This window comes from Ictalurus furcatus, chromosome 24 (genome assembly GCF_023375685.1).
Source record: "Ictalurus furcatus strain D&B chromosome 24, Billie_1.0, whole genome shotgun sequence".
NCBI lineage: Eukaryota > Metazoa > Chordata > Actinopteri > Siluriformes > Ictaluridae > Ictalurus > Ictalurus furcatus.
The window spans coordinates 12,690,808-12,762,896 of NC_071278.1; the positions used below are offsets into that span (position 1 = coordinate 12,690,808).

Here is a 72,089-nt window from a genome sequence, read left to right on the forward strand (position 1 = left end):
TGACTTTGTTGCAAACGTTTGTGGAAGGGCATACATATGGCGGGTGATGGTCAGGTCTCCATGTAATTTTGGCCATATGGTGTCACTCATAGAAAGTTAGTAGTAATGTGACTCAGGACCTGGCCACTAGATGAAAGATAATTGGATTAAAGTTTGTATTTTCAGGAGATGGTAACAGATTCCGATAGACTTGTCCTGGGTGTGGGAATTTCTCAAATGTTCCTAACTATTACTTTAATAAATGAACACTGATCACATCATCTAACTGGCTACCAAAGATTAGACTGGTAACTAAAAGGATTTGCTTTTTAGCTAGTTTAAGTTGCCACTCAGTTTCTGACCTCTGAATAAAACCTGACGAGTTATTTTTGTCTACTTGCTTCAAGTGGCACATCACAACAAAGAACTGTATTGACAAGAACTGCCTTGACATCAGCTGCTTGTTAGATGCAGTATTCTATGATGCACGTATATGGGTACATGAGTGCACCTCATTTGCAAACAATAGTGAAAAAAATCCTTTTAAGGTAAGCAAAAATACAAACTAAGGGAAGCCTTTCACTGTTGTTTCAAGGGGTTTTATGTGTTTAATTATTTCTTCCAAACAGCAAAGCTAAGCTAAGGTAAGTATGACAGAGCTAATATGGGCTGATTTATTGTGCATCTCTGTAGGTCACTCGCTCTCATTCTTCTTGTTGCTGCAGTAAAGAAGCCGGCAGCTGCATCTTTATAAAAGTAATGAGAAATCCCACTTGCTGACAAATCTATTAAAGTACCAATTTACTTTCCAGAAGTGCTGCAGGTGATATTTATGATGCCAAAGTACTGGGAAGGAAGGGGCTGACGATATAGTCATTAACAGGAAATGGGGCTACATTTGCATTTTGAGTGTCTACGTTTAAAGGTTTTTAAACAGCACAAGCTATCCTATACGTCCCACAGGGTCGTGTCATGGCAAGAGGCAAGAATCCGCCTAACGTCAGCCAGTTTTAGGAGCGAAGCTACTTTAGTTAAAGTAGCACCGTTCTCACTATTTAAACACTGCACCGAATACAAAGCCTCTCCCTCTCTATTTATTATATACACCCACACATTTATATATATATATATATATATATATATATATATATATATATATACACACACACACACACACACACACACACACACACACACACACACACACACAAAATCATGCACAAAACAAAGTAAATAGCCACACTCACACATAAGGCAAGAGCTAGCTGTCAAAATGAATCATTTTAACATCATCCTTTCAGGTAGTTCATCTTTTTTTCTGTCTGAAATATTATAAAATTAGATGAATGTCTAACTATGAGTATGATGCATTACCTACATCATCCTGACGTTTTATAATGAAAACAAAGGATCGACATAAATATTACTTCCTGTTCCTAAGCGCTGAGAAATATTAAAATGGTCTGAACAAATTTATCTATAAATAAATAATGGTGAGGCAGCTTATGAGGGCATCTGGTTTTTCAGGCCTGTATTAGCTCTTTTAGGAGCAATGCATCATGATAAAAAGGGCATTTTTATTTTTTTGGGGGGGGGCATAACTTCTGTCCAATTAAAAAATAAAAAATATAAAGAGTCTATGCCCCGTTGTACTGAAAGAAAGGGTAAATGTTCAGGCTTTAAAGTTTGGAACACCAAAATGAGGCTGCGTGTTATTTGTTGTTTTGTAGTGTGTGTACCGTAATTACCTCATTTATCACACAGGGCCAAGTAAAATATGTGGTTATCTGTGTGAAAGGGCTAACTGCGGGTTCTGTAATATTACATTATTGCAGTGTGCTCATCTGACCCACAGGTTTAGCTGAAATATAACCTAGCTCGAGACTGGAGGAGGAGAAATGTATGAGCAGTATAATAATACTTTTTTTTTTTAACAAACAGGATAAATAAAGCAAGGCAGAGAGGTATACTGAAAGGGATAGACACAAAGCTTAACACTTGTTATTTTGGCATTATATAAATCCGGTCGTCAAAAATATCTGACACCAGTGTTGAGCCCCAGTCACACGTAATTGCCAGCTGTGATTGGAGCAACTCACGACTCTGTCAAACTAAAAGACGTCATCTACCATGCTAAATGAGCGCACAAATCTGCATGTGTAAAGCGGATCAAAAGCAGGTCCACCTCATGTTTTTCATCCACATGCACACAGAAAAAGGAACGAGAGAGAGAGAGAGAGATAATTGACAGGATCTCTGTATGCCTCCCCAAGCAGCAGATGACATTTGATCTACAGCCAGTGCCGGCTTGATCTAATGAGTGAGGCTAGTCTGGCGTAGAGCAGAGCCCGAGCGTCAGTACTGCACACAGCTTCATTTGATTACTGATCAAAGAGCCACTAATACATCAGCACAGAAACCCCTTGATCCAACCACTACCAGCTCCAAACACTGTCAAGTCTGAGAGAAGGCGTGAAGACACCTCACAATCACGTCCATATGCGGTTCTTCCCCAAACTGTTGCCACAAATTTGAAAGCACACAATTGTATAGAATGTCTTTGTACGCTGTAGCATTACAATTTCCCTTCACTGGAACTCAAACCTGTTCCAGCATGACCATGCCCCTGTGCACAAAGTGAGCTCCATGAAGACATGGTTATGCCAAAGTGGAAGAACTTGAGTGTCCTGCACAGAGCCCTGACCTCAACCCCACTGAACACCTTTGGGATGAACCGGAACACCGACTGCACCCTAGACCCCACTGAACACCTTTGGGATGAACCGGAACGCCGACTGCACCCTAGACCCCACTGAACACCTTTGGGATGAACCGGAATGCCAACTGCACCAACCTCACTAATGCTCTTGTAGCTGAATGAACACAAATCCCCACAGCCAGGCTCCAAAATCTATTGGAAAGCCTTCCCAGAATAAAAAAAAACAGCAAAAAGGGGGACAAAAACTGTTACAGGATGTTCAACAAGCACATACGGGTGTGATGTTCAGGGGTCCACAAACTAACTCTTAGCCATATAGCGTACGCCTTGCAGTAGCCTTTAAGTAACGACAGAGTGTTTTCTTTCTTGACATTACAATATAAAGTCAGGTGGAAATCATTCAAACAGATAATGCATTTAGATGCAGCGAGGCACTGATTGAGTAGCATTATCTTGGAATAACCCACCCAGAAAGGTGCATGATATACCGGTGGCATTCTGCCATCCAGTTCCGCGGCTGAACGAACGAGCCTGCGAATCTATATTAAAAATCAAGCCAGGGAGTTTGGATTTGTTCAGATAGGAATCATGGTCAAACAGTGCGCTTCTGTTTCTGCGCCAGTTCATCTCTGTGTTCGTTTTGATAGATAGGATCTGACAGGGAAACAAAAGGAAATTACACCAGCACCATCTCCTCAGTAACTTCAGAAACACGCCATTTTTCTTTTGTGTTCCACAAAAAAAAAAAAAGTGCTTTCTAGTACCACAGTAGACCACAGTCAGTTTAAGTAGAACTCGACCAAGACTCGTGCAGGGGAGTCCACTAAGCCCGATTTCCAGTGCTCCCAGCAAAAGTAGTGTTCGACTGCTTATGTTGTCCGACACATTTCCGCCTGGCAGACCGCGCTGAGCCGAGAGGATCACAGGCATCAATCTCCGAGCTGTCAACCCAACTAACCCCATCCTAGCCGAGGGGAGAATGCAATCCGGTCCTCTTTATCTGGAGATGTGCTTGGCTGGTGGGTGTCCACTGCCATTTTGCTCTTCACGTTATCCAGAGAGACTCAGACTAAGTTGCCTTGGGGAAGTAAGGTCAACTGGTGCCAGACGAGGGGAGGAAGAGTTTGTGAAAAATTCATGGCATTTTAAGCAGTTGTCACTGTCAGGATCCACGTTGTTTTTCTCCCTCTATTTCAGTGTGTGTGTGCATGTTATATATATATGATTGAAGTAGCTGGAGTCTTCCAAAGTGAGTCATCCACACAGTAACTCTTAGACACAATTATACATTATATGATTAATTATAGGTAAGAAACGAGCGAGGAAAACGGAAGCTACCGGCACAGCAGTACAGGAACAATATCAGAAAAGAGGGGAAAAGTGCCATTTGACATTTGTGCTGCGTAAGAAGTGCCATCACTTTGGTACAAGTCTTAAGAAAAGGAACATCACAGCAGCAGTGAAAACTGAACAGGTTCCAAGTCCAGTATCATGGGAAATGGTAAATGGTCTGCACTTACATAGCACTTTTTTAACCTTAGCGGTTCAAAAGTGCTTTACACTGTGTCTCATTCACCCATTCACACACGCACACACCCCCACACACACACACCAATGGTAGCAGAGCTGCCATGCAAGGTGCTAACTTGCCATCGGGAGCAACTTGGGGTTCAGTGTCTTGCCCAAGGACACTTCGGCATGTGGAGTCATGTGGGTCAGGAATCGAACCGCCAACCCTACGATTAGTGGACAACCCACTCTACCACCTGAGCCACAGCCTCCCAAAGCATCTTGGTTAACTGTTTATGGTGGTTTACCCAAAGGTAGGTCAGACACACAAAACGCATCCTAACACAGGTAAGGAATAAAACATTACGGGGCATGCTGCTACAGGGAAAAAAATCATAAGATCGAGTCGTGTGATAAAGATCCATTCAGAAGTGGATCAATTTCCAATCACAATGCTTCCCCAAGGGTTATTCTACTTATACGAAAGCCATTTGCCAGTGATAACCATTTTTAATTTACTGGAAGACGCAGCATACTTTGAACCATTTATAGTTCCCGTTAACGTTGTTGAACGGCCACGAGAAGCTATAAACAAGTCGCTATTCAGCCTCTCTTTTTTTCCCTTTCTCTTGAAATGAACAAGACAAAGAAATGCAGCTTTTCATGTTACCAAGAAACGACAAAGCGCTGTCACCCGAGAGTCATTTCATAAATGTTAGATAATCATGTCCTTACTGAAAGCTTTATCATGGCAATGACTGTACGCTTTTCTTCGTTAAATAAAACATTTTTCAATCCATTTATTTTTAGGCTTAGATTATGCAGAGCCCCTGTGAATGAGTTGTTACTATAGAAACGATCATCGTGTAAGAACAAGCTCATTAAAATCACAACCGCCACTATTACAGAAAATTAATCAACACCTTCTGACCTACGAGATTCAAGAATTCAACAGCGCTGTGGTAGAAGAGGTAATAAATAACACAGATGCCATAAAATGGTTGGTTTTATGGTCCAAAATGGTCAGTACAGAAGTGATACTCTTCCAAAACAGAACCTCTGACAAAAGTCTGGAAACAGCAGTGAAGGACAATGAAGAGCATAAAATATTAGTGTGATTAGAATTGTCAAATCGGATTGGTCAGAAGGTGTGGATTATTTCTGGCTCCGAAATTAGTTCCCACTGTAATATTAATGAAAGTTTTATATTCGTGCGCTCGTTCTAATACGTTATTGTTTCCATAGTAACAGCTCATACACAGGAACTTGTACAGCTGATGCTTCACACAATCTAAGACTAATAATTAAACGTTGTTGTTTAACAAAGTAAAACATATCATCTTTGATGTGCTGATGTTTTTATGTTAGGAGAGATTTGATGAACAGTTATGGAAGGAGTCTCAGGGGTCAGCGATTTGTAACAGTCATGGTGCTTTGTAAAGTTTCCCAGCACAGAGAGAGAGAGAGAGAGAGAGAGAGAGAGAGAGAGAGAGAGAGAGAGAGAGGGGGGGGGGGGGGGCTGGTGAGGGGAACAACTGTTTATCGCCACTATAACGTAAGTGAGAACAAGAACTAACTTCTCTCGTGGACACGCGTGGATTATTTCCTATAACCGCACGGCCTGTCGTGTTATTATTCTCCACAAGGCTGTAAGCACTTGCATGGCCTCTTTGATAATCTGATTTTTTTTTTCTTTTTTTCAAACGCATCACGTTGGTAACCTTTAACAAGCTCACAACACACATATTAAGCTGAACGCTCTCTTCATGTCACTCCTCCACTGCTGAGCACTGAACAGAGGTGTTCCTAATACCGGCCTTGGAAGAATCAATTAATATCGATTTTCTTATGAAGTTCCCCCTGCACTCTCCAGAGCCGAGTCAGGGAAGGAAGAGGAACAAAAGGGGATAAAACCACAGGTGAATAACAGGAATAACCAGGGAAAATGTTAAACTAGATCGTGGGTTTGGAGAAATTACAATTTACACGTGTATTTATTTTAGGTCCTTGGTGCAATTTGCAGACGGGGTGTGTGTTATGTTTGGGTTTCAGGGCCAATCAGAAATCACTGATGTATCCATCGTGTATTCATTAACTGACCGGATTTTGGGTCAATTAGCAAACAGGAAGTTATTTATATTTGGGTCTGGGGCAATTAAATTAGTTTTTTTTTTTTTTTTTGGCGGGGGGTTAGGATACGCAGGAAGGAGAAAGTTTATATTTTGGTTTCGGGCAATTAGAGGTCACACGAGCATTTACTTCTGAGGTGTTATGGTCCCGCTGGCAGATGGCGCTGTGGTGACAACGTGCACGAGCGGCTTGAGAGCGCGCAGGTGCACGTGCTTGAAGTGCGCATGGACGCTAAAGCTGTGTCAAGTGTTGCCAGCTGTCGGCAATTAAGACACTGGTTACTTAAACCCCCCGCGTTGCTGTGCACATCGCGCGGCGTTAAAGTGAAGTAAAGTGGAGAAAGGACTAATGGTGACAGGACTAACAGGGAAGAAGACGGAATGAATAATGATGCCAGGTTGTGATGTTGCCATGCTCGGTCTGTTTTCCTGTTCCTTAGTTTATGCCCTGTCACAGTTGAGAGTGTGTATGCCATGCCATAGTTAAGAGCGTGTATGCCATGCCATAGTTAAGAGAGGTTACGCTATGCCTAGTTAACATTGTTTATGCCACACCATAGTTAAGAGTGTTTGTGCTATGCCAGAGTTAAGAGTGTCGATGTCATGCTCTCGTTAAATGAAGTGTTCAGGCCACAGTTAGATGTGTTCATGCCATAATTAGAGGAGTGTTTCCTGCCTCGTTTCTAGTTAAAGGAGAACTGTTTAAGTCAGTTAAATGTGGTAGAGTTTCCACACCCTGTTAAGTTTCATGCTCTTTGCTTAAGTTTGAGTTTTATGTTTAGACCTGGTTTAGACCTGCCTCCTCATGTGTTTAGTTAAGTGGCAAATAAAGACTGCACTCCTGTGCTTACTTCCTGTCTCGAGTCCTGTGTCGTAACATGAGGCAAGTAGCAGCCAATGAGAGATTATGGGGGTCTTTACATTTTGTTTTGGGAGATTTCACATTCTCGTATATTTATTTTGGGTTTTGGGTGTATTTAGCACTCATGGGGTATTTATGGTTGATGGGGGAATTTAGCAGTTATAGGGGTATTTATATGTGAGGTTGGAGGGGGTGCATTTATCTTTGGGCTTTGAAGAAATTAGAGGTGGCAGGATATTTATTTTGGGGTTTTGGCATTCAGGTGGTTTTTAAATTTGGGTTTGGGGCTATTATTTGGTTTAAGGAATTTCAAGGGACTCGATTGTTGTTCGATAGTTTTCCGAAACAGTGCAGGAATACAGATCGACAGAACATAGCTCTATTGTTAAGTTGTAACGTCATTATCTACACCAGCAGAAGTCGAACAGTAGAAGAAGGATCATCTTTTCATATCACAGTCAAACCTGAAAATGATAACACTTGAGCAGGAAACTGCCACTTCGGCCTAAAGCTACAGCACAGATAAGAAGGAGCACGCGGTACACTTCTAATGATGAACTGCATGCTAGATCACTAAAGGCAGATGAGGTGATGTTTACAAGATTTCTGTGCAATTACTTGTGTTTTATGAAATTGTTACCTTGCTTTTGCTGTTTGTTTTTTACCCCCCTCACTCACTAATGAGATCAGTGTGCTGTTTGCCCACAACGCAAGCTTGAGGGCAAATGTGTACGCGAGGGAGGAATCGGGTGATCAGTATTCTACACATTTTTTTTCCATTGGTTCAGCATTCTCCTGCCCTTGACTAGAGGCCCGGAGTACTTTCCCCTCCATAGTAAATAAATATTATTCAGTCTTGTTCGGAGATACACCATATGACCAAAAGTATGTGAACACCTGACTATCATACCCATATGTGGTCCTTCCCCAAACTGCTACCACAAAGTTTTAATCACATAATGGTCTAGAATGTCTTCGTACGCTTTAGCATTACTGTAGCAATTTCACTTCACTGGAACTAAGAGGCTCAAACACTGCTCCAGCGTGACGACGCCCCTGTGCACAAAGCGAGCTCCATGAAGACATGGTGTGAGAAGGTTGGAAGAAGGTAGAAGATCTCGAGTGTCCTGTACAGAGCCCTGACCTCAACTGTACTGATCACCTTTGGAATGAACTGGAACTGGAGCATCCTCACATCAACATCACTGCCTGATCTCATCCTCACTAAAGTTCTTGCAGCTGAATGAACACAAATCCACACAGACACGCTCCAAAATCTAGTGGAATGTCTTCCCAGAAGAGTGGAGCACATTATCACAGCAAAGAGTTAAGTTGTCCACATACTTTGGATGGATGGATGGGCACATTGATCCCTCTCGAAGTATTTGACCAAGCAGTGTGATTTACCAAGGGCTTCCTGAAGAGGTATGGAAGAAGGTGAGTGGTGTCACAGTAGAGGGAAGGAAGGCGCGAGAGAGGAGATCATGCTGGGATAAAGTCTAATGGTTTCTGAGGGACTCGGGCATAATTGTCAACATCATCCGTCTACTGTACACGGTGAGGCTGAATGGGGCTAATAGCAGGATTCAGGGATGATTAGGTGGAGAGATGAGAGAGAGAAAGATAGACAGAGAGAGAGAGAGAGGAGTGGCTACTGGCTGTGAGGATTAGCAGAGAGAGGGGGCGACTGTTAGATCCCAAGAGAGCTGAAAAGCGACACTAGCGTGCGCCGATATCCCAGGGCTGCACACCCCAGAAATTCTGTCTGACGGTTTAATTAGCCATGTTCTAACTTTTAACAATCACATTACAGAGAACCAAGCTCGCACTTTCCTTACATCCTCTCCACTGATATTAGTGATGCGACATAACGCAGAAATCCACTTTTCACTCTCAACCACCGAGACACCTTCCAATCATAAAAAAAAACTGCTAATGATAACCTCCAGCCTCCGCATGCGCGCGCGCGCACACACACACACGAGCATAGATGCCAGAAAATGATGTGAAGGTGAGGAAAAAAAAAAAAAAAAATCAGCTTGCTCTTATGATGTCTTTTTATAACGAAGGTGTCAAAGAGAACTTAATTTAAATCAGTGCTCATGGAGGAGCAAGCACAAATTTGCTGGAATAAAAATGAGAAAAAAAATTACTTAAAAAAAAAACAAGCTTTACTTCACATTACTTGTATATCAGGATGAATCTGTTATACGATGTATAATTCCTGAACTGGTGGAATAACTCTGCATGAAGAAGATTGATGGAAAAAAGTGTGTTCTTTTGATCTCCTCGTATATTATTCAGTGTTATACTGACACCATGCCACTGCACACATTTTTTTATAGCAAGATTTAAGACTACACGCTTGCAAACCTCAACCTTCCATACAGAGTGTGATCCTGAAACAACACAGGTGAGAAGCTCCATCTAGTGGACCGTTTTAAATCACAAAGTAAAATACATGTTTTTTTGTTTGTTTGTTTTTTGTTTTTTTAAAGATTGTAAACTACCAAAAACCGGTTTGATCTCGGACCTCGTAATGTAGGCCTGTCTTTTAATTACATTTGTCTTACATTGGCAAACCAATGTCATGAATACAAATGATTTCCTCAAATAAATGTAATCTTCCAAAAAAAAAAAAGAAAAAAAAAGTTAAAAATCTTCTTAAAAGTGCATACACATTTAACACAACGTACAAATAAATTAACAAAGCCACTGAGCCATTCTCATGCAACAAAACAGTAACATGGTATTTTCCTTTTTTTTTTTTTTTCCAGATATTAATATTGATCTTCTTTTGGTCAACCTTTTACAAGTAAAGTTCTTTTTTAAAAAAAAAAAAAAAAAAAGAAAGAAAGAAAGAAAGAAAGGAAGAAAGACTCGAGGTACTTACATCTGCCTTATGTAGTGTAGATTACATGAAGATGCTGTTTGCAGCCTTCCATACAATAACTCCTCAAGTCCAGTGTCTACACCAGGAGGAAGAACTTCTTACAATAATATTCACAGGAGCGAATAATTATAACTAGGGCTGGCTGGTAAATATATCGATATCATGATAAATGATGTCATGATGCACTTTTATTTCAGTATTTTATATATATATATATATAAAATATATGTGTGACGTCGTCACGACGTGCGTTCAGCCGAAGCCGTCTTCGATTCACGTGCATCGAACACAAGTACAACTAAAAGGTCTTGCTTATTAACAAACATCACTGTGAAAGACAGGTTGCGATTTCACCAATTTGAGTAGTTTTCCGTAGCGAAATCGAGCATGTTTGGCCGCAACAATCACAAAAAAAAAGGCGAAATCCTGTACAAACTGGAAAGGAAGCAGGTTACGTACACGTCAAACAAAATCATCTCAAAACTCAAACACTAAATTCAAGAACCGAACAAATGACACCAAGTATCATGGTGTGATATTTCTGCTATATTGTCCAGCCCTGATTATAATCATAAACGATCTGTGATTAGAAATTAATCTAAGCTAAAGTTTACTACCATGTTATTTGCGCTTGGGATGTTTCTGATATGATTTAAAATGTCCAGAATCGCTGAAACACAAACGCTGATTTTTGGCAAGTGGCTTTCTTAATGCGCTGCCATAGGACTCATGGTACAACGTGAAAGACTTCGTAATTAGCGTAACAAAAAAAAAATGGCAAGGATGACAAGCGCGTCATGAGCGATGGGAGTGGTGTGTGTGATGAATTCGTGTCTTAGTGGTACAACATTCAACATACAAAATATGAGGTCAATTATACATGTGTGGAAAAAAAATACGCAGCGAGGAGAGGACAAGGAGTCAAAATAAAAAAATATATATATATAGATTATCATGAGGAGTTTCTGATATTTTGAACGTGAGCTAAACCTAACGCTTAATGATCCGTCATCACCTTTTAGGAAACAACAAACGTGTGCAAAAAAGCAATAAAAAAAATTACAAAAAAAAAAAAAAGGCAATTCATGCTTTCCACTACTGACATTTAGAAATACAGAAACATTGATAAACAGGATATTTTTTGTGTGTGTTTTTTTTAAGCAACATTCACTTGCATAGTTATGTGCATGCATCAGTGTCATCATCATCATGCAATACTGCTTGCCGTTATTCTTCAAATGGTATCTTTAGTGCACTGATTTGACAGAAAAAGGGTGCTGTTGCAGAAATAAAGCTACACGTAAGCTTAGATTATTGACTAATAATTAGCGAGAGAGAGAGAGAGAGAGAGAGAGGCACCAATAGTACCATATCAGTATGCCATATTTGTCTCACAGCATAAATAGAATTATAATATGTATTGATACAAGTTATATATAATTTTTTTCCCACAGTGACTTAACTAATGGAAATAAAATCGTATAAACAGCTTGAAAAGACCTGCAGTTAGAAACATTACTGAACTATAATGGAAAATCTGCACCAAGTATTTATATCAGTCCACCACAGTATAAATAGCCATCAATATATATATATATATATATATATATATATATATAGATGTATCTTTCCTTTTTTTTTTTCCCAGAGTGACTGAACAAAAGCTTGAAACTAGCTGCAATTTTGAAACATCACTTCTAATTATAACAGTTATTAACAGTAATTATACTAGCAAGTTATGACAAGTGATTTTGGTCCATTTCCGCATTGGTCAATGTAGTAGTGACTGACGTGGGTCGGTGGGAGAACGTATCGCAGCTACTTTTAAAAATCTATTTTGAGTGGGAGCGGGGAGGATGATGAATGAAAACGGAAACCATTGTGAATAGTACAAGACTGGTTTGTTAGTTTGAGACACCAATGCGTGCACTGCTTAACTAGTGGTAGCTCAGTGGTTAAAAAGTTGGACTACTGATTGGATGTTCAAATCCCAGCACCACTAAGCTGTCCCATCACCCTTTGATGAGCCCTTAACCCTCAACTGCTCAGATGTATAAACGAGATAAACGTAAGTCGGTCTGGATAAGGGCGTCTGCCAAATGCCGTAACTGTAAACTAAGGCTATGCGTCTTATGTCTTCCTCAGATGAGCCGTCGTTTCCCAAAATCATCATGTACTTATATGTAATAAATTTTCTCCTATGATCTCCCATCATCGTCAAAAACAGGGCAAGAGTACGATTCCAGCATTTGTATATAAGATCTCAATTATGTTGGGGGGAAAAATGGTATATTTCATTAATATCGCTCTTATGTTGGAAGAAAAAGGCTCTGAAGTGAAAAATTTATATATACGAATCCCATGAATTGACATGGCACAGCATTCAAAGCATTATAATATCCCTCGTATTTATCTTCATCTTTATCGCATACATAAAATATCTATCATTAAAAATCATTGTAGGGAAAAGACAAAGTTCAACGTTATAGTTCTTAAATACAGGAGTAAATATATATATATATATTTTCCATCTACAAAGTTCTGCAAACTATTGCACTGGTAATCCACGCTTTAATGGACACACAAAGGGGTTTGGCCCTGGTTCAAAGCTAGCTAAGCTAAAATTAATGAATGCTGCTGGCATTTGATTTGGCAAAAAAAAGGGGGAAATGGCTCAAGTATGACTGTGTGGTTCTTAATATATAAAAATAAATAAACAAAACCCAAAAAAAAAACAACAAAAAAAAAAAACAGAACCTCATGCAGAGCTACACTGCCTTGAGACAAAGAAAGATTGTCTAATTACTGTTGAAAAGATCGCTCATTCCTACAGATTAACTATTGGTCTACAGTTGGCAATGCTGCGTACACTTACTTCTAAGGGCAGCGACGCTACTGGAACACTTATTTATTATCCCATAGTATGGGGGTCCTACAGTAAGTGTTTTGGATGGGTGCTCACGACAAGTTCTACTTCGGACCTTCTGCGTAAAACTACGTACATTCACACGGGAACCATTAGTTAGCATGTCAAGCCTCGACCGCAATTCCGTGTTTCGCCACACGGAGACGTCGCCCTTTATATAGCACCAAGTGTAGAAGTGAAGCAATTTGTTCGGCCAGGAATACGAAGACCCTACTGAGTTCTCTAAAGAAAACCAGAGGCTAACATCTTTAAAAAAACAAAACAAAAAGAAAAACATATTACACAGTCTCTCGAGTACGCCTGGTTTGAAACAAAAAATAATATATACAAAGTGCTAAGTCAGAACAATCCTATTCATACAGTTTATACAGTAGTAAATTCGTACACCACACCTTGCCATCGAATTGGCTCCATGGCAGGGTAGAAAGGCGCTTCTGATAATGTACACATTTTCTTTGAGAAAAGTAAAAGTTGTATAATATAATTTCTTTCACTCACACATGCACACACGGATGTGTGAGAGTGTGTATACATATCTTAGGCACATCAAAAATAGCTGCATTGCAGAAAATAACAAAACTACTATTTTAAACATTATTATTGAGGCGTCTTTGTTGCCCGGATTGCATGCTGCAGGAAAGCTTTCGAGACGAGTTGGTCTTTTCAAGAGGCCTCCTCCCATTGACAGGGGACTGGAGGATGGCGTCAGAACTGGAAGACTTGGACTTGCCTACAGGTAACAGAGAACGTTTAAGAGGGGTGGAGGGTTTGGGCGTCTCTTTGTCGTCGCTGGCAGCCTTGCTAGATAGTGAGGCAGGAGAAGAGTTTCCGTCGCCTTCACCGTCCTCTGTACTGAGTTTGGTTTGGCTGGCGGACCTAGCTGTCCTCTCACCCACCTTCTTAGAGAGAATGGCGCTCTTGCCCAGGTCGGCTGAGCGGCGCGTCTCCTTTTGCCTTAGGGCGCTCTTGAAGAAGGAGAGCCCCTTGTCCTCGGACTTGCTGGCCCATCGTAGCTCTCTGGAAGAGATGCTGGGTGATCGCAGGCTGGTGAGTGAGGAGCTGCTGCTCGAGCTCCTAACTGGCCTCCGCTCAGGCCGGCCTCCTTCTGCACCCTTCAGCGGGACTCGAGGTCGATCCGTCAGGGGGCTGGCGTGAGTCAAGTCCCGACTAGACGTCCTCTCAGCCAGTTTCTTTTTGCTCGATGACAAGCTGGAGCTCCTCTCCACCGCTGAAGAGCTCTTCTTGGCAGTGGGTGAGGGAGAAGCGGAGGACTGAGGGGTAGGGGTCAAGCGCTGCTTTGTTTTTGTGGCTCCAGATGTTGGTGCTGCCTCCTGGGACTGGGAAGGCTCTTTCTTCTTTGTTGGGGCTCCAGAAGGAACGCCTCTAGCCTTGGCAGTGTCACTCTTCTCTTTCAAATTGGTCACTTTGGCACCTTTCCCTTGACAGCTGGAAGACACTTGGGAAGAAGGAGACTTTTGGGCAGAAGAAGTGCTCTGGCGCTTCTTAGATGGCTTCTCTTGGTCCCCCTTTGTCTTGGTTGAGGTCTTTTTGGCACCAGACACCTCTGCCTTCGACACAGTGCCTCCTGAACTCTTGTGCCTCGGCTCCTTGGAAGGAGTCCCATGCACATTCTGGTCCACAGCAGTGATCTGGTTGTTGTTGTCCAATGGTTCTGCTTTAGAGCTCTTCTTGTCAGCCACTGATGGAGCCCTGGAGTAGACCTCATCTGTGTTCCTTTTACCGCTGCCGTCATCACTGCTATTTCCTTCCATCGTGGCAAGCGGGGCTTTGCTGCCGGTTTGGCGCTCGTGCCTGCCGTAGTTCCCGAAGCATGACGTGGACACCTTGTCGTCGCAAGCCTCTCCGATCCTCTCCAGCGGTGGCGAGGAGCGTGAATCTAAAGAGAAGCGTGAGGGCGAGTTGGACCTTATCTGGAGCTTGGCAGACAACGACCAGGACGGCTTCATCCCGTTCTCGCTGAAGGTCAGCGGGCTAGCTATGGAGGATCTGGAAGATAAGCTCTGACGTTGAATGCTTCTCACAAAGGGTCGGGTGGAGAATCCTCCTTAATGAAAAGGGAGAGAGATTTAAACTAATGCGCTGATACCAGACTGAATGGAAAGAGCAGCAACATGCATTTTGTCTTAACTGAGCGAGGAGACAGATTCCCATGTTAGTGCTAGAAAGCTAGAGGAGGGAAAGTAAAGAGAGTCATCACAGAGACAATTTCTGACGTTTAGAGATTATTAGTTACAATATATATATAAAAAACCATGACTGTTTCACAGTGCTTCCATAATATTCCAGGAGTTTTTACACAGAGGCTGTTTAACTGCTGTCCAACAAGAGCCAAATGTATTTAGGTATTGAAAGCTAGTTATTTAGACTGCTGAGAGTCAAATATATATATATATATATATATATATATATATATATATATATATATATATATATATATATATATATATATAAAATTTATTTATTTATTTTTACAGCCCTAACTGAGTATATGCAACTGTAATTTACATAGATTTGCCAAAAAAAAGAAGAAATTAAACAACCACAAGAGCATAAAACTGCTCAGTTGCAGTTTCTGTGGGGGTTTTTTTGTATGCAAATCAGCTTACAGTTCTACTGTTCCCAGCTGTAAAACCTCTGCTTAAGTTCCACACCTCCCAAAATTACAAATAAAAACACTGTGAAAGGTGCAATAAGTATGCAGTGTGCACATAATATACAAGAAAGAGACTAAAGAACCATGCAGAATAGTAAGCGCCATGAACGCGCTTCTCACCGTCGTCTTCGCTGCGATCTCCAGGGAACTCCATGGATTCAGCCAGAGAAGCCAGGGACGTCCGGCGTGAGGACGCTCCTGAGGCCAGGCTAGGAGGCTTGCTGCCAGGAATCCGGTTAACCCAGTGCTCACACAGAGAGGAACTGGTGGAGCCTGACCAAAACAAAGCAACACATGTACAGAACGCGTTATCAGCTCGCTCGCTGAAGGAGGCAAAACCACAGCGGATGTGATTTACATTGCACTATTGTGTCACTGGCTGCAAAATGTCAGTTTGTGCAATAGGTAGAGGCTAGAATTAATCCTGCAGCTGTAGTCAATGAGTAAAGAGGCTCACCAGCGACAGAGCTGTTAGCGGACCATGAAGGTATAGTTGCCCTCCTCTGGTAAAACAGAATGTAGGCTGTCTGCTGGCACACGTCCTCGTCAGCCATAGGCTGGACTTCGCTGTCGTCGAAACAGTACCACTGCCCATCAACAGAGTTCTTACAATATGCTGTACGAGGAAATATACAGATTTGGAAATGATCCAGTTTGTTCAAATGTAGTGCAAAAAAGTTTAGACTCCCAACCCAAAGCTAGCCCAACAACATGTAGGGCGTTACCTGTGTAGTGCCCTCCATGCATGTTTCCATGGTGATTGCATACCGCGTACAGGTCATACAGGTAGTCATCCGGGTTACGGCCTAGACCGTAAGGTCGTCTCCAGGGCGACCAGTGCGAGGGGAGGCTCCAGCTGCTCTGGCTCCTCTTCACCATGTGGGGAGCCATGTCCATACCAACCAGCGGGAAGCGCACCATGTTCTGCATTTTCACCCGCCTATCTCCCTCCTGCAGGACCCAAACACCAGATTCTCACATTACTCGCAAAAAATAACAGTTTGTGAAGATCACTTAGTATCATGGAAACCAAACCCCAGTAGGGTGAGTAGTGCAATAATGGAAATAACAGTCACTAGGCTCTAAGAAAGAATGACAGGAGTGAAGTCTTAAGCCCTATTCGGATTGCATCAGGTTTTCAGAAAGGAATCTCATAACACAGATGATTCTTTTTTAACACGTCTCCTCAGTGACAAAACTCTCATATCCGAACAGAAATAATTTCCTTCACGAGGAGCGAGTTTCTAGCAGGTTGCATTTTCTATGAACATGGATATTTGCGTGACGTGGTCACATGATCACGCTCCGTTCACGACACGGCATCTGTGCGGCGTCCTCTTCAGGGCGGTTGAAGAGAAACTGGAGCACTGGAACTGGATGCTTTCCGAGATAGCGTGCGTAGTCGAGGTTTGACCACCCAGAACAGGTACATGGTCGAGTGCCTCTTCTAAACGTGTATCCGGACAAGACTGTAGGTAAAACAGTAGGCCTGTAATTTTCTCAGAGGAGGATGGAGGAAAACATCGACACGGCCGATCCAGATGGAAATAAAATCACAGAGGAGCTCCAGTAAACCAGGAAAATGACTCCAGGACCAAATTTTTTTAAATTGAATCCTGTCCAAATTGAACTTTACACCAGGTACCCCAGTGTTCCCTCTGACCCAGGAAATCTCTTAATGCTACAATGACCAGATAAGGAAGAAAACACAACAGGGTGTGCTGTTACAGGAAAATAATCCACCATGTTGAATTTGTGGTGTGATTACGCCTGATGTGAAGCATGAACATAAGTGATGATAGGAACTCACTTAGTAGTTATAGCAGTTTATAAATAGTTCATCCCTCACAAGCTTCTCCGTTTTTTCTCTCGAAGTTAATAAGACAAAAAAAATATGCAGTTTGTCACATTACAGAGAAAACCTCTCCGTCCTAAAGACTTTTGCATGCCGGAAAACATAAGGCTTTATTTTTGATTATTATAAACGCTGGAGTCTCTTACCATTAATGTTAAATATACATTTTACAGAAACATCTCTTTTTTATTATTGTAATCTGTTCATAATTAGGCTTAGGTTTCGTAGACTGCCTGCCAATCAAGTCCCTGTGTACGAGTTGTTACTACAGAAACAACTCTAAGTATTAGAATGAGCGCTTTAATATAATTGTATTATTTTAAGCCAGCATTGTTGTCCTTCCGACCAATCAGGTTTGACCATTCTAGAAGACCGTTTAAGGTATACTATATTTTTCATATCTAAAATGATTAGTAATATAGATAATACTTGTAGCAATTGGAGATTGAAGTGTGAATAACGTGGCAAACCCGGGCCCTGAGACATACCTGTCTGAACCTCTTGAGGTGCAGGATGAGAACATCAGGCAGGGTCCAAAGGCTGAGCTTGATGCGGCCTTGTTGTAACTGCTTGCAGTGCGGACAGCGCCAAGCATCATCTGGTGCCAGCTGGAACACCACACGTTACAGGAAACGGCCATAAATAACCAAACGCACGCACGCACGCACGCGCACACACACACACACACACACACACACACACACACACACACACACATACACATACACATACGCTCATGCTGAGCTACTCAGTGAGCAATTTTCAAGGATCCCTTCAACACAACACTTTCCCAAGCGTGCCCTTGTACCACTTTAAGCAGTACAGGCTTCAAACCGCCCTACCAACAACCACCAAATGGGCTAACCACACGGCTTTTTTACGCTGTGTGCGGCGCCGTTCCGGGGTTAAAGCCGTCTCTGTGGAACGGAACAATTTATGAAACAGCACAGACAGCAGAAATGTTGGTTCAACGCCATCTGACATCTGTTTGAGCAAATCTGGTTTGAAGCAAATGGAAGAAAAGCAAAGGAAATGTGAGTTTGAGGCCGCTTTTTAGCCTTTTTTTTTTTTTTTTACTTTTCCCTCGGTCGGCCGAGTGGCCTAGTCGTTACCTGCTCCTCTTTGGTGTAGAGATGGAAGCACTGAGCGAGGGTACAAGCCTGGGGGTGATGGTGCTGCTCACGGTGCAGGTACACACTCTCAGCATCAGGGATGTACTCTTCCTCCGTGTGGCCAAATAAACTGCAGGGACGAGCCGTAACAAAACCATCAACAAAACACTCAAACTATGATTACTGCTTGCTAGTATCACAAGCCAATTACATTTTATTCTGTGTCTTAGAGGACCGTAATTTTACTGTGGTTGCAAGAATCCCTGTGGCGATTACACAGATGGCTTTTTGGTTTTTTTGAGATGGTGGAACATTGTTCCATATTTTGCAGGCTGTGACACATCTCTTCAGTTCTCTAAGGGCTTCATTTAAGCACAGAGAATATCAAAAAGCTGCAGGCAAGCAGAAACGGTTGTTCAGGAAAAAAAAACACTTACTAGTCCTTGGTCTCTTTGTCCCACTCCACTACAATCTTGACATGAGGAGGGCCTCCTGCACCACAGGATTTGTACGCCCTGCAAAACACACATTAGGTCAGGGAAACAGTTTGAGGCTCCTGCCTTCTTTCATAGTTTGAATCCACACACAGTTCCCTTCAAAACTACTAGAACGGCATGGCCGATTCATTTGTTTGTGCTATACCCCAAAAACATTTGGGTTTGAGACCAAAAGATGGATGTTAGAAGAGAGTTTAGGATTTTAGGAATCAGAAGACAAAATGTTCCTGTAAACTTCTGAATTCATTCTGCAGCTACCATCACAAGTTCCATCATCAATAAAGATTAGTGAGCTTGTTCCAGAAACAGCCATTCAAGCCCAAGCCATGACATGACACTACCTCCACCAAGATTCATGAGTAGATTTTTTCTTTCTCCACACTTTGGTAGAGGTTAATCTTGGTTCCAGAACTTTTGTGGCTCATCTCTGTATTTCTTTGCGAATTCCAATCTGATTTGCCGAGTCTTACTGCTGGTGAGTGGTTTGCATCTTGTGGTGAGGCCTCTATATTTCTGCTTTTCTCATAGACAGCTCTCTGATCTTCATTTTGGCTTAACCTATTTAACAACAAATGCAGTAAACTGAAGAGAAACTGAAGGCTAAAACCAAGAATAGATGTTCAGAGCTATTTATTGTTTTAAAAAAATCAATCTAACAGGACACACCTGGGTAACAAGAAACAAATGTCAGTCACATTTTCCAATATTTTTGCTCACCTAAAAATTGGGTGGTCTGATATAAGACATGCTATGTCATCTTCTGTGTCTTGTGTGTGTGTGTGTGTGTGTATATTATATATATATATATATATATATATATATATATATATATATATATATATATATATATATATATATATAAATTACCAGGAAATGAAAGCTGAAATTCTAAACTCGCATCTTTTGATCTCGAACCCAAATTTGTGTGTGTGTGTGTATGTGTGTGTATGTGTGTGTGTGTGTGTGTGTGTGTGTACACATGTGGCACCAATTTAATACCCAGTATCAGTACTGGGCAAAAAATGGTGGCTCGGATATCGGAAAAAACACATCGGATATCAGATCCTGTAGCAAATGGGATTCATTTTTGGAAAAGACATCTAACTGGAAATCGTTACATATTAAAAGAGACTTGACTATTTTTTTTTTCTTTTGTAAAAATTAATTTTCTTATATTTATGCTTTACATTTATTAGGTTTACCATATAAGTGATTTTTTTTAAAAGGATTTAACTGTGAAGTGTTTCTTCAGGTATTTTAGACAGTTTAAAGCTTTTCAGTTTGAAGAAAACACTATCAGATAGGTATCAGTATCGGGAGAGCTTTATGGTTTTAGGAAAGGAAAAGTGTTATTGTTCCATCTGTAATAGTAAACAGTCAGACAGATTCATGCAGTTTTAGTTAAGCAGCTAACATCTGGGCTATAATTTGCTTTCAAGGTCAAAGCCCAACCTCTCAACAGTGGGGTGACACAAAGGAAATTCCTCCTGTGGTAGCAAGTATGTGATCCCCACCACACCAACCACTCGCAGGCTGAAGGGCCCCACCTAAAACAAAGACGCCTTATTTTCAATTTTCACTTTTAATAATAAAAATAATAAAAATACGAAGAAGAAGAAGAAGAAGAAGAAATTACTGTAATAATAATATATTATTACAGTATATTTCAGCACGCTGACCTGGATGTAAACGCCTTGTCTTAGCAGATGATGCATCTTCTCCAGAATCGTCTTCTGAAGAACATCCCAGGTTACAGTGCGCTCCATGTACAGTACGAAGGGAAGGCCAAACCTAACAGGAAATAAACGGATACAGGAAACAAACACTTTAACATTTCTAACACATTTGTGTGGTGGCCTGTGAGAACTTGTGGTCAATTTTACTGCAAGTGCTGAAAACCCGTGCTGCGTCCCAATTCGCCTACTTCTACAATACACTAAAAATATATACCCTTTCCCTGAAGAAAAAGTACATACTTTTGAGTGTGTAGCAAAAAGAGTATGCAAGTACTGGGACATACTAACATGTCATGTAACAGAAAAGAACGTTGTTGCCTAGTTACGCACACTATTACCGTAAACAAACTGCTCGTTGCATTTCAGCTTTTTTTTTCTTTTTCATGACAACAAAAAATTTTGGTTAGTGCTTGACATGTAAGTTCACAAAACTTCTCCTCCCTCCCTCACGCAAGGACTTGTGGGCAATATTAGTAGACAGAAGTGTCCACAGATCCACACTTCGAAAATCTACCGGAAATTATAGATCATCCGGGTACCTTTGGGATACTCGTTTCAACATACTACGGTTTGGGACACACTAATTCTAATCTCGGATACTATTTAGGACGGATAGGAGGTGAATTGGGATGCAGTGCTGGCTTTCCTGAACTGAAATGTGTTTTTCTATATCGTCTATCTCAACCACAATAATAAAACTACAGCATTTTAAAGTGCGGTCACCCCAACAAGTGAAAAACCGCACTAAAAGATTTCACTCCGACTCCAGAGAAAGACGCCCCGCCTACCTCTTCGTTTGTAATACAGTCTGTTGACGGAGAAACATTTAACAATTATACGTTTACAACGGGAACTGAGTTACAACTGTAATAATCAATATCTTCCACATCGGGCTCTGTCTCATCACCTGAGGGAAAAGTCACACGCAGTTACACACGAGCCTCAACAATCTCTGCCCACTCAATAATCGCTGTTTAAGTCAGTTCATTTTGTTCGCTACATTTTTTGTTACTAAAGTCTTTTTATTTAAACATTTTAAAACTTGATCCTCGGTATGTGGAAAGATACCAAGGGAAAAGTTAGAAAACAGCTTAAATAAAAAAACAAAAAACATTTCCATATCATTAAAGTAGAAATGTTTTTTACCAGCAAAAAAACTCAATTTTGGTAAAAACTATTTTTTTCATAATTTTGGCTGTTTTTATCCAATGGGTTTCCCCCCAAAGCCACCACACATACAAAAGATATTCTTCAGTTACTGTTTTGCTTTTTTATTTTCCTTTTCACACATACAGGCTTTTAAAAGTTTACATAAACCTATTTCCAGATAATCCTTCCTCATGATGCCGTCTATTTTCTCGGTCTGATTTGCACCAGTCCCAAATTGTATGTATGCATGTTTATATAAATATCTGAACTGCTGGAATTCTGATCTAGTGAATTAAAGCTGAAATAAGTCTCTAATCGATTGCTTTAAAATGATCTCTGATGTAAACAGAGCAGATGCTGTAATTAATTTAACAAAAGTAATGTGTGAAGTTGTGAAAAACTGAGACTGAATATCTTTAGCCTAGGTGTATATGTAAACTTGTGGCCTCAACTCTAGCACCCATTTGGGACATCTTTGGGAAACAAACAGTCGAGTTCGTTTTGGTTGGGTTCGGTTCAGCTGAGAAACTGATGTTTATGTGACTACCTCCGTCCTTGGTGGCCAATGCAGGCTCTATTGCAGATCAGCAGGATCATCTTGTCAGCGCCTGTGTTTTTGTTGGGTGATGCCGGATTCACCGCCCCTTGCATGAACGATGGGGTGCGAGTGCTGTCATTGCCATACTTCAGATTGTTCTGATTGAGGTTTGCGAGGAGGCTCCCTGAGAAGATAAACAAGACTTTAGTGATGCAAAATAGGTTCTTATCTCTAATTTATCTTGTGTATTTCCATGACACATTTCATTCACAATGAGGTCTAGGGCAGGTCACCAACCCTCTTCTTTCCAAAACCTAACACACCCGTTATAGCTGATTAAGAACTTCTTTAATGCAATGATTATAATGTCAGGTGGGTAGGATTATGGTAAATCTCCAGGAACAGGGTTGGTGACCACTGGTCTAGGATTAAGGTACCTCTTTTGGAGCGAAGGCTTTCTAATTTGAATGTCTCCGGGGTTTCGAATGCAAAGATGGAGTCGCTTTCTTGAATGATGTCAAGATCGTCGTCGTCGTCACAGAAAGAGCGGTGGAAACCATCGTAGTACATTTCAGTCAGGACAAACTGCAGAGATGAGAGCAACAGACGTGTTTACACATGTTTAGATTAACACCAGAGGATGAAATAAACAAACACAACCACTCTTAATTACCCTAAACCATTTAAAATTATTAAAGTGTACTTTCATTAAATCAATATAAGCATCTCTGACTTCATGGGGAGAGTTCTACATACACTGGGTAGTGATTGGAAAAACAACCCGTATTATTATGTGTGGAGGCGGGGGCATGCTCGGGTGCCAGTTTGTGAATTGAGGGTGGAGCCGGAGAAGGGGAGTTGTAAGGAATGTACATCTGTGGGGAATTTTCTTAATGAATGTTCTATGTTGCAGTGAGGTGAGGCGTGGATAAGAGGGAGGGAGACAGGCACTTCGAGGGAGAGAGAGCCACCAGTGTGTGTGTGTGTGTGTGTGTGTGTGTGTGTGTGTGTGTGTGTGTGTGTAAACGCTGAAAAACGAAACAAAAATAAAGACAGTCTTTGAGTGGCTCAAGTCTGTCTCCGACTTCTTCCTTTCTGCCCGAAAACGGAGGAAATATTACACTGGTGCCAAAACCGGGATTTGGAGGAAGATTGTCATGGAGTCCTCACAGGTGGCTGCCCTCATCACGTCCCTCACCAACCTCCACCAGACCCAACGTCAGGCCCTCTTCCAGCTGTGTCAAGATCAAGTACAGCAGATCAAAGGCCTGCTCAACACCATGGCAGAGGACCAGCAGGTGCTCCAGGCACTGGAGCAACAGGACGGGATCCCAGCCCCACGTCACCCTCACCAAGATGAGACCAAAGGACAACCCGGAAGTCTTATTGGAGCTGTAAGAGCGCTCCGTGGTGGTGTGGGGCTGGCCTAATGGACAGCATCGTCAGGCAACATAGTTGGTGGCAGGCGAGCCCCTTCTTTCTTACTTCCTCTCTCTCTGTCTCGTGTCTCTCCCCCTCCTTCCATGCACCACAGAGACTGGGGAAAATTCCCCAAAACCAGTTCCTCAAACCTATGCTTTTCCTCCCCATCCCTCTTCTAGTGTCCATCTCCTCTTTCCCCCAGGTGGGGGAATCCGGGGCCGCAGATGTGGGAGTAACGCCTGGGCCGGTGTGCTGGTGCTGTGGGGAGCCTGGGCATTTCCAGGACCGATGCCACACGATGGAGGTGGAAGAGTTGGTCCGGCGCCCCGACGCACCACAGACTTCCCCCAATCGAGCCGGGACATACCACACTTCGGTGAGTGTTCAGGGAGGTACATACAACGCATTGGTGGATTCAGGTTGTAACCAGACCTCAGTTCACCAATGCCTGGTTGAAGGGGAGGCATTGGGTAATGCACATTTGGTGAAGGTCTGTGTATGGGTCCTGCAGTAGTAAAAAATGGTGTGGAATGTGCGCAGCATTGTTTGGAGAGGCGGTGCCGGGGCCGTCAGCTCCACGTCAGGGAGACATCGAAAGCAGGGGGAGCTCTGCTCCTCCCTTCTTGGCAGGGATTCCCCTCAGGGATTTTCCCTTGGAGCAGTCGTGCGACGAGACCCTTAGGCATGCCTTTGACCAAGTGAGAGTAATCGATGGTCAGCCAATTCAGCCCAGTGGTGCACTCTCCCACCCCTATTTCTCGATTATTAAAGACAGGTTATATTGAGTGACACAGGACACTCATACATAGGAAGAAACTACTAAATTGTTGGTTCCGAAGAGTCATGGGGAATTGTTTTTAGAGGCAGCTCGCCATAATCCAGTGGCGGGGCACTTAGGTCAGGAAAAAACAATGAACCAGCTTAAGGCCCACTTTTATTGGCCGGGCATTCACGGTGATGTTCACAGGTGGTGTGTGGCATGTTGCGAATGTGAGGTGGTGAATCTGCTGGCTGCCCCAAAAGTGCCGTTGCACCCCCTCCCATTAATCGAGGTCCCCTTCGAAAGAATTGGGCCGGACCTCATCGGGCCATTAGATCGAACTGCACAAGGGCATCACTTTGTGTTAGTTCTAGTGGACTACACCACACGACACCCAGAAATGGTGCCTCGCCATAATATCTCAGGAGGCACTCTTCCTCGATATCTTCCGAGTCGGGATCCCAAAAGAGATCCTGACAGATCAGGGCACATCTTTTATGTCATGCACACTATGCAAGCTTTACGAATTGCTGGGGATTAAATCAATTCGCACAAGCGTTTATCATCCATAGACGGGCTGGTCAATCGGTTTAATCAAACGCTTAACAACATGATTCATAAATTCATTCACAATGACGCACGGATTTGGGATAATATTTGGGATACGGGGTTCTCCCAGTTCTAATTATTGTATGGACACACGCCACGCAGCATGCTCGACGTCATTCAGGAAAATTGGAAGGGGGGACCTTCCAACAGTGAACGTAAAATTCTTGACCTGAGAGCAAAACTCCACGCCTTAAGCCACATAACACAGGAGAATTTGCTACAGGCGCAAGAATGTCAATCCCGGCTGTATTAACAGAGGTGCTCAGCTACGAGAGTTCACACGTTTTGATATCCACGTCGAGCTCTAAATTACTCGCCAAGTGGCAAGGACCCTTTGAGGTCACACGGCGGGTCAGAAATGTCGACTATGAAGTAAGGTGAATGGATAGAGACGGGTGTGGCAGGTTTACCACCTTAACCATGCATCCCTATCGGCTGTCTGAAGAAAAAAACACAAATTTTTTGAACAAAAAATGTAATTCGGGTCGAACTCAAGGCTTTGCTCGACATGGGTGTAATCTCACAGTAGCTGCTGCAGCCCGGACCAATGTGACGGTCCGGTTTTGTGTTGACTTTAGAAAAATGAATACGGTGTCTAAATTTGATGCATATCCAATACCTCACGTTGACAAACTGCTCGATCAATTAGGCCCAGCTCAATTTTATTTGACACTGGATTTGACAAGGATATTTGCAGAACCCCTTGACTCAAATATCTCGAGAAAAAAACAGCCTTTTCTACACCGTTTGGGTTACACCAATTCGTGTCCCTTCCTGGTTGGGCTGGCTGGTTATTATCATAGGTTTGTGCCTACGTTATTTGTACGTCACCAGCCCACTGTCTGGTCTCACTAAAAAGGAGCGCCAGAGGACAAAGCCGCGCCAGCAGGCTTTCACTTTTTTCCTCTCCTGTGACAATGAGCTGCATGATAATGAGCACAGTAGAATTTTTTTGTTGCCATTTCATTGAGAGCAGCTACAGAGGACTTAACCCTACATTCAAACTACCTAACACAAAAGTTGTTTGTCTCATTTGTATTTTTTTCCCCACTTTTGAGCGTGCATGATGCATGTTTTTTTTTGTTTTGTTTTTTTTATTTCCAATGAGAAATGGTAGTTGGCAAATTGTAAATGCTAAGGCTAACTAGTTAAACACAAATTAAACAACACTGTAATCAGTGGGCTTCCTTGAGAGATTCTACTATTAGCGACATACACTTACCAGAGGCACCAATAATCTCTGACTACGTGAAACTATGTTAAAATCTGTAACTACGTCAAACCAAATGACTACATGAAACTATGTTAAAATACGTTACTGTGTAACTAAGTAACTATGTGAAATCGTTACTTAGTTACACAGCAACGTATTTATTATGTTACTAATAAACTATTTCACATAGTTACACAGTAACATATTTTAACATAGTTTCATGTAGTCATTTGGTTTCATGTAGTTACAGATTTTAACAGTTTCACACAGTCACATATTTTAATGTAGTTTAACATAGTCACTTAGTTTGACATAGTTACGTATTAATGAAACTTCATTAAAATATGCAGCTATGTGAAACTTCATTAAAATACATAAATAGTAGTAGTAGTAAGTAGTAGTATTAGTAATAGTAGTAATAGTAGTAATAGTAGTAGTAGTAGTAATAGTAAGTAGTAGTAGGAGTAGAAGTAGTAAGTAGTAATAGTAGTAGTAACAAGTAGTAGTAAGTAGAAGTAGTCATAGTAAGTAGTAGTAATAGTAGTAAGTAGAAGTAAGTAGTAAGTAGTTGTAGTAAGTAGTAATAGTAGTAACAAGTAGTAGTAAGTAGTAGTAGTAGTAATAATAGTAGTAATAATTAGTAGTAAGTAGTAGTAGTAGTAATAATAGTAGTAATAATTAGTAGTAAGTAGTAGTAGTAGTAAGTAGAAGTAGTCATAGTAAGTAGTAGTAATAGCAGTAAGTAGAAGTAAGTAGTAAGTAGTTGTAGTAGTAATAGTAGTAAGTAGAAGTAAGTAGTTGTAGTAAGTAGTAGTAGTAAATATTAGTAGGTAGTAGTAGTATTAAGTAGTTGTAGTAAGTAGTAGTAGAAAGTAGTAGTAATAGTAAGTAGAAGTAAGTAGTAAGTAGTTGTAGTAATAGTAGTAGTAAGTATTAGTAAGTAGTAGTAGTAGTATTAAGTAGTTAGTAGTTGTAGTAAGTATTAGTAAGTAGTAGTATTAAGTAGTTGTAGTAAGTAGTAGTAGTAATAGTAGTAAGTAGAAGTAAGTAGTAAGCAGTTGCAGTAATAGTACTAGTAGTAGTATTAGTAGTAGTAGTAATAGTAGTAAGTAGTTGTAGTAAGTAGTAGTAGTAATAGTAGTAAGTAGAAGTAAGTAGTAAGTAGTTGTAGTAAGTAGCAGTAGTAGTAGTAGTAGTAAGAAACGCATGTTATGAAAATTCTGCCAGTGAATCTACAATAAAATTTCGTCCACAGGGTTTTGAATGGACACCTGGTCTGGAGGAATCTTCGTCTCGCGTGAAACAGCTTCCCTGAGCCTACAGACGGTGCTGTTGAGGGGCACGGCCACGCCGATCCTCATGCAGTGAGAGTACTTGCCCTGATACACCACTGTCACGTACAGAGGCCTGAGGAACAAACACACCAACACAGTCACACGTTACACAGCAGAAACTATTCAGCAGTGGCCATGCAAATGTCAAGCTGTGAAAACAGGAAATTTTAAAAAGTTCACTCATGCTTTTCACTTATACTTCACTCTATTTAACTTCTCTGCTCGATTTCTAGAGACAAATGCATCATTTATGCATCAAACATATGGAGTACTGGTTTAGACACAACATCCATAACAGCACGGTTTTCTTAACGATGCGTTCCCAAAATATGAAACATCTTCAAATCTACACTTCTGTGTTCATTCAAGTGTTTTCCATGCTTCAGGTTACGTTTGTAGAAAACTTGTATTGCACAAATGTTTTTGCGCTCTTCAGACAAATAAGCGTCAGAAAGTCTTTGGACGCTCTATAACCCCTCAACATAGGAGATGGAGTGCTGGAAAGACGTTTAGGGTTTAAGACTAATTGTAACTGTGGCCTAATTGTAACATTCAAATATCAATAAGAGCTTAACGAACGGTTAGGTTAAATTGCTGGGAGATGGGGAAAATGTCGGATAATCAAACGTCACCTTTCCACTGCAACAAAGCATTCCTCATGTCAGCAGCCATACTCACATTTGTGTGTTTGAAACACACATTATAATGAAATAATGAACCAAATTGCTGAAAGCACAGAGAAAGCTTTACTGAACGTCAGCTCAGTGCAGCAGTGTCGATTAAAATTCAGGTTTCTACCTGCCTTGGTTAAGTTTCATTGTGATCACAGCGTTAATGCAAATTTACGATAATCTTATACATATATATATCTGTACACTATATTTACTAAACAAGTGAATGAGCTGCTGAGACGTGTTGTGTGTAGTGTCACTTCTAGAGTTAGAAGTGTTGTATGTAAGGAATAACATGACAGACCATGCTGTAATACAATAATTATCCACTCCGGGATGGTGTGATGCTGCACGACGCCCCAAAGTGGATTATTTTCATATAACCACGCGGTCTGGAGTGTGTTAATCTGCTTATACAACACGGGCTTGCCAATGATTACAATCTTTCATCGATTAATGAACGACACGTCATGGATTTTTGATGGTTTACAGTTAGATTTAATATTCTGGAACATCCAAGAGACGAGTTAGTTCCTGTTCTCACTTACTTTATAGCCACGATAAACAGTCGCTCCATCGCTACTCTCTCTCGCTCTGTTTTTTTTTTTCTTTTGTCAATAAACGGAGCTCGTCATTTTACTGAGAAAGCGAAACGTGTAAACGCCACTGTCCTGAGCTGGAAAACTTTACACAGCACCGGGACTCTCACAAAAGAGCTGGCACTCGAGACTCCTTCCTTTTTTCCTTTCAGGAAAATCTCATAAATGACAAATGATAACTTTCATGTGTTACGTATGGGTCTGTTTGTTTTTTGTTCTGTTTTTGTTTTTTCGCCCAACATCCCTTCAGGGGCTCCGTAGGCTAGCGAGAGGTCAGAAACGGATGTTGTGATGAATACGTTCGCAGAATTTGTGCTTCCCCCCCCCCTTCTTTGGAACAGATTCACTCTGCAGAGTATAGTACAGTATGTTTTGAGAACTCAGAGCAGTTTGGTGCGGCGACATATTTTTTCTGGGTGCGCATCCAGACCTCTAAACCACCGTCTTCAAGCTAACGACGCCTGCTCTAGAAGCACAACTTCACACAAACGATGTTGAAAAACATGCATAGGAGAAGAAATAAAACCAGCGGCTTCACCCACCTTGTGTGTCTAACTGAACCTCTTTTATTGAACCTCGGTGTGTTCACGAAAAGACATTTCACAACCGAGACAACAGCCATGGAAATGAAATGCACTGAAGACTGTGGGTTTGTAACCACCGTCACTTTAGGTACGTGGCGCATGGCCTGAGAACCTTCAGTACATCAGGATCCTGTTCAATTAAACGGCCGTCCCTTTCACCCGATCATCATTTCCGTGTAATGGATCATGTCCTTATTGTACTGGAGGGATAATGTGCACTAAATCACTAATCACTTTCCTAATATTACGACATCTTTAATCATTAATGCCTAGTAATAAACTGAGGAATTTAAAAATAGAACGTGCGTCAAACAGAGAAACTTCTTTTAAGTCAGAACGAGTGCAACTGGACTGGATAAAACCACGCGCAAATTAAAAAAATAAAATAAAAAAAAAAGGTTCCACCCTGAATAACTTCATAACATATTAATCTTTATAATGAACTAATTAACGTGATCTTCTGTGCAGTGCACGAGTTATTTTGAAATGAAATTCCAAGACTGTTTTCAACATGTTGGTCTGTGCTCACTTCCTAGGTTACCTATGATGCCTTTCGACTACCTGCTGAGAACGACGCTGCATTCGAGTTACCTCGGAAGAGCAAAGTCAGAGGTCGGAACTGTGTCATTTTCGAAATCTGTGCATTCAAGCTACAAAATTGGGGGAAAGAAAAGAAAACATGTACGCCTCAGTGTTCGTCTTCTGTTAGCGACACGCTGGACAGTAGAGTCAGTAGAGTCAGTGTTATAAATTTAACAAACGAACACGTCTATATGCTGATTGATCAAAAGCTAATATGTGTATAGGAGAGGTCAACCGATAGTGGATTTTTACCGGTAACTAAGTAACCGATAAATCAACCAATTTTTTTAAATTGATAGTGAATGAAAATACAACACTTGAAGTAAAATATTGCTGAACGTTATTATAAAAATAAATAGTACTGACTGTACCATGAAAATGTACTTCTCATTTTTTAAATGCAATAAATATATAAATATTACTATACATTAATTATTAATAAATATGAACGCAAATAAAAGATAAACATCCAAACTGAACTGAAAAGTAACAATCCAAATAACAAATTTAAAAAAATAGAGACGACCAAAATGAATCAAAAAACACTTCAAATAACACGACAAAATTGGTCAGTGGTGGTTTATATTTCACCTCTGGAGGGCGCTCTCAGAAAGGTCGCAACTGAGAAAAACCATAGGTGTGGATTTTTTCCGATAACCGATAGTTCCAGCGATAAGTTATCAGTGCCGATCGGTTGACCTCTAGTGCGGTATAACTTCATTCTAACTCCTCCTTTCAGAGAGCATACTCTGCTCTGATTGGTCAGATGTCCCAGTCTGTCCCTACCGCTGTCAGCGAGCAGCCGATGAAGACCAGAGGTGGGTCTTTTGTTACAAACCTATGTAGGTTAGTACAGGAAGTAAGTCAGGAATTACTAACGACTCGTTTCAGCTGTTCAGAACCGGTTCCTTCTTTTGGGAGTCAATTACTGTCTGTTGTGCACTTTGATTTTTGAAACTTTGCAGACGTTTTTACATTCACAAACAGTTTTGTGAAAATGCTATGTGAAGCTATGTGATGCCACCACAGCACGCGAATAACAGAAATACAGGGTGGAGGCTTCCTTTAAAAAGAGGAACAAATCCCTTCAAGGAGAGCAGTTCAACGAGAAGTAGTACAGCTGGCTACCTTACTTCCTGAGCACTGTCTGAAACCCTTTGTAGTAATACGGAGGTCACGCTAATCGGTGAGTATCATAACGAATGAGACCCACCCGCCGTCTCCGGCTAGCTTATCACAAAAGAAGCAGCGCAAAACAAACGCAGCTTCATTCGAAAACCTGTTTGTCCACAGTATTACGAAGTGATATGCTGGCAGAAATACAGGTCTGAATACAAAACTTTCTCGACGCATAAAGGTCAAGACTTCCTGCTTCCTGTCTTCTTCCCCCAAGCCTGAGCACACACCCGTCACCTTATCACAGTCGCATAACCAGTGTGGGACAAAAGAAAGGAGAAATCACGGTTAGCGTTACAATCTCAAACACCACACTGCAGGACTTCTCAATAACGAGCTACTTGCAGTAACAGTTTCCGGCTCATTCCCTACGCTCTGCAAGACATTTATCCTAAAGCCGGAGAAAGGCTTCAAACTGTATGCTTCGTCATAAATATGCATCTACGATGGTAGTACAATAACAGAAACGAACACACAAGCTAACGTTAGCCCACGCCATCCACTACAAAGTAGCTTGTGATTTGAAAGTTGAAATTATTATTGTGATTTTCTCACAGTAGTGTTTGAATTCTGTAGCCACTCCATTTGAAGAGCAACGGCACTGAGCTTTATTCTTTGTTTATGCCGGTCCTCTCTGGCCATCTGTGCTTTTGTTTCTGGTGTGAAAGGTCTGCTACAGGCCTAGGTATGGACGGAAAAGGTGATACGGTCAGGACGTAGGTTTGCTACCCCCCCAAGATCTCTTTGAGCTGCGTAGACAAGGAGCACGTCAGCGCTTGTGATATAGTCTTAAATACCTTGCACTCGTTTCGTTTGCATTACGAAGGACAAACCGTACTGACGGGTGCAAACAAAAAACAGAAATGCGTCATAGCCCTGAGTGAGTGCACGCAGCCCATTATAGCCAGCCCATCCTGCTTTACAGTACAGGAATGCACGAGCGAAGGTGCTTACTTACCGAGTGTGAGGTAACGGGATGGGAAGCGAGATGCAAAGAAACGGATCGAAAGTGTTGCTCTGCTTCTGGCAGTGTGGGCACGTGAGTGAAGATCTGCATGTTGAAGAGGAGAAGACGACAAGTGAAGGCTTTCGACTGGCTGAAAAACAGCAGTACAAAACGCTATTGATGCTATTATACCTGTACTGTGCCTGGAACAGCTCCTGGACAAAAGAGCCAGCCGACAGCGGGGGTGAAGGTCCCTCCAGCGCTCCATCGTCTTCCTCTATGGGCGGCTATGACAGGACGAACACAAGAATAGTGCCGTAGGTGCATATTTATTCAGGAATCAGAGGACTGTACAATATCAGTGGACGTTGGGTTTTACAGGAGTAAAGAAAAGCAATAAACGTTTCATTTAAAACCCTTTACTTTTAATGTATTTTTAAACTGAAAACTCTCACTTAGAAGGATGTTATGTTGGGATTTAGCTATTAGCAAACAATCAGGGTTGTTATGTAACGACACACTCCGTTCACGATTCGACTCGATTTCATTCACAATACTGTGCTCATGATTCGATTCCATTCAGTCCTCGGAAAAACAACGAGCGTTTTTGTAAATAAATTAAAAGTTGCTACGAACAGAGGTTTAATATTTCGAACAAAATGTACAACAGGTTCACCGTGTCTTACAAATAAATAAGTACATTTAGAAATTCTCCCCAAAAAATTTTTGAATAAAAATAATCAAATGATACATAATGAGCAGAAACAGAGCTCCAAAGTCGGGTAAAGTGCCCGGTTTCTCAGGCACTGTAGCTCTCAGAGCCAGAGTTCTGGTGGTGTTTGAAAGCTAATGAAGAGCGCTTTTTAACCATTATAACGTGGTTGTATAATCGTGTAACGTATGACGCGCGTTGGCCGGTGCATTATGGGGGTTTCTGGCTAACAGTCAATTCATGAATACAGATCTCGCAGACTCTCCACGAAAGAACACGATGATGTGACCAGCGTTCCTCTATGTATATTTTATCTCTATGGGTTTTACCTCTAGTGTTCAAACTGTTCAACTGCATTATATGCATAATTAATAAAATTTCTTCATTGTGTCTCGATGTATCGTTATACCCCTATTTCTTATCCTAATCTTTAGTTCATGACATGAACCATAAAACCTTCAGATAGAAACACTTTCAGATATAAACTTATTCGTTACCATTACACACTACCAGGATACTTCCTGGTTTTGAAATCAAATGAGCAGATGAAAAGTCCTAAACGAAGGGGAAAAAAGCCAGTGTTCCACTGATTCCACCAATCAGAAGGCAGATCCCTAGTGAAAAGTAAGATCTCCATGCATTGTTGCTAATTGTCTTAATCCATCTTTGACTGCAGACATCATAGTGCTGTGTGGGTAAGTGATAAAGGAAACACCTAAAACAGGCATTAACAATAAGCTTAAGATCTGTCATTAGGTAAATCACTGAACAACTGCAGATTCAAGAAGTAATTAATTATAGTTTAATGCTACAAAAATCACCGGTTCTGAACAGTGTGGGTGAGACAGATTGCAGAATGATTAGCAGCGGAGTCCTCCTGGAAATATGGACAGCGCTACCAAAGAAAGTATTTATTACAAAGCCGTACTTTTCTACAATTTTTACTGAAAATGTTGCTCAATTTCTGGTACATCACTTCCAGAGAAAAAAAACCCACACTGATAAACGAAGCACTGAACATTGAACCATTTCAGAAGAGTTCAAATGAATTTAATTTAGTGTCCGTTGCATTACACTGCCCACTATCACTCCGACATCTGCTCATTCATGCAATTATCCAATAATGCAATCATGTGGCAGCAGTGCAACCTACGAGAGCTTCCATTAATGTTAACATCAAATCAAACCTCAGCCTGGCAGGATCTCACTGATCTGAGTGACTGTGGAACGGTTTCTGATGCCAGGTTTGAGTGTTTCAGAAATATCGAGTTTACACAAATTAGTGGAGGGTGGGAGGCTTAGAGTGAGTTCTGTGGCAGGAAACGCCTTGTTGGTGAGAGAGTTCAGAGGAGAACAGCCAGACTGGTTCGAGCTGACAGGAAGACTACAGTGACTCATATAATCATGCTGTACGACCACTGAGAGCAGAACTCTCAAAACTCTGTCGAACCATGAGGCGAATGTTGGTTGCTGTTTTTGTGAGGTGGCTGGCAGAAATTCTGAGTGGCAAGTAAATAAATAAAGAAATAAATAAAAAAGACCAGCCACTATGGCAGGTGGAGGAAAACATTTCAATGTTTCAGACTCTGGTACTATTCTAGAGCGTTATTGAGCACAAACACTAACGGCTTTCCTGTTACAGTTATTGTCCGATTTTTAAAAACCTCTTAAACTAAGTTGAGTATTAAATACCATTCTAGATATACTAGCGTAGTAAATATTTTTAAATGTAAAAGTTATCCATTTGAGACACAGCGTTAGAGAAGCGGCACTTGCCAGTCTGTTTAATGTCACCGTGCATGCAAACGCTAAACGGTTCGACTCTGACACGCCCGCTACCAGACAGCACATTGAACCCTCTAGGCCAGTGGTTCTCAACCTTTTGTGAGCTCTGGACCCCGAGCAAATTTCTAACAATCCACAAGGACCCCTTCACTCCACAACAATTATAGGATATATATTTAATAGGTCAATTATATATACACGTTACTTTATTTTATTAATATTTAACATGAATAATATGACCACTGGACATTTAAAATTGAATCAAAACATTTCAAGATTTTATTTTTTACATTTTATTGTTGTTTAATTTGACTCTCTGAATGATCTTTTGTTTACACTTGAACTTGTCTACCTCTCGTAAGTTTACACATATACAAAAAATATTATTTAAAAACTTTCCCACGGACCCCCTGTAATTATGCCACGGACCACTATGCTGATAAACACTGCGCTAGATGTCCCCGTGATACGCGAGCGAGCGTGCGAACAACGCTACTCGAGTAACGGCTGCATGCGCATGTACGTGTGGTGAAAGTGAAGTATATTTATGCCGTATTTGTATGAACGGAGTGCTTGCCTCCTCGCCATTTGGTCTGAACAGATTGATGGCTGACACACGGTTTTGTTTTACGAGCGTTGTTCCGGTACAAGCTGGACTGTAAATCAGGCTCGTTTGCCAGCTACTCAGCTGATTGAGCTCTCGGGCTCTGAATGAAGAAAAAAAAAAAAAGAATCAATGCAAATGTAGAGTGCTTCTGTCGTCGCCAAACACACACCGTGTTTTCGTCTGTAATTACAGGATAACCGACGTTCTACTTTTTTTTGTTGGTCTATTGTACAGACTTGTAAGGCAAAACCAGAAAGACAACTCAACACAATAATAATCAGAGTACAGAGGAAAAAGCAGCGCAATAATGTTCATACTGTTCATACAACTACCGAAAAGAATCGAAGCATAAAGTTTCAACAATGTTTAATTATTAAGTCAACGTGTCAACCAACATGTTTATTTACATCTAGTCGTGTGATAAAGAAACTTGTACAAGCTGGACTCGTGCTCGTTTTTTGTCACTCACTCAGTGTGGCCAAGAAACCTCCTACTTTTACAGAGTGAAAGCGTCTGACTGAAATTTCAGGTTTAGCATAATCTTTCAGGCCAGACTTCTAGAGCATCTGTGGCTGAGACGAGAATGCAGTGAACCTCACAAACTCCCAACCCCCCCGTCCAATCCAATCCAATCCAATCATTATCCACTACTCTGAAACATGAGATGGGTCATTAGTGTAAGCCTTCTGTTTGACTGGTTTGCTGAAATCCAATGGTTAAAGCACTGAGTTCAAATCCCAGCACCAACAAGTTGCCAAGTAACATTCGACTCAGCTTAGTTGTATCCTACTTCAACCTTGAGACGCTTTGGGCAATAAAATAAAAGCGTCGGAATTTTCTACACAAGGTTAACCCTAAATAATACGAAAAAATTTAATTTTAAACACTGACAGGAGGAAAAAAAATCATTGTGGCAACATTTTACAATGATAAAGATTGAAATACTACATGCTTTTCAAATCAGCTGCTTCAAGTGAGTTTGCAATTATTTCTTTTTTTAATATCAGAACAATATTTAATCAAATAAAAAAGATATCCACAAGATAACATATGTGTAGCTTGACATAATTTATCACGATATTGGTATTTTATCATCATATCGCCCTATAACTTTTTCACAAACTTATAATTATATATTAAAAAAGACAAAACAAAACAAAACAACAATGTTTCCTCACAGCAATTACATGCACAGAGTTAATTTCCAGCTGGCATTTAATGAGTGATGAGTTGGAGAGGGTGGACTTTAATATCAAGGCAAACGAAAACATTACTTTGGGTATTCATCTAAAATCATATGGAATATTCAAAGTACGTCTGTGTGTCGAAAATGATGTGGAATGTCTCTCTGATCAAGCTCTTAAGACGTGAACTTTGCCACTCCGACCACTCAATATCAAAAATGTTTTAAATCCACGCCAGGGTGATGCGATACTGTTACTACTTCCAAGTGCATTATTTCCGTAAAGTCTGGAGTGTGTTATTCCGCTTATACCACAGCGACTTGCAAATAATTAATGGTTCATTTATTCATGAAAGACACGTCGCGCTTTTTAACGGTTTATATTTAAGCTTTAACGCTGCGGAATGTCTGAGAGACAAGTCAGTTCCTGATCTCGGTTTTCTGTATTTGAAAAGTATTTGCCCCTAGCCTGATTTCTTCTGTTTTTGTGTCTCTCATACTAAATAGTTTTAGATCTTCAAACGAAATACAACATAAAACAAAGGCAACCTGAGTAAATACACAATACAGTTTTTATTTAAAAAATGTATTGAAGCAAAAAAAAAAAAAAAAAATCACCCATCACCGGTGTGAAAAACTAATTACTAATTACCCCCAGCAATAACTGCAACCGAACGCTTCTGATAACTGGAGATCAGTCTTTCACTTACTTCTAGGACTAGGATTTACTCCTACAGTGCATCCGGAAAGTATTCACAGCGCTTCACTTTTTCCACATTTTGTTATGTTACAGCCTTATTCCAAAATGGATTAAATTCATTATTTTCCTCAAAATTCTACAAACAATACCCCGTAATGACAACGTGAAAGCAGTTTGTTTGAAATCTTTGAAAATTTATTAAAAATAAAAAACAAACTGAACTGAAACCTATTATGAATGCAGTTTCATATGTTTGGGGAATTAGTAACTACGGGGGCAAATATATTTTCACACAGGCCCAGCTGCTATTGGATAACTTTTTTGCTTCAATAAATAACATTATGTGTTGTAGTAGTGCAATTTTTTTATTAACGTAAAGTGTTTTCATATGCATCAATTACAACAGAACAAATCAACTTCATCATAACCTGGCATGTCAAAACAGGACCGAACTACACAAAGAGTTTGAGGTGTTTATCCACTCTGTAGGCATGAAAGCACCTTCACTACTAGTTCTTATCTTTTGGCTTTTAGTCAACACATTTCACACGGAAATAAATTCCAGCACAACTTACCTTTATAGAAGGTCTGTTATGGCCCATGTTGTTCAGGTCTTCGTGCACACGGTCCAGTAGCCAGAGAAGGAACTCCTGAGCATCATGCTGAGCATTTCCCTTGTACTGCATGGCACGCTTCGCCACGGCGTTCTGTACCAGACAAATGTGACACGTTACTCAGGGTCAGACCTGACGGCACGACAGAAATGCTTATTCCAGCAATTGAGTTTGCGCTTTCAGGTTTCTCTGTAACATGACAAGCTGTGTTTTAAAAGAGAGAGACACAGATAGAGAGAAAGAGATAGAGAGAGATGGAGAGAGAGAGAAATAGACAGAGAGAGAGAGACTGAGAGAGACAGAAATAAATATATATAGAGACAGAAATAGAGAGAGTGAGAGAGAAATAGAGAGAGAGAGAATTGACTGGTCACTTTAATTAAATTGGTTGATTGGTGTTGGTTCTTTGTTCCCATCAACCAATCCCTGTTCACCGTTATTTGTAATGGCCAATCCCCGATCACCGTTATTTGTAATGGCCAATCCCTGATCACCATTATTTGTAATGACCAATCAATGATCACCGTTATTTGTAATAGGCAATCCCTGATCACCGTTATTTCTAATGACCAATCCCTGATCACCGTTATTTCTAATGACCAATACCTGATCACCGTTATTTCTAATTACCAATACCTGATCACCGTTATTTCTAATGACCAATACCTGATCACCGTTATTTCTAATGACCAATCGCATCGCCAGAAATCACTTTAAACTTCCTTTGCCAATGAAATTCTGTCTCCTGGTTTAGATCAGCCTGTAGTATCTCACCATTCGTGAGCTCTGGAAAGGAAATGAGCATATTTATACCAGCTGCCATGACGTGAGAGGAAATGAGCTATACAAAGATAACTAAATGTTATTTCTTTTTGTTCCACGTCGGACTCCTTGAAACCAAATTGTTTCCAAACGGCCGAAACAGTTTTATCTTTCTTGTCGACCAAAGGCTCTCTTTCTGTCATCTCGGCTCGATCGGAACTGAGAATGCCGCAGCCTGGCGGGGAGCGAGTTCGGACTTTTAGGGAGGGGCGCACCGCTGTAAAGAAAAATGCTGTGCGGTTTTAAAAAAGACAAACGAGAACACTGCGAAATCGTTTTATCTCGATTTTTTTGTTTTCATAATTGTCGAAGGCCATAATCGAAATTGAAAATTCGATTAATCGCACAGCCTTTTGACCCTACTGACCAATCACTGGTCACCATTGTCCCTACTGACCAATCACTGATCACCATTGTCCCTACTGACCAATCACTGATCACCATTGTTCCCATCAACCAATCACTGATCACAGATGAATATGCAAATTAGTCTGGCGATTTCTAGATACTTTCCCTTGAAAAGATCTGGCTACACTACAACAGTAAGTTTTTTGTGTGCGTCAAAGAAATGACTTTTTCACAGCTTTCTAGAATATCAATCATAAATAACAATTTACAAAATAGCCTTCTGATACACTGTATGAGCCAAAAGTTTGTGGACACCTCACCATCACAGACATGTGTGCTTGTTGAACATCCCATTCCGGATTTATTCCCCTTTCGCTGTTATAATAAGCTCCACTCTTCTGGGAAGGCTTTCCACTAGATTTTGGGGTGTGTCTGTGGGGATTTGTGTTCATTCAGCTACAAGAGCATTAGTGAGGTTGAGATCAGACACTGATGTTGATGTGAGGAGACTTAAGTTCCAGTTCATCCCAAAGGTGTTCAGTGGGGTTGAGGTCAGGGCTCTGTGCAAGACACTTGAGTTCTTCCACCTTCTTCCGACCTTAACACACCATGTCTTCATGGAGCTCGCTTTGTGCACAGGGGCGTCGTCATGCTGGAAAAGGTTTGGGCCTCTTAGTTCCAGTGAAGGGAAATTGTAACGCTACAGCGTTCAAAGACATTCTATCTAATTGTGTGCTTCCGACTTTGTAGAAACAGTTTGGTGAAGAACCACATGGGTGTGATAGTTAGATGTCCACATACTTTTGGCCTAAATCCGCATAACATTATAACCCCGAACCCTTGACTCACCTTGAACTCTCGGCTCTGCTGAGGAGTGTATTCGAACGTCCACAGAGCTCGGACGAGTCCAGCCAGCTGCTCCGTCACTTCTCCTTTCTCTTTCCTGGGAGGATGGACCCCGTTGGCCTTGGGCTTATCTTCTTCGTCGGCTTGTCCGCGAAACTGTTCAAGCGCTAAATACTCCGCGAAGAGCTCCGTGTTGCTCAGACACTGCAGGACAGCGTTCATGAAGCACGTGTTACCATGGTTCTTCAGACCGGCCACTCCCGGCACTTTGTCCCGACTGAGGAAGCTGCCACAGTCGCTGTCATCCGAGGCCACCGATCCCTTGCCTTCGTTTTTGAACGCCGCGAATCCTCCGTCGTCCTTCTCCCCTTCGGGCGGCTGAAGCTCGGATCCGAAATGCGACAGAGTGGACAGGGTCTTGAGCACTCGGCTCATAAAACTGCCTACAGATCGCACCGAGCCCCGGCGGAACAGCTTCTTCCCGAGGCCGGACTTCTTCTCTTTGCTCGAGGCTTTGCTCGACATGGCGGACGACTTGCACAATTATTATTAAGGAATAAGAAAAAAAAAATGTAAAGAACCCCAAACAAACCTTTCAGTAGTGTCTGCAAGCCGCCATAATATATTATTCTGTTTAATGGTAGCAGCTCAGCTGATCAATCACTTCACCATGGTTACGACATTGATTTAAAGGTGCATTAAGTAAGATTAGTCTTTAAAAAAAAAAATTCTTTTTCAAGATCAGGTCTTTCCACTTGAATGATTCCCGCCCATGTTCACGAAGCTCCGCCCCCAGGATCCAGAGAGTCCAATAGAGTACAATGTTTATAACAGTAATAGGACTGATTGACAGGAAGCACTTCCAAACATAAACAACCCTTCCAGCCCGAATCGGTTTCCCAAAGGGGTTTTCTCAGCACCTTAAAACACTTTCGCTAAGGCCACGACACACACTATAGTTTTCCCCTACATATCTTCCAGTTCGTTTGAACAAATAATGAATTTTTAAGTGTTCAATAATCCACTACTGTAGCTTTAAAGCTGTTTGGGTGCAAAACACACGATTAGGAGGAACAGCGCAGCGGTAGTGTGTTTGGAAATGGCCATTGTAGTACGGTTTGTTCATGTCCAGCCCGGATGCTCGCTCTGTCTCAGCCCATATTCCGCTCATACCTGTGAGAACCTGGTCCAGAACCGCGCTGAGAGAAGATGTAAACACACAACATGTCGCTAGCATGATGACTAAAATCCTCCTCAGCACTGAGCGCGCCTCGCTTTTCATTAGCTCCTCGGCTATCTAAACACAAACAGCGGACTGAAGTTCATTAGATAGATTTGATCATTATCGTTTTAAATGCTTGGAGCTAAATGAATGCTAACAGTGCACAAGCACTGCAGCAGTACAGCCGAGAGTACAGCCTGTCCTGTCCTGTCCTGACCTGTCCTTTAAGTGTCACTTTACATCCTAATACACAGAAATAAAACACTATTATTCACTTTATCCCTCACTTAGCGTTAGCTAGCTAGCATCACGGCATCAACGCACTGCAAGCCGCATCTAAGAAATGCCAACACCGGCGTGTTATGACTTATTTAGCGGTAGAGCAATGCACCGTCAGTGTACCATGCTAACGCTAACGCTAACTCTAATGCTAATGCTAGGCGAGACCTGCGACTGCGATTTACCCCGACAGCACACCCGCAACATCTCCACCACCGCTCCAGCGTCCGATAACGTCCACAAAGACACCTGTTGTTGTTGTTGTTGTTGTTGTTTGGTTGTTGTTTAGAGTGAGTCCGTGGAGCAGGTCGAGCTCGCGCCGCTTGCTCTCTCTCTGTAAAATCACTGACACTGCATTGGGGCGTTGGGGTTGATGACGTCACGGCATGGCATGGCAAATCTGAGCAGGTAAAGCCAGTGTTTCCTGATGGTGGGGTTCTCCTATCCTGATACAGCTTTTTGCTTTACCCCCCTCCTCATCCCACTGACCATCACACCCCATATGTACTTCTTTACACCTTTGTCTACACTCATGTCCTTGTACTCTGTAATATGACGATGCCCCTGTGCACAAAGCGAGCTCCATGAAGACATGGAGTGTTAAGATCGGAAGAAGGTGGAAGAACTCGAGTGTCCTGCACAGAGCCCTGACCTCAACCCCACTGAACACCTTTGGGATGAACTGGAACTGGAGCCTCCTCGACATCCCAACATCAGTCCCTGATCTCAACCTCACTAATGCTCTTGTCTTGTAGCTGAATGAACACGAATCCCCACAGCCATGCTCCAATATCTAGTGGAAAGCCTTCCCAGAAGAGTGGTGTGCATTATAACAGGAAACAGCGAATACATCTGGAACGAGATGTTCAAGAAGCATCTATGGCTATGATGGTCAGGTGTCCACAAACTTTTGCCTGAATAGTGTAGGATGATGTTTAACTTGCTCATGATCCAAAGCATCTGTGGGTTTGCCTGGGCATCTTCTATAGGAACTGGCTCACTTATATAATTATTATTATTTTTAGTAGTAGTAGTAGTATGTTCCTAAGTTATGTTCCCTGGTTATTTGTTTAGTGTCCCGTTTTATTTCACCCCGAACCGAAGCTGGCATTCTGCGCTCTCATAATCAACATTTCCTTTCAAACCTCGGAGCACAAAGCCGAAACATCTTCAGCTATCCGGTATACATATACATATTGTATACGGTTGCTGTACTGTACTTCCATTTCAAATATGCAGTTTTAAAGGAGGAAGGGGGGTATGGGAGAGGGTATCGATTGCGGTGGTTTGCACACATGACAGAAAAAATTAAATCTGGCCTAGCATCAAGGACAGCGGGATCGATGGAAAAGCAAGGTCAGCTGCCCGGGCAGTAGCGTAATAAGAGATGCCAAAGAGGCTGCAATTCCTGAACCACTTCGTGACACACCATCCATCCATCCATCTTCCGTACCGCTTATCCTACATGGGGTCGCGGGGAGCTTGGAGCCAATCCCAGGGAACTCATGGACGGGATACCAATCCATCGCAGGGCACAATCACACACACATTCACACACTACGGACAATTTGGAAAAGCCAATCAACCTACAACGCATGTCTTTGGACTGTTGGAGGAAACCGGAGAACATGGAGGAAACCCCCAAAGTACAGGGAGAACTAAGTGGAATGCAGCTCGTCCAATCAGATTAGTGAACCGGAACAAAATGTTCTGAACTAGTCCGGAGACTGTAAGGAGTTCCTCCTACGAAGCCGTATAGCCCTGTGGTGTTGAATTCATCTGTACAGCACTTTCGATAATACTGTGTGTGCGTGTGTGTGTGTGTGTGTTTCTGTCTCAGACACCTGGCATTTGATGGAGAGCTAAGATACTGTGGGATCTGTTGTTTGGGAAGCTTCCTCTCAGCAACGCTGACTCGCTGCATCTCTGCCAAACGCTACCCCTCCGAATTCAGACCCAGAGTCCTCGTTGCTAATAGAGTATTGAGCTCTTCACTCGATTGGCTGCTTTGTTGCTATGGTCTAAAGTGCAGAAAGAACCCGAAAGCGTGCTGAGCACCGAGCAGTTCACACACTCGTGCACCACAAAAAAGGCAACAAATGAGTCACGGCATGTTTAAGGCTCGTGGGGAAATTGCCCGGGCGGGGTAGCTGCAGGGGGTTCTCACACGGCACACGCCGTTTATCTCATCCAAATGTTTACACTGGAAATGTGTAAGGAGATCAATCGTCGTGAGAACGTTGAATGGACGGTTTGTGCAGCGAGACAGTTCATAGCACACGTCTTACAGATAAGTAAATGGAACGGAAATGCAATGGCATGCAATAAATAATAAACAGTTGAAAAAAAAACAGGTTATGTAATTAAAATGATCATGCACAAAGTACTTAGACCTTAGAGGTGCAGTTTAAAGGGTTTTGTTTTTTTAGTCCTACAATAATCAAAACTACACGTGAAATTGTGTGATTTCTAATATTCCAGTATAACGTGCATTATTAATATTACTGCTGTTTCTAATTATACAGTAGTACTAGCTCTGGCTGTGTGTTTGGAATGACTGTGGTGTTTCACTTTGAGGTCATTTGGTCATCTTTTACTTCAACGTGTGAAGTACAAACCTTTGAGTATCTGTACCTGAAAAAAAAAAAAAAAAAAAAACATCCCCACAGCAGGATGCTTCCCTACAGCGACGGAGCTGGCCTGGTGAGAAGCGGTGCCTGGTTTCCTCACTGCTCGTCAATCAGATCGTCATTCTTGTTTTCATCAGACCATGAAGTCTTATTTAAAGCGACCATGAAGTCCTCCAAGCAAGCCGTCGTGCACCTTTTACCGGGTCGTGGTTCCGAACGTAAATGGCCAGTTTTGGTGGAGTACTGCAGAGACGCCCTTGTCAGATTCGCCTTCTAAAGGCTAAACAGGACTTTTAGACGTCTTGGCAACCAGCTCTCAGAAAAATCCTTCAGAAGTTCTGAATCGCGGTCATTTAAGAAGGATGGACACCATCGCTGTGCTCTCCGGGTTCTTCAAAGCTGCAGTTTCAGTACCTTTCTCAGATTTGCGTCTCAAGCAATGACTATACATTCAGTATATGAGTGGACAACATGGTGCTGTTGACTCTCATTGTGCAGTTTTGGAGCCTAAATTTGGTGGAATTGACCATGCAGAGTAGATACAGCGGGTCGCCTATCGTCCACCTGTAATCAGTCGTTCTTTCTGTTGGGAGCGCGCACGCAGAGGGATATTACCTGAACTCAAGATGGTGCATCGAACGCTAGCTCAAAGTGGTAGTACTTCATTCATATGCAAGATGATAAATGACCTATAGATTTTTGCACAAGTATATTGGTTATTTTGCTGTCAGGAAAAGATTTCAGAGCTTCGGTTTTCCTCCGTCACCTGCAGTAAGTTACACATCTGAATGGAGAAGGGCTGGTTTATGCACCGCCTGTTCTGCTGCTGGAGTGAATGACCAACCTTAACAAACTACAAGTGTCCACTAAGGTCATACAGTCAACAATAAATAGTTATGAAATCCAGCTAGTGTTCGACGCCTCGGTCTGTGCCATCACCGCATTCACTAATGTTGGTTTGCTCGCAGAATAAGACGTGGATTTGCTACAGAACACGTCAAGAGCCTCAACAGGAAAACAATATATTTGCACAGAACGTACAGTAATGTCTGCAATTGATCGTTTTACATATTAATAAATAACGCAGTAGTTCGAGCCAGATTAAGTTCAGGGAACACACCTCGGCATCCGTGCTCCCAGCATGAAGCGCGAGTGGTACGGGTGGACGAGGCGCGGACCCACTGTATCTACTGCTCATGGTCTGGCACAAGTTTTGACCTATTGCGCAAACTCAATCAATTCTACTAACTTAGATTTTTTTAGGCTTCAATTCTAGTTGTATAGCGACAATGGACATGGCCACAAAGCAGCGTTACAGAAATACTTCAATTCCGGATACAAATTTTTAATTTATATATCCCTAATGAGCAAGCCAGAGGTAAGGCTGGCAAGGAAAAACTCCCTCTGGCTTCAATACTGCACAAGGGGTGTCATTGGTACCATGTCTGGCTATCTGTTTTCCGTACTGCTGATCCTGCACTGGGACGCAGGGGAGCCTGGAGCCTATCCTGGGGAACTCTGGGCACAAGGCAGGGGACACCCTGGACGGTCTGCCAACCAATCACGCACTACGGACAATTTGGAAATGTCAATCAGCCTACAACAGGTCTTTGGACTGTTCGAGTAAAGCAGAATACCTTGAGGAAACCCCCAAAACAGGGAGAACATGCAAACTCCGACCACGCAGTGGGTGTGGGCCTGGAGGTACGAGACAAATGTTGTCCACTCAAATACACAGTTTATACACTGTCTCAGAGGTCTATGGACCATTTCGTTTAACCAATGGCTTGTTTTGTGGTTTGACCCACACTAACAGAGCACAGCTACACTCCCTCCAGTGGCTTCCCGATTGCCTACAAAGCCAGAAATGGACCTTACCTTAAAAGCACTTATCACACCCCACTCCCTCAGAACCTCCAGCACCGCTCGACCGGTACAATCATCTCACACAGTATAAAGAATACCGTGCATCAAGGTTTCTCTCTTTTGGGCGCTCAGGTGTTGGAATGAACTTCCCCTAGACCTACCTTTTCATTGAGTACTTAAATTAGCACTTTGTTTTTGAAATAAATAAAGATATAAACATTGTGTTGTCTCGTAGACTATCGACCTGGAACACGATCATAAAGCCTGTAGGATATCCACCAAAACTGACTAGCACTGTTTTTCACAAGTTTTTCTTTACTTTTAAAATCTGCTTTAGAAACAAATGCAAGAGTTGCTCATTAAACAGTTGATAGCAGTATGAGCTCTCAGAGCTGTAATGATAATAATAATAACCCATAGTGCCTAGAGTCTAAAAGCAGTCTAAGCATGCCCTCTGCTGTCCTACACAGATCTCTGCTCTAAGGAGGGAAGAGGTGTGGACGCTGGTTAATATTTCAGCTGTATTGACAAAAAGACGCGAGTTTAATTCACCACATGACCATCTCAGCCCATTTCCTAAACCCTATTCTAATCATTCTTATTATTCCTCAGAGAACGACTTGATCTCGTCACACGTAACAGCTTTGTGTTAAAACGCGCCACAAAAGGTTTGCAATTCAACAAGGTTTTTATTAAGATAGTCCTGGATCTAGCATTACCGTCATATGGATTTCCCCAAGTTGTTAACTTGCAAGTACATATAATAATAATAATAATAATAATAATAATAATAATAATAATAATAACAACAAGAAGTACAATTTTAAGCATAAAAATATGAATACAAAAAAAAAAAAAAAACCATTTTAAGAGTAATATAGGAACAGCAGTGACAAAGTGGAGCAGACGCCATTTTGGGCCTGTTTCTGCTCGTTTTAAAAAAAAATACAGATTGCACGCAAAAAAAGGAGGAGGAGGAGGAGACTCCTGGGGAACTGACATGGGTGGACGTGCAGAGGGAGCAAGGCGCCGGAGTGCACGTGTGAGGAAGGCTACACCTCCCTGCAAATTCGGGAGAAAAGTACAGCGCCACTTTCCAGCCTCGGCGAACGAAGGCATCACAAGACACTGGTACAGTGAGCTGTAATCATCGCTCCACTGGTGAGGACCAAAAGGTTCTCTGATTGCCAAGACACAGGCAGGACAGTAACTAGTGCGAGAACGGGACGTTACGTAAACAGAAGTATTAAAATCCGACAAACTACGCTATGGTGCCACGGTGTCCGTGTATGTAAACGTGAAAGGACAAAAACAAGTTTTTTTTTTGTTTTTTTTTTAATTTAGAAAAACACTAGGCATGTAAACATAGCCTTGATCAGGCTGTACAGAGAGAGAGATCGAGATCAAGGTCGCCTGGACCTCATGCGAGCGTTATACCTCATATTTATTCCTTGATTTTAAAAGCCCTTTGCGTGTGAAAGACAGACAGACGTAGGGAAAGTTAGCGTGCACTAGTGACGACTGTCTATTTACTTATTTATTTATATACAGATACACTTGCAGCCCAGCAAAGCGGTTCGCTCGCGTGTCCCAGACCGCAACGGAATTCAGACATTTTGTTGGTTGTGTATTACGTAAAGGCAACGGCATCAGAAAACATCATACTGATATTAAAACTTAAAAAAACAGGACTGACTCGAACAACTGCGAATCTTAAGATGAATGTAAAAAAAAAATGTAAAAAAAAAACCTCGATTGCATACTGCTACAGGTTTCAGGTTACGATTCGTTACGATGATAAACTACGCCGTGGCGCCGGTTAGGGGTATATGGATACCGTTTAAAAAAAAAAAAAAAAAAAAAAAAAAAAAAAAAAAAAAAAATCCAACACCAAATATAATGCACTTCAATAAAAACTTTTTTTTTTTTTTACCAAAACAGCATGTAAGCATCTTTATATAGCGCCGACAGAATCCTTTTCATCTTTCGCATCTACTGTATACACCCCTAGTGTGATCATACTTTAGACACAATTATACAAAGTGTCATCTGTCAGTAAACATTTAAAAAATATTCAAATAAAAAATACTACCTAATAACAGTCACCGTCAATAATAATAAAGCAGTTTTTTTTTTAAAACAGCAACAAAAAAAAAAGGTAAATAACTTAATAATAATAATAATAAAAAAAGGTCACAATAAATGTAAGTTTGCAGTTATGCAAGTAAACTGGAAAAAAAGAGAAGCTCTCCTCAAAATGAAAAAAGTTAAAATTATATATATATATATAGCAAAACGTTTGGAACGAATCCAACATTGGAAGACGAAGTTCAGCACCGCCTTTCGACATTTACGTCTATTGTATTTCTTTCAGAAAAAAAAAAAACAAAACAAAAAAGATCAGTTGGTTGTTACTGTAACCTTGAAGTAAATCATAATGAAAGAGAAAAAATGTCTTTTTTGTAAGCATTTATATAGAAAACACCACTGGTGAACACCGACGCGTCGGTCTCCATGGTAACACCTCCAATGCACAACACGGTAACTGTACGCTTTTTGACCAGCGAATTTATCACCGTGACAAAATTTTAAATCATACACTTATTATTTCGTCTCGGAATAAGAAACTGCTCACTGGAGCGGATGACGTAATGACTGGTGTTCAGAATGTCGAGCTGAGACCCTGAGGAAACTGGACCATGATATAAATGCTGCCCTTTGTTTTTATGCTTGAAACTGACATGCATATTCCTGATTTGTTTCTTCTATGAACATAAAGCAATTATATAATATTTTTTAAAAGTAAAACCCCTCCGATATGAACAGCCTCTCTTCCGTCTCGCCGGTTTTTCTTCTCCTGATCCCGTGCGTCATGCTGTGTAGGACCCGGCTCGCTTCACAGTCACATTCGAGAGCCTTGTTCTTGAAGAATCTGTTAAAGTAAGACAGAAACCGAACATTAAATAAATTTAACACGCAAAAACTAAACAAAAAGGCATTCAAATGCGAGCGCACTAAAGAACGACTGAATCGTAAATGCTTCAATTATTCTGTCCAAGAACATGAAGTATAATGAGAATGGCATTAAACATTAACGATGGGATGGAACGAGCCAGAGCAGAGGAGAGCTGAAGTGAAATCGATGGCTGCGAGGGCGTTTTCGGGGACAAGACGGTCTTGCTGCTGGATGAAGCGCTGAAATATTGAGGAGGTTTTCCAGCACTAACTATGTCTTCTGGATGAGCTGAAAGTCTCACGGCACTGCTGAGAAACTGTCGAACATTCATAGACTTAAAAAAATAAAGAACGAAATAAATAGACGTGACCTGGACTTCTTATAAAAGGTTAAAATTCTACAGGGTGTCCCAAAAGTCTCCATACACATGCAGAATTTACACTTTTGAACAAAATGGTTCCTACTTAGTGTATATTATTTTATGTTGAGTTCAGACTTTGAAGGAAAAAAAAAAACAAAAAAAAAGGTGCTGAAAACATTCTCACGGCTGGATCCTGGGGTAGGGGAGGTGAGGCACGGAGGTGGAAAGTATTCACACTTGCACTAAGCATGTGAGCGTGTCCTCCTCTAGGAGGCGCCGTCGCTCGACCCACACCGGAACTTAGTGAATTACACAGCGAATAAAAGCTGGGTTTCTTCTAAAGCTGCGTGTTCATCAGGAGTGTTAGAAGGAAGAGGAAGTACCGCGAGCAATCCCTCAGGCTGAAATCCTCACCTTTTATACAACATTAACACTATCACGATTGTTCTTCTCCATGAATGAATCTGTTATACGGTCAACATGGCGCACGTGCGTGCTTGTGTGCGTTGATACTCGCTGTTTAGAACTTTATCACAGAGGACGAGTGTTTATTATAAGGCACCACGTCTGAAAGCGTTTCGGCACACGAGCCCGTCTGTAAACGACGGAACATTCTGGATGCAACGAGGGAAAACGTTCTTGCTCGCACTTCAGATGTACTCTAAACGGTATTACACCGATGTGAAAGATTTACTCGGAAATCGATTAAACGTGCATCTCATCTCGGAGGGAAAAAGGGGGTGTGGCCAGATATATGCAATGTCTGTCGTGAACGCGTTTCATCGTTATGGCAGAAAACAATACCAGAAGCTGGTTACGAGTGTGCTGTGATTAGCATTCAGTCAGTTTTTCTTTGTGATTAATTCGTTGTTAACTGAATTAATAAATACAGTTAACTCAGTAAGGTTAAGCTCGTTATAAAATGTAAATAATATTTTAACTTCGTGAACGCTGTGTCGAACAGTGACGTCGCCGTGATAAACACCACGCCATTTCGTTTTCTAAATCTTACGACTTACATGATGAATCCACCAGTGAGCCACGATACTATCTGCAAATCGTCTCAGGTGTGTGTAGCGGCGTAGCAGTGTGCTTACCTTAGCCTTGTCGCTCTGCTCACTGTTTGTGCCGTACGACTGATTGTGCAGCTCCTTGGACACGACGCAGAGGAACTCCGCCTGGTCTTCGTTTCCGTAGTTGTACGAGGAGCCGATACTGACCAGCTGGAGGAACAAAAATAAATTAGATCGGCACAGCCCGTTAATGAGTGAGGACAAAGCACGGGTTTCTGACAATCTTATAAAGAAACAAGCTATACGAACGTCTCATCAACCAACCGAATACTTCTGTAGCCCACTCCGACGTGGACAAACAAATGGTAGGTTTTGTGTTTGAGTGGGGCGTGATGCACACCTCCAAACTAATCTGATTTAAATGTTAAAAAGTGACTCCGAGGCACAGCAGCTCACCCTTCTCCCTCGGGGTACGAGACCAGAGGGTTTCATCCTGCAGTAACGGGAGCGAACGACACAGAGAACGTCGAGTGCAAACTGGGTCAGATAACCAGTTTGTTTATTTATTTATTTATATTTACAGAAGACAGTTAACACAGCGGAAGCCGTGGGTGTCGTCACGCTTTGCTGTATTTCAGATAAACAGTTAATGGGCTAGTTTCATGTCTATAGGCAATAAACTATTTCACACATTTGACGTTGTTTGGATCTTTTCCAAAATCTAAATCAGTTCACCGGCTGCTTACGATAATAATTCTATACAAATCCTACGTCCAACCGCTCGCCTTTGAGATAACGCATATTCATATGGACCATGTTCGTCCTGTCCTGATCAGAAACCTACACAAAGACTAGATTTGGGCAAAGAGTCTCATATCCCGATTACTGAAGACATTTCTACAATACACAACACACTTCACGACATGCGTTAGTTTTAGACGTCGACTGATTGTGGATTTTATCGATACCGATAACTGATTTGGCCAATTAATCAACCGATAGCTTTTAAAACTGATACTGAATGAAAATATAACAGTAGAATACTGCTGAACTTTAGTAGAAAATTAAACAGTACTAACTTTACCATGAAAATGTACTGTTTTTTTTTTAAACTAAATAAATATATAAATATTAATGTATATTAACTATTAATAAACATTAAAGTAAATAAATGATATACATCCAAACTGAACCGAAAAGTAACACTCCAAATAATAAATAAAACCCAGAAAATGAATAATAAAAACACTTCAAATAACACAACAAAATTAATCAAGTGATTGTTTATATTTCACCTCTAGAGGCCGCTCTCGCACAGTATAATGACAGCGGACACACTTCTCAGCCGCTCCACAAAGAGGAAACACTATCGGTGTGGATTTTTGCCGATATACGATTAGTTCCAGTGATCAGTTATCGGTGCTGATTAATCCGGGGAAAAAAACAATAAATCAGTCGAACTCTAATCGATTTGCTCACAAACTGCCAGTAATACAGTAGCGTTGTTAAACACTGTTAGAAATAACTGTTTTCATTAAGCTATTTAATAATGAATGTATTTTTAATTTTTTTTAATATCTATAAAAATAAATAAATGTCAGTTTTTATGGCCCGAGAGTACCGCCAACCGTCCAAGGTCACCACAACATCACAATGGAAATAGTATTCAAAATAAACCCTTAAAAGTTTTAAAACACTGAAAAACATTTTACAGTTTTAAAGATTCAAAATCACTGTTAATGTGAAATACAATGTGTAAAAAAAAAAAAAAAAAAAAGGTACAGTTTTTTTCTGTACTGTAAAAAAAAAAAAAACAGTACAGAACTTTAACATCAAATCAGCTGCTTCTGCTTAGAAATCAGTTTAGAACCAGTTCTCATGATACCCTTTTCTGAGATATCGTGGGTATCGTATACACGGTTTATTACGGTACCGAGATCATGTCCTCACATCACCCTGCACCTTACACACCGATTTTTATATTCAAATCCCGTAAACGCAGAAAAACCTTCGTATCCTACTCGTGCTCCTGAGGGCATCGGTCTGTCCGTGCAGAGCCGTAAACAGATTTAAATATTTTTACTGACACAGAAGTGAGTCGAAACAACTTCCACTTTACCCTTACTAGTCATTTCGTGCTCCAGGCGGTCTCTGCATTTGACCTTTTATGAAGTTTTGTGGGCGTCGCTAAATGCAAATGAGCTGTACCGGGAACGTGCTTTGCATTATATATCCACACACACACACGTATGTAAAGCCATACTAAATACGTAAAAGAAATAAGTTCAGTTTGGCTTATTCAAACACTTGCACACAACTGTACAAAATAAATAAATAAATAAAAAGATCGATGAAGTAATTTTAAAGACTTCTAAATAAAGATGCCTTTAGACAAGAAGAATAATGTATCTAGCAAACACCAGGCTGGGATTAACAGAGTGTGGTGCTGTAGCGTGACCACACTTTACATATTTATTTAAAGGTATAGTCGTTATCTTAATCACTCACCCAATCCCATATACGGATAATAGGACCTTGTCCAACACCGTCATTTTATCTCCCCCAGGCGGTGAACTCTTATCAAGTGCCACGACCCACGAGGAACTCCATCGCTTTCCACTCATGAGCTCACAATAAAAGGCTGCAGCATGAACGGTTTCGATGGATTTAGCTTTTATTACTTGTACAATATTAATAAATATTACTTGGATTTAACTCGTCGTTCTGAGGGAATCCCTGCAGCGGTCGATAGAGGAATGAATTAGTCCTGCACTAACCATCGCGCACTCTTATTCTCCCACGGAATTATAAACATTATTAAACCAGCAGCCATTTCCGTTTATTTACCCATCGTGCTCTGCACTGCTACGCCGAAACACAGCCTGGTGATTTTCTGACAAAATTCCTTATTTGATGCAGGAGGAGGAAAGGAAAAAAAAACAACAAAACATGAGACATTTACAGCGAGGAGAAAGACGTGATTGTAGGCCGCGGCTACAGGCGGACGAACTGCTGATCCTGAACGAACAGCTGCTCATTCACTTCACACTTCCAGAAGAAATACCACACCCAGAGACAGAGGGCAGTTTAGAAACTATTGCAGGTCAAGAGACTGCAAACTGGACTGCCATCAGAGAACTGGGCTCGAGTTTCTTTTTCAAAATTAGAGTTAAACCAAGAAAAGAGAAAAGAAAAAAAAAACAACTGTTTACGCTTTTGTTTGTGATTCTGTACCATTTATCTTTAGTCATGTTTAACACTTACATAACTTTTAGATTATTTTAATTAGTATAGCTTTATCTTACATGTCTACACTAAATTAAATTTAAAAATATAATTATTTCTTCTTTTTGTTCTTGGTGACCGAATCTAGCCGCCGTATCACTCGGCACACACTGATGTGACTAACCAGAGCGCTTTACTTTAAAAACATAAACGTCTTTACGTTAATAGCACATTTATGTACACGGTTCATACCTCGTCATCATTTCTTTCGTTCCGATTTCCGGCACGTTTATGCCTCGCTGATAGGTGTGGTTTTTCCCCACTCAGGTTACAGATCTTTCAGGAGGTTTAAAGGGTTTTTTTTTTTTTTTTTTAAAACACAAACACTAATTTGTAGGCATTAAAAAAAACCTCAGTTTAATGTTTGTTTGTTTTTTTGTTTGTTTATTTTACTACTGTTTGTTAGCTGAATTATATATCGTGATACGCATCGTCCTCGAGTATCGTGATATGATATTTTTGTCATATCGCCCATCCCTACCACCCCTACCACCTCTACCACCACCACCACCACCACCACCTGCGCTTACCTGTTCAAACTTCCAGCCGTCCGACATGGTGGAGACCATCTGAGTGAGTTCCTCCTCTTGGCACTGGAGGACTCGGTAGACGTGCTTTACAGGAAGCTGGAAAGAAACAAAAAGCGGTATTACTCTCGCGTGTCAGGATGAATGGCACCTCTGGTCCAAAATCATGGCTGCGGTGTTTGGTGGTGAACTCATGTGTAGACAGATGGTGCTGAATCGTTCCCTCCAGCCCCAGCACGCTAGCATTCCAGTGCTACTCCTACAGGAGGCTAAATTTGGTGGGCGGACTGCGCTAACTGACCCACTGAGCTCAACAGACTGGCATGAACACACCGAGCCTGCGCAAATGATAAGATCTGAATCACGAGCGCTTCAAAAAGACCGAGTGTTGTCTGAGGATGATTTGCTATGAACGGCCGTTTCTTCTGGAAACCTACACGCTGTTACGCCACACTGACACTGGAGACTCCTTTCGTAAATCTCTCGGAAACTGTCACTACAAGCTATAGAAACCGCAACGTATTAGAACGAGTGCTTTAACAGAAACCTGTGCTATAACACTGCACTCGACTAAAACCCGGAACTCATCGACCCTGGTTCACTACACTGATGACTCGACTTCCTGCGACAGGACTACGTACTCGCATTGTAAAACATCACCGCTATCAGGCAGGACCGATGTCTTTCTGACATTGAATGTCAAAGAAATTTGCGTCGTAGGCTGGATAGTGGATTTTTAAAAATCATTAAACACTTCACATTTGTTTGACTCAAACAAACCGCATCTACAGTGTGAGGAATCTAAAAGCCACAACGACGAGAACGAGCTGCGTACATTTGTAGACGAAGTTGGCCGGGAGTTCATCCGGTCTGAGAGGCTTCAGAAAACATGATGCTCATTTCCAGTAAGGGAACATAGTGAGCATCGATGCTCCCTGGTTTTTAAGATTTTTTTTTTTAAAGGAGAGAACGTTCCAGTGTACTGGAAGGATTTTGGGATTGAGACAGCCCTTAAAATGGCCAACACCCTGATCGGTGCTCTGAACTACTGAACTCAGGAGCTGATTGAGACGCACCCGTTCTTACCTTTAAAGGAGCTCTACTGTATATACAAGCATTATCTCTAGATCAATCAACATACACGGACACAATCTCGTCTAAAACAAATAGTTAGAGATAATATCTACTTTACTTTAAATAACCACGTTGTTTAAGAGAGAGGTGGTCGCTCTTAACAGCAGAAATTTCCACTCTATAACATACTCAATTCCCATCTGTTCTCACACACACACACACTTTACTCACCTGAGACGTTTTGCAGTCCCGTTCCCTGATTTTGTCTTTCACTAGTTTTATCAACGAGGTGATGTTATAAAACTCTGCCTCTTCCAGAACACCTAGTCAACAATAAGAGGTCATTAACGATCAATCGACACAATGTGCAACAAATAAATAAACAGAAAGCCTTCACTGAGAGCCCAGGAGGGAAAAAACAAAACAAAACAAAATAAACATGCAGATCCAGAGAGGAGACCAGAGCATTCCCATCATACCTTCCTCTGCGAGGCCTCGGTTGAGCACCAGCTTTCCGTGTCTCAGATAATTGAGGACTGGGCCGAAGTACGTGGGGTCTCGGTCGATCAGGTACGCGCCTGTCTCATCCTAGAGTTCGGATCGAAAGATAAAAAGGAAAATTTTAAGAGGTTTCTTGAAAAGGTTAGAACAAGCCATTTTACATCCTGACTCAATCATGGTGGATGGAAATCACGTGAATAATTCCAGATCTGAGAGAAAGAAAAAAAATAAAAATCATCTCACAATCTGCTCTTTTGCTTCATTTAACGTTACACGTTTCAGAGCCGGATTCGGAAACAGTGTCACGAGTCAAATTCAGACAAGCTGTGTTTACTGAATTGAATACGTGCTAACGTAGTCTTCTTCACTCTCCTGACTTGTGTAGTTCAGCGATAAGCGGTGTCCATCTCGCGCCACTAAAACAAACAAGTGCAGTGTCTCAAACCGCATGCGAACATACAGCTGGGGGCTGTACAGCGCTGTACAGAGGGGCAGTATGTCCGAATTCTCAGTAGGTGAGGAATACCCGGATCGTGTACTACTTCCGGTGAGATTTTGCAGTGTGCAACCATTGGACATTACGAGACAAAAATTCCCATAATGGAGTTATGGACGAGCTCAGGGGAAAAAAAAAAAAGTGGAGGAAGACACTGTCGGTTCTTTTTAAGCATTTAAACCTTGGTTAAACAGGACTTGTTTATTAATAATACACTAATAAATTGTTAATTTGAACGTTTAAACACGAAAACAGTTTGAATTTTTTTTTTAAACCGACCAAGCTAAGCCACCATTTATGAAATGACTGACTGACAGGAGGCACACCACAACGTAAACAAACTTCCGGACCGTATCCGGACGTGAACAAATATTCCGGACCGGAAGCCAGTTTTCCAAACGGGTTTTCTCAGCGACTTGATACACTTTCTCACTAAGCACGCGGATTAAATATTTATATATTATTTTATTTGACATATATTCTGTTACATCTACATGTAATGATTTAAAAAAAAACACACACAAAAAAAACAACGATGGCACCCTTAATGACGTAGGTCTATATAAATAATAGTTTACAACTTTGCTGGTTCTAACTAATCTATTCAGACTAAAGTCTAGGCAAGCTGCTGAATGTCTAGGCTTTAAAGTTCGTTTTAATTTAAACTGCTGTGGAAAAAAGAAAGAAGAGAAATGAGACTTTTATTGATCTAAACAAGTCTAAACAAGTTAGCACTTAGTCACTGACTCATTAACGCCAGTGTTAGCAAGCAGGCTAAAGTTACATGCGTTTAAAATGTCGCTCGGTTTTCGAGTTTCTGTAATAATAATAATAATAATAATAATAATAATAAGTGGAGTATGTGTGTATTTAACTCGGACATGAATGAACAGTTAATCAAATCCGCGGTTGACGTTGTTGAGTGGTGCTGGAGTTTAACCGCTAGCTAACCGCTAACATTTCTGCACACACCGTTATCGCCATCACATCAGTCCCGGAATGTATTTATTTTGTCCTTGTAAGTTATAAAAAATAAAAAATAAAGCGAGCTGTTAATAAATAAAAAAAATAAAGCGAGCTAACAAAACTGATAAACTAAAAATGAAGAGTATTGTTCTTTCTGTTCAGAGCAGTGGCGTGAGCTATCGAGCGGAAAGCTAGCGGTTAACTCGCCTTGTCGGAGTCGAGGTCGGGGTCGGCCTGGCACAGCCGGTACAGGAACGATTTGGGGTCTCGGCACAGGGTCTGCCTGGTGGTGAGGAAATACGTGCCGCCGACGTTAAGGCGAACCCACTTGGACAACGAAGCACTTATGGTTGAATGTATTCGGTCAGCTGCAGACAGGGCGGGACACCTCCGGGCCACAGAGCCGCTCGGGTCAGGGCTCTTCTCCGCCATGCCACCTCCGCTTCTCTCTCTTTCTCCCTCCGCTCCACTCCGCGATACTCTGCCTCCGCTACAGGAACTGAGCTCAAAAGCCGGAAATGATCCGCTTCAATGCGGCCACGCCCACTGAGACAGCGGTTGCCAGGTTGCGTTAACTGGCTCAAACCACAATACGATGTCTCACCGCAACACGATACAACACACAACTTGATACAACACTCAATAAGATACAACACAACAAGATACAACACACAACAAGATACAACACAACACGATACAACACATGTTACAACACCACACAACACGATACAAAACACCATGATACAACACACCACAACACGATTCATCACACCATGATACAACACAACATGATACAACACAACACATTACAACACACAACATGATACAACACAACAAGATACAACACACCATGATACAATACAACACGTTACAACACACCATACAACACGATTCAACACACCATGATGCAATACAACACGATACAACACCACATGATACAAGACAACATGATTCAACACACCACAACACGACACAACGTGACACACCATAGTTAAAGGCCCCAGTGAAGTTTTGTGGATTTTAGTACGAATATTAGTATGAACCTTAAGGTTATCTATAAACTAGTGCGTTCCAAAACAATGACAAAATTCACATTTAGCAGATTCAAAATTCTCTCTCTCTCTTTGCAGTTTTGATGACATCACTCTGCACTTCAGCTTCAGATTGTCCAATCAAATACTCTCTAGAATCAGACGTGTCCCGCCCACAACAATATAAAAATCACCTTGTTGAAGTGGTTGAGCGAGAGAAATCATATCTGCAAGTGCGAGTCGTAAATCTTTCTTTGGCCGTTCGGTTGCATGTTTTATTCCCTTTTCCAACTGTAAGTAGCTTGAATCCATTCACATTATTGCTCAGGCTGTTGCTACTAGCTATTTAAAAAGGGGAGGGACCACTCAATTTGTCCCACCCCTCAACACATCGAATAACACTGCACATTTTTAAGGCATGTCACGGGGACTTTATCCCTTGTGTAGTCTTAAGGTTATGTACACTCCTCTTGCCCTAAGGGTCAAAAATGACCCGCCTTCACTAAACCCCTAAAATAAAGCAGCTTAACTGGAATTTAAACTTTAAACTGGAATCAGAAACTTTGGGAATATCTGGGTTCTCCCTCTCCACAATGAAGAAAGACTGCATTTAATCAGTGGACACCACTCGCTTTTATCACAACAATACTGTCATAATTGTTTTCTTTACTAAAGTAGAGGATTATTGTTTATTATCCATCCATCCATCCATTTCCCATAACACCTATCCTACACAGGGTCGCGGAGGAGCCAGGAGCCTATCCCAGGGAACTCAGGGCACAAGGCGAGAGACACCCTGGACGACGGGGTGAGGTTTCTTCTTCTTCTTCTTCTCCTTATTATTATTATTATTATTATTATTATTATTATTATTGCTAAAGGTACTCCACTGGTGCAAACATAAATTTTTAGCAAGAGATAGAACTTGTATAACCTAAGAAAGTAGCAGAAATGTGCAGAAAGTAGTTTTGAATGCATTTTATTGAAGGGACACAATAAAGGTGCAGTAGTATATATTTCTATTCCTCACTTATAACTACAAATAATCTGGAAGATACGTAGAACGTATGATGATAAACTCATCAACTTGGTTTATTCTTCTCAACTAGCAGTTCCTTCCCTGTTTACAGAATAAGGTCAAATCAACATGGCCGCTCACTCTGTTAACAGTGTAAAGTTTCCCCTGCACCGTTTGTTCTGACTCCTTTCTATCAGAGCCAGCATTTACGTTTTCAACAGTTTGTGCTACAGTAGCTCTTCTGTGGGATCGGACTAGACGGGCTAGCATTCACTCCCCATGCACATCAGTGAGCCTTGGGAGCCCATGTTCCTGTCGCGAGTTCACCGTACGTCCTTCCTTGAACCACTTTTGGTAAGTACTAACCACTGCAAGGCCAATTCATTTTTGTTTTGCTGTAGACTGAAGACATTTAGGTTTGAGATCAAAAGATGAATATGAGAAGTGAGTTTAGAATTTCAGCTTTTATTTCCTGGTATATATATAATGATATAAATGTATATTAATTATATAAATGTGTGTATATATGTACACACACACCCGACACAGAACATAGCACGTTTTGTATCAGATCACCCAATATGTAGGTGAGCAAAAATACTGGGACATGTGACTGACAAGTGTTTCTTGTTACCCAGGTGTAACCTGTTAGATTGATTGCTTGAACAATAAATAGCTCTGAACATCTAATCTTGGTTCTAGTCTTCAGTTTCTCCTGTGAAGACTGCATTTATTGCTAAAAAAAAAAAAGGATAAAACAACATGAAGATCAGAGCGCTGTCTATGGGAGAAAAGCAAACCATTTTGAAGCTGAGAAAAGAAGAGGGATATATATATATATATATATAGGGCTTCAGATTGAAAGTACTTGTCTCTTTACATGTTTGTGTTGTGACTCAGTGCTGCAATCCAAGTCGATGAGTCACTCAGCAGAAAATCACTGCATCACTGGAAGAACCACGTCCTGGTTTATTCAGCTCACTTTAACAAATAACAATTTCCAATCCCTTTTTTTCCTTTTAGTTGAAAATTTTAAGGGGCATGTCTGTCAGTCGTAAAATCAGGAATTTTAAATAAATCCCTACTCAAAAAAACAATAGAAACCCTCATAGAATTTGTAATGGTTTTAATGGTTATAATGGGAATTGTATTGGATTTGTAATGGAAACTGAAATGATCCCTGAGTCTCTACTGGTAATTTATTGCCTTCTATTCCTGGCATGTTATGTCTAGTGGATACCATTAAGGACCGGTAATGGTTTTAATGGTTAGCTGATGATTTTTAATGGTATTTGTAGTGGAAACCATTAGAATTTATGTTATGGTTTCTACTGTTTTTTTCTTTTTTTTTCCAGCAGAGATATATGTTCATTTCATTTATGTTTGCTAAATACTTAGCTAGGCTAATTAAATTATAGTCAGTATAGGCAGAAGTCCCTTAAGTTCTCATGGCCACACCCCATGTGTATGGATGTGTATGTGTAGATGTGTGTGCATATGAGTGTGTGACTGTGTGTGTGTGAGAGGTCGACCCACCAGTTTGTCACACCACTTTTGGGAAAAACCTAGCACATGATCAGATGCACTGCAGGGTGCCATGGAAACTAGTTTAAAAATATTTTAAAAATATTTCTTCCACTTCTCTCTTAAGCAGAAAAATGGTCACGAATGTTCTCTCACCATTTCGTTCTCACACGTTTCCATGTTTTTCATCTGTTTGAACTCGTATTCATTACAAACCAAAGACTCTGTAAGAATCACACACACATTTCCCAAAAACAGCACGTAAATGAGGCTCTTCTTTTTGGAAGTGAAACACACATTTCCGCATCCCATCATTCACCCTCTGATTGCTGGGAGATGTTCCTCATTTTGAGAAGATCTGCTTGTAAACAAGTCCACGCATGGTCCAGGGTTGCCAGTTCCACCAGTAATTGGGTGCATTCCTTGAACCTCTGCAACTAATGTATTGTTTTATGCTGCGGATCAGGTGCTGCGTTGGATTGAAGGTATAATGTATTAATTATTATGCAGACTGTGGGTGAAATGGTGTGTTGGAGAAACAGAAATAGAGTACTATAAAGTGCCCTCCACTAATATTGGCACCCTTGGTAAATATGAGTAAAGAAAGCTGTGAAAAATCTTTTGTTAAAAAAATTCACAAAAATACTCTGCTCTCATGTATATCAAACAAATGGCAAACACAACACAGGTTTATAAAAAAATATCTTTGTTAAATATAGGTGTGCAACAATTATTGGCACCCTTTTGTCAATACTTTGTGCTACCTCCCTTTGCCAAGAAAACAGCTCTGGGTCTTCTATAATGCCTGATGAGGTTAGAGAATACATGGCAAGGGATCCGAGACCATTCCTCCATACAGAATCTCTCCAGATCCTTCAAATTTTGAGGTCCACGCTGGTGAACTCTCCTCTTCAGTTCACCCCACAGGTTTTCTATGGTTTTCAAGTCAGGGGACTGGGATGGTCATGGCAGGACCTTGATTGTGTGGTCAGTAAACCATTTTTGTGTTGATTTTGATGTATGTTTTGGATCATTCTCCTGCTGGAAGATCCAACCACAGCCCATTTTAAGCTTTGTGGCAGAGGCAGTCAGGTTTTCATTTAATATCTGTTGGTATTTGATAGAGTCCATGATGTCAGGTATCCTAACAAAATGTCCAGGTCCTCTGGCAGAAAAACAGCTCCAAAACGTTAAAGAGCCTCCACCATATTTAACCGTGGGCATGAGGTGCTTTTCCATATGGCTACCTCTCTGTGCGCTCCAAAACCACCTCTGGTGTTTATTACCAAAAAGCTCTATTTTGGTTTCTGTTGACCATAGAACCCGATCCCATTTAAAGTGTCTGGAAAACTGACGACGCTTGAGTTTGTTTTTGGATGAGAGTAGAGGCTTTTTTCTTGAAACCCTTCCAAACAACTTGTGGTGATGTAGTTGAATTCAGATTGTAGTTTTGGAGACTTTCTGACCCCAAGACACAACTAACTTCTGCAATTCTCCAGCTGTGATCCTTGGAGATTTTTTTGGCCACTCGAACCATCCTCTTCACAGTGCATTGAGACGATATAGACACACGTCCAATTCCAGGTTGATTCATAACATTTCCAGTTGACTGGAACTTCTTAATTATTGCCCTGATGGTGGAAATGGGCATTTTCAATGCTTGTGCTATTTTCTTATAGTCACTCCTCATTTTGTGAAGGTCAACAACTGTTTGCCGCACGTCACAGCTATATTCCTTGGTCTTACCCATTGTTATGAATGACTAAGGGAATTTGGCCTCTGTGTTACCTCATATTTATACCCCTGTGAAACAGGAAGTCATGGTTGAACAATTTCCTGTTCCTAGTCACCCAGGTGTACTAAAAAAATGTAAATATCAAAGGGAATATACTTCAAATATATTTGTCTCGTATAAATTCACAGGGGTGCCAATAATTGTTGCACAACCATACATAAATATATTTCTTAATTAACCCCTTTTTTGCAATTGTTTGATATCCATGAGAGCAGAATATTCTTGTGACTTTTTTGAACAAAAGATTAAACAGCAAAGGCAATTTCTCACAGCCTTCTTTGTTCATGTTTCTTTAGTCTTGTTTGAATGATTAGTTTTATTCATCTTAATTTAACGGGTTTATGTTGAATCACGCTTATTATTTATTTTTCACATTCTTTAATGAATGCTAATAATAATAAAACAACAGATTTTCACAAAATGTTCTCGACGGTGCTTTTAGTCCCTGACCGAGTGAACTAGCATGAGGAGGTGTTTTTGATTGAGACTCCAAAGCTCTTCTATAAGTCGCTATGGATACGGGCATCTGCTAAACACTGTACACTTAATTAAAAAATAAGCAATTTAGACTCGACAGTATAGTCCAGATAATAAAAGTGCAGTAATCCATGCAGATTGTTCGACATCAAGTCCAACAAGTCGAGGTTTGCATTAGTTAGTCTTTTTATGCGTAAACACATTCAGGAGGACGAGGAGGATACAAATGTTTGTTTTGAACCAATTCACAGGATTTTCACGAATACCAAATTTCCCATGTAAAAGCTCGTACGAACAATGATTAATGAGAAATCTGGGAATAAATTCAGATTTAGAACGGGTTCAAGGAAAAAAAAAAATCCCTGGAACAACACGAGGAAGAAATCCTGAGAGGAACCTCATACTCTTCTGTGTGAAAGCAGATCGTGGAATTATAAATCATTACTCTATCACAGTTGTATACTATAAAGTCGAACAGTACTAGCTCACTTTTTAAAAATCCCTTAATTAAAAGAGGGAAATTTCACCGTTCAGGATGAGCAAGTTAGTTTACAGTGATCACAGCAGCAGCTCTTGGGGACAGAATCAAGGTTTGTTGTCCACTGAAGAGAGAGCGAGACTTCTTTGGGGTATCATTGTGTGACCATCATCATCGTTATAATATGAATCCAAAACCTGAACGGATCCTCTAGAGATCGACTAAAAAAAATTACGTCAATCAAACTGCTGCTATTTATGTGGTTTTCTTTTAGGCCATTTAGCCCCGCCCAGTAAAATTTCTGATAATTTGCATAATATGCAAAACCTACTTTTCTACTAAACTAATCCTAGGATTTAAAAACATCTTTTTGGGGCATTTTTTCAAAAAACCATGGCGTCACATTACTCATAAGTCTCTGTCTGTCCATCACTAATTATTATTTGTAAAGAACTGAGCTTAATTTTTACACAATCAGCTATAACACAGGATGTATTGGATGGATTCGCACACAACTTCAAAGCCATATTCAGGACTAGATTCTGGGGTTGTTTGCTAAGACTACTAAATTCAAATACCTGTTTTATACAAGCTGCAAGTCTGAAACACCCTAGCAACCACCTGGGATCCCATAGCAACTGCCTAGGAATGCTCTAGCAATACTTGCTGCCCCTGCTGGAAAAAAACAAAAACACGATAGAAACCATCACAGAAATGCTAACGCTTTCCACTACAAATAACATTACAAACTGTCAGCTATTGACCATTAAAACCATTGACAAATGTCAAAAGGTGTTCTATCGGTCCGTAATGGTATCCACTAGACATGACATGCCACCAATAGAATTACCAGTAGGGACCAGTAGAGTTTCCAGGAACTGCACTTTTCCAGTTAAATACGAGACCTACGGAGGAAAACTCCGGCTTTAATACTGCGTTAAAAATAATCAGAAATAATAAACATACGGTACATGCCTTTATTACAGGAGTCGCCATGTGGTCACGTGACACATTCCTACATCAATCTTTAAATAACACGCAAAACCCAGGAGATTAAACATTAAAAAAAAACAACAACAAAAAAAACAAATTGGACATAATTAATTTAATAACAAAACAGAAAATGTACAATGAAATGAGAAGGTAGCAAAAGATAAACAGCTTACAATTCTTTTTTTCACATCTTTTACATCTCAGGACATACACGACGGCCCCTGAACTTGCGCGATCTCTTAAAACAAAACACCATCCATATATTAGAATTTAAATAAAAACACAAACAACAGTAAGGCTGAACCACGGTCAGCGAATAATCTTATAGAAGAATAAAAATATAAAAAGCTGTATCTTTGTAACATTAAGTTACTTTCTGAATATCTGTACATCACAGTTGTATTCGGCCACAGAGCAGGTAGAATTGTACAAATTCCGTCCGGAGAAACCCACATCCATGTGTTAATTATGACTGATACAGCATGTCGTTGTGTTTCAGACTGCATTTATAGATCTTACAGAGGATTTCACTAAAACTGTAAAAAAAACAAAAAAACAAACAAAAAAAAAACCCTGCTAAATTCCACAAAACGACATGAAAAAAAAACCCAAATGTGTAGCAAATAAAGTGTACCTTTATCTGAATTTTAAAGCGCACCTATTATGGTTTTGAAATGTGCCTAATTTTGTTTTAAAGCTCTCATACAATAGATTTACATACATCCGAGGTCAAAAAACACTTTAACGTGCTCATAATTTAAATTGCAGCATTACATTTTTTTCCGCAGTGTTAAATGATCCGTTCTAAAAGATTCGTTCTAAACTACTACTTTCAGAAAGCATTCTCTAAACCTATGTAGGTTAGTACACAAAGTAAAATCTGGAATCACTAACGACTCGTTTCAGCTGTTCAGAATCGGTTCCTTCTTTTGGGAGTCAATAACTCCGTTCGTCGTGCTCTTTGATTTTTGAAACTTTGCAGACTTTTTTACATTCACAAACAGCTACATATATAAACACACTACATGAAAGGTAATATTTGAAAAACCATAATAGGTGCACTTTAAGAATCAGTATTTAAAAAAAAAAAAAAAAAATCTAAATCTGATCTGTAAACCAAAAAAAACCAAACCAACAACCACAAAAGTACAAATAAAATGCCACTATAAACGCCAGAACCATACCAATCTGCATAAATAGCATAGAATTATAGTCTTTTAAATTTATAACGCAGCACCAAAGCCTCCTGAATGCAGGACTTAACGGAACTGCTAAAAGTAGTTATTGTTTTTGTGGCAACAGAACAACCTGAACGTCTCGTTTGTAATCCCAGGCATCAAACCGTCACTCATCGGACTTCCCTGATAGCACAAACGTATAAACAATAAATGTACAGGAAGAGAAACACAGGGGGGTACAGTATACTCCCAGTATACTCACGCTTTAATAAATAAGGAGTCTGGGGTTAATAAGTCCAACAGAACAGGCACTGATTTTCATGCTGGAAAAAAAAAAGTCCTCGGATGAGGAAGGTGCAATGAAAACATCTACAGCAGTCGTACGCTGATAAATACACTCGTACTGCCTTTATGTACAGTTCAGTGCAAAATGCAATCCTCTGGCGTTTCTCTTCCTCCACCGACTTTCAAAATGATTCGAGTACCTGTGTACGTCCTGATACGACAGACAGCTGTGTTGAACTTGATTGCAGCCCTTAAAGGGAACACAAATTGATGCATGTGGAGCCTTTAGCTATGTGCAGACTTACGCTAGCGGTGCACTGGTTCTTATCCATATAAATTACAGTTCGATTGTAAATGTGAATAACACTACAGCTCGTGAGCACTGAGCAGAACATCAGTGGATTTCTTCAGGCTTGTGCGATATTACAATATTATCGTCTCCACGTGATATTATGTTACGTTCATGTTATCAGACCTGCCAACTTTTACGCGTTCTGTATTCTCGGCAAAAACACCGCGTTATCGCTCCAAAATACACTGAAACTACAGAAACATACAGACTAAAAATTCAGACGAGCGGTAGGCCTGTAATTTTCTTAGAGGACTGAGAAAAAAAAAAAAGGAAAAAAAAAAAAAGAGAGACATGTCCGATACGGAGAGAAACTAAATCGGACAAGGACAGGTGTAAATTGTATCCTGTCCGAATAGTGCTATATTAGACAAGAATAGTTATTAAGGATGTCACAGAAAATTCTGGGGGGGGGGGGGGGGGGGGGGCTACGTCGTCAACTGTCAAATCAAATGCTTTGTTAGTGATAAATTAACAAGTGATTAAATACGCATTGTGAGCGACAGCAACGGAGAAAATGTTGTATATATATTATAATGTCCACATGACGCATTAGAGAACCAATTTAAAATATTTTATATATATATATTTATATATATATAATAAAAATTGGAGCTGCAACAACTAATTCATAAACTTGATAATAATCGATTATGAAAATTGTTGAATGAATCTCATTATCAATTAGTTGGTCTGCCCGCAGCACAGCGTATATTAACTCATTACGTTACTTCTGTTCCGAAAACACGCTTTGGAGAGTAAATACTAAAGTTGTGTGAAGTACTATACACTTACCCTATGCATTGTATACTCCACCGTCTAGTGTGTGGATTTTAGAAAGGTAATATCTCAAATGGAACCCCAGCCGTTTTTTTAATAACCGGAAGTATAAGCCGCTTCCTAGTCAGTGGCGCATGACGTCATCTTTAGCCTAATACCCAGAGTCACCGACAATGACTTTCTTCAGTTTACTGTTTATGTCACCGTTACCTTTTATTCCCAACATGACCTCAGTCTCCATCAGACGGAGGCGAAATCGTCACGTGACTGAGGAAGAAAGTGTGCGACCTCCAAGTCCTCTAAGGCAAGGGAGCATTTTATATTAAACACTGCAGAGAACTTTATAAAGCGGAGTTTGTGCAGCATGGAAGCACGACAGTGATGCTGTCGCGAGCTGCTTAAAAGATTTCATTTAATTTAAGTTTATTGTCATTATATGCTGCATCAGTGTAACTTCTGTCATTTATTATAACGGAAGTGACGTGTTAGTAACGAGGCCGCGTTGCTCCTCACAGGCAGTGCAGACGCTGTGATACAGAGTGTAGCGCGAGTAAGATCTGTAATGTCTAAATAAAACATTATGATCAAAAGTAAACAGAATTAAAATAATATGTCTAAAGGCAGCGAGTAACACAAACAGAAATGATTAAATCGTTATTCGCAACATTTTCAAATAGAAAATCTCAATTAGGGGTAAAAATTATATATATCGCACAAGCCTACTGCAGAATGAACGTTTAACTTAATCCTAAAATGCTGGTCTTGCCAAAGTCTTTAGAAGTGCTTAACTACTAAAAGGCTCAGTTCACGAGGATGTGCCTTGTCTCTCTCTCATTCTCCTTTTCTCTCTCTCAGATCACCTCTCTACATGTCTGTATTCTGATGATTGTGGTAAATCTTTCCCCAGACTTCTTGGATCTTCTTACACCATTTGTCCGCATTGCCGTTGGGGTCCATTAAATAATACGTCCTGTGTGGCTGCATGGGGAAGAATCAGAAATAAATAAGGACTTATAAGAAAGTGCACTTTCATTATTATTGCGATGGAGCAAAAACACTCTCCACGTTTATATCTGAAGATATAGGATACATGCAGCTCTTGCTCGCTCTGTATTAATGAACGCAGGACACGTTTTGAAGTAAAACCGGTTTTACCGTGTGGACGAAGAAAGTCTTGAAGTTCTTGGCTTCTGGTCGCAGCTCAGGAGACCATGGGATCTCCCCTTTGAGGACTTTATTCACAGGATCTACGTAGTAAAGATGCGGCCCCTCCGTCAGTAGCAGCTGCCTTCGACGAGCAAACAAGCCCTGTGTGGATAGAAGAGAGTCACTGTGCTCTTTAATGCAGCTCCACACCCAGACTACAGAGGGCGCTCTGAGACTGATACTAAAACTGTACACACTCTTCTGAACATCTGATATACCCTATATATAGTTCATATGACTAAATAGGTGACTACTTTATGGGAAAAATAATATAATCTCACCTTTCTTTTGTCAACTGGTCCCATTTTTAATATCAAGTTGTTTTCAACAAACTGGTGCCTTAAAACAGAAAGAAATAAAAGGACCAGTTAGCAGACACAGCACGATCTCTCCCTAATCTTAGCTTCAGTTCGCTGAAGACCTCAATCAAATATTTTTTTTGAGGACGCAAAATATGCTTGAGAGAACGCAAAAGCACTAAAATATAAATTTTCTTCCCATCTCATCATTTTTCCAATCAATGTCCCCTTAGGGGCTCTGTACTGATCATATCTAGATTATTAGATTTTTTTTTTTTTTTTTTTCACGTTACTTTGCATGTAAATATCACTTATATTAAAAAAAGAAACTGATTGTCAACGTGTAGGAAAACCATGAGTTAAAAATAAATAAATAAATACTATTTGAACTGTTGTGTGATATAGCTGATTTTGGAGGTAAATTATTATTATTTTTTTTAACTAAATCATTGGAGTCTGACACAAATAATGTTAATTAATTTAGAATTTTGTGTAGAAGATTTGTAAAGAATTGCAAACAGATCTACAAATGGCAAATTGAACAGCAGAAATCAGTATCATGATTGAATAGATTTTATTTTAATTAAATTAATTTAAATGACAGTAATGATCTCGAGCAAACTGGAGGCGATTTATATCCCTTTAAATGGACTGTCCATAAGTGAGGACATAATGCCTCACTACTGCTTTTTTTTCCCCTGACAAGTTAATGTCTTAATCGACTAATCTATGCAACCCCTAACAGATGATGGAACAATCAAACTTTCCAAACATGAAATTTTCTCCAGAAGGAGCATGCTACACGACACAGCCAGTTTTGTGAAGCCTGATGAATGGAGTGACCTACCAGGGGTTCCTGCTGGTCTGCTTCTGCAACAGCAGCTGCTTCTCCTCGCTGGAGAACTGCAGGTCCAGCTCAAAGGAGTTGCTGTCCAGGTCATGGATGTACTGCTCGATGTTGCTGGTGGATCTCTGGGGCAACAACGTGGTCAGCACCGACAGAGCCTGTGAGGAACTGGAGTGAACAACCTCCATGCTGCTGAACTGACTCAGGAGGTCATCATACTGCCCAATGAGAAATTTCAAACAGTTCATAAACATGGAGTGAAATGACATCAGCACAGAGAGTACTGTACCAGAAGAGAGTGTGAATGATTTTCACCAGTCTAGATAATTATATGTGAAGAAACGGGTCGAATACGGTCACATCCGTCTCAGATCTTATCCTCCGTTTTGTATCTGTAATCATTACCACATGATGACTGTGGGTTAGGGCTGAACAACATATCACTTCAGCATCATCGCTGCACCAATGTTCTGCACACACGACAGTCACCTTGGACAACTACTTTGTTTCCTTCCTTTTTAAGAGACCAAATGTAACTGGACAATTGGCTGCTCAGCTGTTCCATGGCCAGGTGTATGTTGTTCTCTCATTATTTCACTTATTACATCACTCTAGGGTTGATTTCATGTGTGTTAATTCACCAATTCAATTGTGCAATCTGTTGGTTAACTCTCAATATGAAGTCCAAAGAGCAGTGACTGCCAGCGAAGCAAACCATCATTAGGCTGAAAAACCAAAACAAACCCGTCTGTGAAAACATTAGCAGATTTGTTTACATCTAGGAACACCAAAAGACCAAGAAGACCATGGAAAACAACTGTAGAGAAGAATTCTTTCCCGGGTGAAGAAAAATCCCTACACAACACCCGGCCAGGTCAAGAACACACTCCAGGAGGTAGGTCTATCTGTGTCAAAGTCAACAACCAAGAGAAGCCTTCATCAGTAGTTTGCCAAAAAACATTTAGAAAAGTCAGTATAGTTCTGGAACAACATCTTATGGACAGATGAGACAAAGATCAACTTGTAGCAGAATGACCTGCTCAGGATTTGAAGTGTACCACCTCATTTTATGGTGTGGGCATGTACAACTGCCAATGGCACTGGTTTCCTTGTATTTATTGACGGGAGGAAACCAGAGGCGGGAGAACCCACAGGAAACCGTGGGAGACACAGGGAGAACATCCACACAAGCTCCACGTGGACAGTACCCCGATCTCAGGATCGAAACCAGGTACCTTGGACACTTGGCGCTTTTTACGTTCATGAAAAGAATACCTGGAGTGCTCTTACATATTCTGTGTTTAGCCTGTTTGAATCAAACCCTGGCGTGTTTACCTCGATAGTGCTGTTCGTTGGAGCTCAGCACTCACACTCGGGTGCAGAATATTTTTTATATATATATATATATATATATATATATATATATATATATATATATATATATATATAATTTATCTCGCTGAGAGAGGCGGTCTTGTTGAGGATTTGACTGCAGTGAGAACGTGATTCGACCCAACTGCAGGAAGTGAACGCAACATGCTGCGTTTTTTGCCCTCTAACCTGATAGGCAAAGTGCAAATCTCAGCTAACAGACAGTGCTAGAGCCGGAGGATACGATGATATAATAATATATATAATGACGATATCGTGATCAATTAATCACAATACGCTTTTCTGAGATTAATGATATTATTAGTATTATTATTTTAAAATTAACAACAAACTGACTGTTTGCAGCTGATTTGATGTTAAAAGTTCATGCTTAAGCTTACAATGTTTACAAATTACGGATTTTTTTGTCTTCCTTTCTCCATTTTTTTTCCAAATAAAAAATAGTTGTTTTGAAAAATGTAACTAATCGTTGTAGACATTATATAAAGCACTGAACAGTTTTATTTTTTTAATGACAACACCACTGTTTTCTTAATTATATGATAATTCGGTCATAACGCCCGCCTCTAGACAGAACTACAGTGTTACGTACAGTAAGTATCTAGATGTAAACTAGATTTAAAATAGATACTTAATTCTGTAAAGTCATTTGATCACGATTTCCATGCTCCACTATTTCTACACGCGCCTGTGAACAGGTTTTGTACGGGTTTACTGTTGTTATATTTTGAACAATGAATAAGAATGTTCTGCGAGGACATTTTCAGCCTCGTGCCTTCATACTTAATCTTCAGCCAACGTTGATTTTTAAATTATTTAATTAATTTTTTCGATGAACTGTGTGGAACGTGAGACCGGCTCAAACCGAACTGAAATACGTCAGGTGACTGGATGGAGAACACCACTCATCGTAACTTTTCACCTTTATAAAACATCTTGTACCGCTCAGTGCTCTTACCAGAAAAGATGACTTATAGGCTGGAGAAGAAAGATAAGCTACCATTGGATTAATAATGGAGCGACTCAGAACACTACATAATTCAGGAATTCAAGCTTAAAAAAAAGTCACTGTTTGTTTTCAGCTGTTTTTTTTTTTTTTTTTAAGGACTGAAACATGCTCACATTGCCGTAGTACTCCTCCTCATCCTCGGCCATGGCTGGCAGGTACGG

At 40.8% G+C, this 72,089-nt stretch overlaps 3 protein-coding genes across 6 annotated transcripts in view; all 3 read right to left on the reverse strand.

Moving 5' to 3' along the window:
- Window positions 1–11,698: 11,698 nt before the first annotated feature.
- Window positions 11,699–42,317, reverse strand: usp31 (ubiquitin specific peptidase 31). Of its 4 annotated transcripts, none has more exons than XM_053612891.1 (16): window positions 40,095–42,317; window positions 38,037–38,168; window positions 32,667–32,761; window positions 32,487–32,579; window positions 27,854–27,989; window positions 23,016–23,163; window positions 22,588–22,762; window positions 20,835–20,946; window positions 20,608–20,702; window positions 19,096–19,173; window positions 18,659–18,788; window positions 18,035–18,154; window positions 16,417–16,642; window positions 16,149–16,307; window positions 15,812–15,964; window positions 11,699–15,079 (listed from the first exon to the last, which is right to left on the reverse strand). In XM_053612891.1, exons 1-16 carry the CDS (start codon window positions 40,614–40,616, stop codon window positions 13,605–13,607), a joined length of 3,849 nt encoding a protein of 1,282 aa, XP_053468866.1. In that variant the 5' UTR covers window positions 40,617–42,317; the 3' UTR covers window positions 11,699–13,604. The 4 variants fall into 4 exon arrangements, with proteins under 4 accessions (XP_053468866.1, XP_053468864.1, XP_053468863.1 ...); XM_053612889.1 differs by having other exon boundaries at window positions 11,699–15,082; XM_053612888.1 differs by having other exon boundaries at window positions 32,487–32,761.
- A 2,804-nt stretch (window positions 42,318–45,121) lies between these two features.
- Window positions 45,122–58,051, reverse strand: kctd5a (potassium channel tetramerization domain containing 5a). The gene is made up of 6 exons (XM_053612604.1): window positions 57,475–58,051; window positions 55,784–55,892; window positions 55,536–55,627; window positions 54,234–54,329; window positions 50,503–50,628; window positions 45,122–49,020 (listed from the first exon to the last, which is right to left on the reverse strand). The coding sequence occupies exons 1-6, from the start codon at window positions 57,697–57,699 to the stop codon at window positions 48,991–48,993; spliced, it is 678 nt and encodes a 225-aa protein (XP_053468579.1). The 5' UTR covers window positions 57,700–58,051; the 3' UTR covers window positions 45,122–48,990.
- Window positions 58,052–64,553: 6,502 nt separating this feature from the next.
- The window catches only part of pdpk1a (3-phosphoinositide dependent protein kinase 1a), a 19,026-nt gene continuing 11,490 nt past the window's right edge, over window positions 64,554–72,089 (reverse strand). The window contains exons 10-14 of the mRNA XM_053612603.1: window positions 72,042–72,089; window positions 69,528–69,745; window positions 68,663–68,720; window positions 68,331–68,483; window positions 64,554–68,153 (exon numbers count right to left, since the gene is read on the reverse strand). The exon at window positions 72,042–72,089 is cut by the window's right edge and continues 126 nt beyond it. Of these exons, the coding sequence (XP_053468578.1) occupies window positions 68,040–68,153; window positions 68,331–68,483; window positions 68,663–68,720; window positions 69,528–69,745; window positions 72,042–72,089 (591 nt within the window). The 3' untranslated portion in view covers window positions 64,554–68,039. The remainder of the gene's footprint in view (window positions 68,154–68,330; window positions 68,484–68,662; window positions 68,721–69,527; window positions 69,746–72,041) is intronic.

Coding starts and splice junctions, on each gene's coding strand:
- usp31 (XM_053612887.1), bottom strand. CDS start 40,616: ATGTCGAGCAAAGCCTCGAGCAAAGAGAAGAAGTCCGGCCTCGGGAAG. Junction 22,763..23,015: donor AAGCCTTCGCTCCAAAAGAG/GTACCTTAATCC, acceptor TTATCTTCTCAG/GGAGCCTCCTCGCAAACCTC. Junction 19,174..20,607: donor TGTCACCCCACTGTTGAGAG/GTTGGGCTTTGA, acceptor TGTGTTTTGCAG/GGCGTACAAATCCTGTGGTG.
- kctd5a (XM_053612604.1), bottom strand. CDS start 57,699: ATGGCGGAGAAGAGCCCTGACCCGAGCGGCTCTGTGGCCCGGAGGTGT. Junction 55,893..57,474: donor CCGACCTCGACTCCGACAAG/GCGAGTTAACCG, acceptor TCCGAACTCTAG/GATGAGACAGGCGCGTACCT. Junction 55,628..55,783: donor CCGAGGCCTCGCAGAGGAAG/GTATGATGGGAA, acceptor ATTGTTGACTAG/GTGTTCTGGAAGAGGCAGAG.